Genomic DNA, 72089 nt, shown 5'->3' with positions numbered 1-72089 from the left:
CACCAGGCCCCAGAGAAACCGCTGTGTGGACAGAGCCACACCTACAAAATTGGGGTTAGTGCTCTGTGGCACACAGGCACTAATCTGACAGGGCAACTGCCCAGCACCATTGAGTGCGGCAGGGATGAGATTGCGGCGGACTGCCACTACCCGCTGAGGCCCGCCCGGTGCTATATGGCCCTCACGGCCTCGGCGACCGTGCTGCAGCACTGGCTGAAAGTGAACTTTCTGCTGCCCCCTGCTGTCTCAACCATACGACCAAGTGCAATACACGCTGCATCAACCTACTGCCCACTCTCCAATAACCCCCCCCCACAACTGGGGGTACAAGACAGTTGAACCGCCAGGCAGGATAACTGCTCATCAGAGGTGCACTCCATGAATGTCAGGGGCTAAGCTCGCAGCTTGGTCCCCCATTCCTTTTCTTTGTGCAGGTGGGGCAGGAGAGGAGAGTAAAAACCTGGCACTACACATGGGCCATTGCCTGTACTGTGAGGGCGTTGCTTTGTTGGTACCCCAGAATTGGCTGCTCAGACCCTAAACAGAGAAGGCTCACTTTTGACCACGCGGGCACTGCCGGAACCCGGTTTTGCCAGTCTGATTCTGAAGAGGCTCAGAGCCGTGACACTGCAGAGGCCTCCGTGTGACATATCCGCAGTAATGACTGAACTAAGGGCTAGCTTTGGTGCCATGGAAGCATGGTTTGACACACTGGCGGGCCGCAAGGACAAGATGGGTGAGCGGAGGGACACATAGGGGGCCTGTATCGATGGGGCAGAGGAAAGAATCTCCAGCCTGGAAAATAACACCACAACGCTACAAAACCGCCTAGATAAAATGGAGCGGATAATGAAACAGGTAGCGATCAAAAATAAAGATTTGGAGGCCCGCTCCAGACGGAACAATATCCACATCTCTGGTATAGCAGAAACTACCAACATGGGACGACTAGAGGACTTTATGGAGCGACTCCTAACTACTCTCTTCAAGCGCCCTAGCTTCTCAGCGACCTTTGATGTATAGCGGACGCATCGCTCCTTGGGGCAGTGTCCCCTGAAGAAGCACCTCCTAGATATCTTATAGCCCACCTCCTCAATTATAGACACAGAGATATTGCGCTCCAGACGGTCCGGGAAAGGGGCCCTTGCAGTAGCAGGGCTCAAACATCTCTATGTTCCCAGATTTCACCCCAACTATCTAAAAATCTAGGAGGAAATACAACAACGTTTAAAATGCACTTGGCAAGCAAGGGGTTCGTTTTTCCATGCTCTAGCCGGCTCGCTTAAGGGTGGGACACGAGGGGAGTGTTAAGATCCTTGAAACCCCAGCTGTAGTTGAGTTTAGGAATTACATTGGACGATGAACTCGGATATACATGATTATTGGAGGGGGAGTAGCAGTCCTGTTTGGTCTTTGGGTAAGGTCCCTCTAATCGTGGTATGGCATTGGTTACTTCCCAACCAGGGTAAGTCCCACCTTGGTCGTAGATACAAAAGGTCAGCACTGCACGGGCAGTAGTCACCTGATTCAGACCTATGTGAAAGGCGATATAGGGAGTGACCATCTCTACCACAATTGGGGTTGATAAGCTGTGTGATGGAGGTGAGCAGAAACAACCACAACCATCTCTCATGGGTAGGGGGGTCGTTAGCAGCTTAATAACAAACACAAACACCATCGCTGCAAGAAGTCATACTATTGATGTATAGAGGTATACGGTGAAAAGGGCTCTAAAAGTGTACAGTATCCATGAGCAGCGCAGGCGTTGAAGAGTACAGATCAAGGGATCCATATAGGCCCATTAATTGTATTTATTATGATTAGCCTGCCTGTTGTCCACTTGTGGGCGCTATGTGGCTGGTAAAACCATCGGGGTGAAGTAATTATTCAAAGGGGGAATGGAGGCCCGAGATCGCAAACCTCTATGCGTGCCTTTAAGCTAAAAAACAATCACACCCCAGGGCTTTTTTCCCAACCCGTGGTTACATCCATGCTAAAAATACTCTCTCCATGTAACCAGGCGACTGCCTTGTAGATGTCGGCCTCGCTGTATGCCTGAGTGCTGAATCCCTGTGATATACAAGATACTCCCCACATCGTGCAGGAATGAGAGGCGTGTAGATGCCATTTGGAAATCTGAACTAAAGACTCTTACCTGATTAAGCAGATATGCCATGTCAGTGGCGGCCGCAGATGTCAGCCGGTTGTGAGAGAGGAGGGCGCAATGCGTCTTTCTCCCCCGCAAAAGATTCTGCAATGAGTCAATTGCCGGAGCGCGCGTGCTTTTCACTAATTAGGAAGCCGAGCCAAAACGCCCCTGTGGAGTGAAGTGTCACCGGCTGTTGCGGTGTGGAGATGGGATAAATTCTATATGGAACCCAGAAAGAAGGAAGCTTAGAAAAATGAGTAGAGTTTATAGTAAAAAGTCTTGAGCCATAAGACAATATTTGTATAAGAGAGAGATTCGTTTGGATAGACAGAGATATGGTAGAATAGTATGGCTGAGGCGAGGGGGCATTATGTAAAATAAAAACAGAAACACTATGTTTTGTTGTAGATTACAAAACATACACATTTAAAACATCATCATATAGTTTTCATATGATGATGACAGCCAGTGTGTTTGCATATGTCACATACCTGGGTACGTTTGTTTATAAGCAGGTTGTATACAGTTAGTATTTGCTATGCTTCTCAGACGGTGAATCTTCCGCTACAATATTGTGTTCACAGCCTGTGACCAGAGAAGGCTTATGTTGCTGTTGTCATAATTTACATATTGCACATATCAGAGTACAGCTATTTTTTTGGCAGGTTGTGCACACTAAGTATGAGCCATACTTATCAGATCGTAAATCTTCTGCCACATTGTTGGATCCATATCAGGGAAGAGGTGAAGAAAAAGAGCAAAAAAGGGAGAGAGAGAGAGGGGGAGGTACATGAGGATTTGGAATTGTCCACCTGGTACGTGTATCTAATTGCTCAGAGTGGTCACAAAACCACACAATTCTTCAACGGTATTGAGTAAATGGGTAACAGAATCCACCCGTCTATCCTGCGGCATTCTAGTCTTCGGAGAATCTCTGTAATATTCCAACCTTGTTCCGGTATGGTGGCCACGTCGATCACTTGCCATTTGATCTCATCAGCAGTGTGGCCCATTGTCTGAAAGTGTGTGACCAAGGGTGCATTCCGTACTCCGCATTGTTAGAAATGGGATTTCTGGTTGGCTAAGGCTTGCGCCAAAGTCAGAAACCACCACCCTAGTCAGGGCATGGGAGTTACACGCCAAAGATAACCCCTGCTCACCCCCTTGGTAACTTGGCACGAGCAGTCAGGCTTATCCCAGAGGCAATGCGTAAAGCGTTTGCGCAACACACACACACACACACAGAGAAGCAACACCCTAGGCACACCACAAAAGGAACTCCACACAAGGTTATATAAAAAATAGCCTTTGTATTGTCATAAATACATTAGAAACATAATCGCATAATATACACTGTGCCAACTGGCACTGGGCAATATTTACAAGGGATCATTTACAACTGGCCGGGCCAATCGGGCCACAGTCAGAACCTTCAGAAATGCACAAGTAGTAATCAGAAATAGCACACAACCAGTTACTACTGGTAAAGACCTGACCTCAGAATTATCCTCACATTAGGCCTAGAACATATTATGCAATCATCTCATAAGCATAAACCACAGTAGGCATCAAAACACAAGATGCACTGGGCATCGCAAGCCTTACCACCTTAGGCAATAATTAGCATGAACACAGTGTGCCCCAATCGGGGGCACAACACATGGAAACTGGCCCCAGGCCAACTGGCCTCTCTCAGGGGCTCATAGGCCCTATGTCCTGCAAAGTCAGGGCGTAGGCAGGGCTACTCAATTAGCCCTAGGGCTGCAAAAAGCAGCAAAGCCAAGGTGCGCAATGGTGCTGGGCAAGGGGTGCTTCTCACCCCCTCATCATTCAAAGAAAGTGCCCCTGTGATGCAGCTGCCCGCTCTCTCTCACGGTGCAGCTGGAGTTGGGCCTGGCACCACTGTGCCTCATGAAGGAATTCCCCAAAATCCCCCTCCGGGACCTCTAAAAGGAAATGCGCTGCCCAAGATTTTGCAGCTGCCTGCGTTCTCGCAGGGCAGCTGTGGAAGGTAATGCAGGCACTGGCACTACACGTGGCGTGGGGGCACTATAGCTGCCCACTCTCAGGCGGGGCAGCTATAAAACTCGGTATCAACAATGCGCACGTTGGAGTTCCCCTCTGGGACTCTGAAATTAAACCATGGCCACCTGTGCAGCTGCCCACTACGGCGGTGCAGCTGTGAACCAGTGAAGGAAATGCGGGCACGTTGGAGGCCCCTCCAGGACTCAGAAAGAAAACAGAACTGCCCAAGACATTGCAGCTGCCCGCTACGGCGGTGCAGCTGTGAACATGCAGCCCAGCACTGGCACGACAGTACCTCGGGAGAGGCCTCACTCACCGGCTCCTTCGACGGGGCTCCAATGCGGTGGGGGCTGGAACCGGCAATGTGCCTCGGGCCCCCTCCGCCTCAACCTTCAACCACTGCTGCCAACGCGGGGCTCTCCTCCACGCTGGAGAGCTCCACTTCTTTACTGGCTGCAGCTTCCGGATCCGGGACGGTTGCCCGGTTTCTGGATTCAGGATGGCCTTCTCCTGGCAGATGCGGGAGGCGGAAATTGCGTCCACGAGGCCCCGCCCATAGACAGGCACGGGCGCCTGGCTTCCTGATCATTCAGGCCACAGCGGTGATTCCTTTTCTCTTGTCGGCGATGCGGGGTGGGCACCCGCTTAATTTCAAGCATAAAGAGGGGTGGGCACCTGCCACAAAAATAAAGACAATCGCGGGGTGGGCTCCCTCCAACGAGCACCGCAATGCGGGGTGGGCACCCGCTTTTAAAGTATGCACGGGGAAATCCCTCAAAGTCGATCGCAGCTCAGCGCTGCAGGTCCAAAAACAGAGGCGCTCCTCCCAGCAATAAAGAGCAAAGCGTTCTTCCCAAATAAAGGAAAAGCGCTACTAAGGCGCTAGAAAGTTTAAATTCTAGGGGGGGGCAAACGGCTGGGCCCAGGCAGGCCAGCACACAGGGCCCTCCAGCAGGGAGGCAGTCCCTCATGGCGGTTCGTCCTGGAGCCCAGTAGCAGGCCCCCCCAAGTCAGGAACAGCACAACACTTTCATGGGATCACAGCCCCTACATCACAGCACAGGGCTTGGGAAACCAGATGCAACTGGTTTTGGAGCACTCTGTTTACCAGGCTCCTCTTCCCTATTGTTAGGTGGGGGCTCGTCATCAGACACACCACAGGGGGGCGGAGCCAGCATTCACTAGGGCAGGCACACTCCTATTCAGGGGCCAGGGACTTCTCCTCCCACTACTCAAAAATGTAGATGTCCTATTCAGCCTAGCGCTGACTCATCCTGCCCCTTCTGGAGCCACCCACACCTCACCATCCCCTGTCACTCAAAAGCCAGACATGCAATTCACATCAGGCAGGCAGACCCATAGCACACAGAAATGTCATTTTCTAAAACCGCGCATTTCTAACATAACCACAATACATCTGCACACACCATTGTGGCATCGAAGTGCCAGAACATGGTTGATAAAACTGGCCTTCAGAAAGGAAATAGTTGTGTTGAAGTGCTATCCTTAATAATGATATCATAAAGTTTGTTGGCACTTGTGTGGGTTGTGTGCACGTGTCTAGTAAAATTCTTTATTAACATGATGCTCTCCTCCTGTGGGATATTTGTGAACAATAAAGTGATATCCAATGTAGAAAGCCCATCCGTGTCGATGCTGAAGGTTTCTCATAAACGTGCTGTCTCTCACATAGGTTTCTCGCTCATCCATGTCCTTGTATGTATGGATGGCTAATGAACTGTGATTGGGTTAGAGGCAGACCACTCTCCCTTCCCCAACCAGATCTGGTGATAGTGACAGATGCGTCACTTCTGGGATGGCGAAGCCATCTCAGAGAGGTGGAGATCAGAAGACTCTGGTCTCCGTCGGCATCCAGACTCCACATCAATATACCAGAGCTCCGTGCAATCCGACTGGCACTGAAATACCTCCATCTATCCTCCATCAAGGGCCTACTAGTGTAGATGTTCACGGACAACACCACCACCATGTGGAACTACAACAAACAGGGTGGTGTAGGGTTGTCGATCCTGGACATGGCTGGAACAGCAGGACATTACCCTGGTGGTTCAACACCTGGTAGGCTATCGGAACGCCAGGGCAGACAAACTCAGCCGCTTATGCCTAGCGGATCGTGAATGGCATCTCCACCCGTAGGTGGAACAAGATCTCTTTTAGCAATGAGGAAAGCCTTGGTTAGATCTGTTTGCATCCACGGAGAATATGCAATGTCAGCAGTTTTGCACACTAGAGTTTGCAAGGTGGTCTCCTGTGCACCTTTCCGCCCATACCACTTCTGCCCAGAGTTCTCAAGAAGTTCAGTTACGACCGAGCCCAAGTCGTCCTCATACCTCCAAACTGAGCACAGAGAGTTTGATATCCTGACCTACTGAGTATGGCCATTAATCCTCCGATCAGGCTGCCCCTTCGGGAAGGATCTTCTGTTGCTGCAGCAGGGGACGGTTCTTCACCCGAACCTTTCCACTCTCCACCTTCTTGCATGTAGATTGAGCGACGACAGTTGACAGCTTTTGACCTTCATTTCGAAGTCTGTAATGTCATCTTGGCAGCTAGGTGTCCCTCCATCATACGCCTGCCTCTGGAGAAAAATTGTGGAATGGCGTACAGAAAAACACATTGACCCCCCCCACCCCATCTGAAGTCTTACACTTCATTGTTTTCCTTGTCCTGTCTGCTCTTTCCGCGACTGCCTGACCAACCCTAATTGTTTAAGAGTCCTAATGTACACTGGTTTCTAAAGGGTCTTGTCCATCTCTTCACTTCTTCACCCTTTATTATCCCTTAGTGAGACCATACCCTGGTCTTAACTTTTTTATTGTGTGCTCTTACATCCACATAAGACAAAACTGCTACAGGTGCTGTCCATTGTGAAGTAGGTCACGAGTCAACAGTGTTAAACCACCCATCTACTTCCGAACAGGCATGGAATAACTGATTCAGATCTGTCACCTGTCGCAGGCCAAGGGAGGACTTTAATGTCGTTCAACTCTGCAGGTCCTGACCAGCTACATAATGTGACCACTTCACGACATCTCACAATGACAATTAGATATGGGATGATATTAACAAAGATTATTCCAGCAGATCTCTCCATTTCTCCCTCCCACTTAAGCTGCTCAGGACCATAACATTTAAAGACAATAGTTCACAATGTACAACCCAGAAGTAACAATCTAAGTAAACAACGATCAGAAGAAACACTATAAAGAGACTTGCAGAGCTGCTCAACGCTTCCAGCTTAATGAAAACCATAAACTGTGTGCCTTTCTCTCACACTTCTTCATCCATCACACTGCTAAGTGCTGCGTCCTATTGTTAGACCTGGCACCCTGGGCGTGAGTTTCCCTTCCACTTTTTTGATGGTGTGCCTCGATTGTTTCGCTGGTGTTGTCCGCTCAGGGCACTGCGCCACGGCTAATCCGTGCCGCAGTGCAAGTGCTCCCTAGGTAAAGTGTACCTGTAATTGATGTCCATGATTGGTTTATTGGATTCACTGTCAGTCCCCAGTAAAGTGCACCAGGGGTGCCAGGGCTTGTGAATGCCAATGCTGCTGGTGGGCTTGCAGCGCTGGTTGCGCCACCCACGGAAGCGGCTTTGTAAAATGTGTCTAGGGTCTGCCACCGCAGACCCTGTGCGCGGTCCGGGACCGTCGCGCTGACTGCGCAAGTGCCCCCACTTGCCAGTCCCTAAACCTTCCCTTACCTACATATTAGCCACCCCTCTGGTAGGCCCACGGGCAGGGTGCATTGTAGGCATAAGGTAGGACATGCCCTGATGTGTGTGGCATGTCTTAGCAGTGAATTACAGCCCTTTTCGTTTTTCACTATTGAAGGCTACCTGCTCTCCATAGGCCAGAATGGGCTGCTGGAGTCACTACACGCTGTGACCCCAGTGGACTCAGAGAGCATGGTAGAATGTCAAGTTTAGTATGCCTGAACTCAGAATAATAAAATACTTCTTGTAGTCAAGTTTATTTTAATATCCTGGGTTTGTAAATACTACTTTTAGAAAGTTAGTATTTACTGACCTGACCATTTCAGTCCGCCTCTGCTGTGTGTGTGTGTTCTGCCTAGCAACAGTAAGGAGCAGGGTGGGGGGATCCCCAGAGACAGGTTGGCTGCCAGGTGGTGGGCCGGGAGATGACACCAGGATGGGTGGGAGGAGTACACCTTGACTCTTGAATAGACCTGTACTCTGCCACCACAAAGCCGGCGCCACCCCCTGTGGGGCGGCTGATGTCTCTGCCCTGCTGCTGAAAGGAAAGAGCAGAGTCACCATAACAAAGTGCTCCAGAACTGGACTGAGCCAGGCCCAGGCCCCCTGGCGCTAAAGAACAAAAGAATCATGGTATAAAAGTAGGAGCCTGGCTCCTAAGAAATCAGAATCCTGTTTACCACAAAGAACCTCTGCCCGACTAGAAGGAGAAGAAGACGCTGGAGGAGCTGGCCTGCTGCTTGCCTTGCTGAGAAAGGAGAGGAAGAGACTACTGAAAAGACTTTGCTACTTTGTGCTTGAACATTCTCCAAGGGCTTGATCTGAGCTTGCCCCCTGAACTGAACCCCAGGACCAGTGGGTTCTCTGTGCTTCTTGCTCGTCCTCCAATTCGAGCCATGTGTGCATCCCGCTGGAAAGAGACTGCGCCCTTCATCGCCCCTCCTAGGGCCGTGACACTCAGAAGCTTGCCTGCCTCAAACCCGTGAGAGCCCCGCTCCATCCAGAGCCGCTCTCTGTCCCCGGGCCAGGTTGCCTGCATCCCTGTCACCGCCTGCCACTGGAGCACGCTGACCGCGCTATCACCCCTCCCGCCGGAAACCGTCCGACGACTGTGATCTACGCCGGGTCATCCAGCTGCACTGACTGTGCCCTGCGACCCCGCTTCGCTATCCCCGGACACCTCAGGCCGCGCCGCCCCCACTGTGGAGACCCCCCTGCACCGCCGTGCTAAAGGGTCGCTGGCCGCGCCTGCCTACTGGCCCACACCTGCTGATCGAGGACCCAAGAACACTTCCCAAGCTGAGAGTCGCACCGACCTGTGCCGACTCTCCACATCACGAAAGAAGTTCCAGTATCGGGCTCGGGGCCCGCAACGCCTTATTTCCCCGTTCGCAGGAGCCGATCTCTGTGAGTACTGGAACCACAAGTAACATTTGCAAGAGACTACGAAGTATCCATTTGAAACTACGAACAAAGAACATTTGCCTGCTTTATAACCTGGTGGCATAGCGAAAACGTTATTGGTCTTGTGATAAGTCTGCTGAGATATATATACCTATTTTTACATAAAGAAGCTTATTTTTATATATCCAAGTCTGGTGTCCGTTTCTGGGGGGATTAATGTATTTGCTGTATGTGTGATTGTAAGTGCTTAACCAACAACGCCTGAGGAATCGCCTTGGCTGCTCACGCCACGCACCTAGAGGGTGAGCAAGGGTCATTCGCAAGGGGTTATCCTGCGCCCTGACGTGGAGGAGAGGGTTCCTGCTTGACACAAGGGCAACCTTGCGCCAACCAGAGATCCCCGACTCTAACACCTATAAAACGATAACCACACCTCAGTGGTCATCATGCAGGACATGGAAACTCTTCCCACACAGATCAAAACAAGCACAAAACACTTGAGAGAACACACCCTACCTGGTGTAGTGTGGTACCCAGTTAGGAAAGCGCTTCAGCACCCCTCATCTGTATAATGACCACAATATAAATGTTGCAATGCAATACAATAGAAGATTCAACTCACAAAGTGTAAAACAACTGCAGACTGCATTAACAGGCACAACACTTCACTTATGTTAATGGTCACAAGTGCCCCAGCTCATGTGTGCCGCAGCTCACAAGTACAATAATAACCGTACTGCAGCTCTTACATCTGATAAAAAAATGTGGGCCAATCCCGAAAAATGTTTGCTAATTGGGCATGGATTTCAAGGGACTTAATTTCCCAATTACATGGTGCTGTATTCTGGGGTTTATTTTAACAACGGGATGCATTCTGCGAGTTCTAGTCCTGTTTATTTTAAACACACTCCTAAATAAAATGATTTGTAAATGAAAAGCCAAGAACTGAAGGATTGTATACTTGGTGACGGTGCCACCTGGTAACTTATCCTGTTATGTTATGCAGAATTGTGGAGCACACTATCACCCGGGAGGATATCCTGGTGCTGAGCAGGTGTGAGTGTAGCTTAATCTAAGGCTGGTGGGACTACTCAAAAGGCAGAGTCCTCAGCTTCTTGCAGAATACAAGAAGTGAGGAGGCTCTTATGTGCAGTGGCAGGTCATTCCACTCTTCAGGAGGGATGTAGGAGAATGCTCTACCACCGGATCTGGTTTGCCGTGTTTAGGGGATGTGGATGAGTAGGAGTCCATACGAGGTGTCTGGAAAGTCTGTGAGGTATGCTGGACCAGTGTTATGCCGTGCCTAGAAAGTGTGGATGAGGAGGTTAAATTGTGATTTTTTGTGTATGGAGACCCAGTAAATCTCCTTCAGGTGCTGGGAGATGCGAGTTCAACGTAGGAGGTTGAGAATGATTTTGTATGTCAGAGCCTCCCAGAAAAAGTATATATCCCCACAATGGTGGAAAATACACATTAGATGTTAAAATACTCCTCACACACCAAAAGGGCCCTTGGTGTCATGCTTCATCATAGGGGTCTTCCCGCCCCTCTACGGGACGGGGCGTGCTACGACCTACGTTTGCGTGGGAGCACTGTTGTTGTGAGACAACTATGTGTTGTGTAGGGGTGTGAGAGGAAGGGTCAGGGGTGAATGGGAAAGTGAGATAAAAAATACCTAGCTCGTTGGTCTAGAAAATTTTAATATGGTTGGAGTGCCTGATAGGCTATGACTCCCGGGTGCACTGCCCCGCTAAGTATAACCTCCCCGATCGGCTTCGTCGGGGAGGTTATACTTAGCGGGGCAGTGCACCCGGGAGTCATAGCCTATCAGGCACTCCAACCACCCGTTCAAAAGGCTCATGACGCTTTTTACTTTGCAAACTTCTAGTATATTGACTATAAAGACCTATTGAGGCATCATATATTTTCAGGAAGGCCTTTTTCCTGCAAAACAACATTTTTTTTTTCAAGTCTATCACGATACAACACGCCATTGTGAGTGTAGGAAGGGATCCTTAAGGTCCTGAAGAAGAAGCCTGGGGAGCTTCGAAACATGTCGGCAGACATAGGAGGCACAGTTCATTGAGGCATTCACACCTCCTCCCCCCACCTTTTACTAATACCAGCTCAAAGGTATATTAACATTTTCAAGACCAACGAGCTAGGTATTTTTTATCTCACTTTCCCATTCACCCCTGACCCTCCCTCTCACACCCCTACACAACACATAGTTGTCTCACAACAACAGTGCTCCCACGCAAACGTAGGTCGTAGCACGCCCCGTCCCTTAGAGGGGCGGGAAGACCCCTATGATGAAGCATGACACCAAGGGCCCTTTTGGTGTGTGAGGGGTATTTTAACAACTAATGTGTATTTTCCACCATTGTGGGGATATATACTTTTTCTGGGAGGCTCTGACATACATATACACTTGTGGGTGGATCACTATGTTTATTGATTAAAGCTCGGGAGGGTGTATCCACCTCCACTACTCATGTTGAGTGGTACCTCTCTACTCCCCATTTTCTTCCTTTTTGAGAATGATTTTGGCCACTAAGTTTAGTGAGGTTTTGGTTGACTCCGGCATATAGGGTATTTCCGTAGTCCAGCTTGCTTGTGACGAGGGCGTGCATGATAGTTTTCCAGGTGCTGATTGGGAGCCATTTGAAAATCTTCCCCAGCATCTTCGGTGTACGGAAGCATGAGGCGTTGACGGCATAGACTTGGTCAGTCATGTCGAGTCTGGTGTCGATGATGATCCGGAGGAGATTGCCGTTGTCGGTCCTAGCTCTGTTGGCTACTGTGTAGAATCCCCTCAGTGAAGTGCTCTCCCTGAAGATCACAATTTCGGTCTGGTCAGTTTTCGGCTTTAGAAAGATGGTCTCCATCCAGTGGACAATTTCAATCAGGCGGGCATTGAACTTGATCGGGGGACTGGGCATCTTGTCCATAAGGGAGAGAATGAGTTGGAACTAGGAGAGGATGTTGATGTTGTGAGATGATGCTGGCTAGAGCGATCATGTATGCGTTGAAGAGTAGTCTGGCTCATGGAGGATCCGTGCGGAACCCTGCAGATGAGGTCGCGGGCGTCCAAGATGTATAGTGCCAGGCTGACACTCTGGCTCATTCCAGTCAGGAGAACATCCATCGGAGTGTGTGTCTTTGGATTCCAAAGTTGTGTAGACTTTGAAACCAGACTGAATGGTGTTGAGGAGCAGGTCTAATGATCACATCTACCTCCTTTTAATTTGATCTACCACACAGAAACTGGAGTAAATGCATGAAATGGTTTACTGGGAGCATTGGAACCAGACCGAGTGGTGTCAAGGAGTTGCTGGTCTTTGAGGTATTTGCTGAGACTTCTGTTGATGATTTTCTCTAGACCTTGACCGGGAATGGTAGTAGGTAGATCGGTCTGTAGAAGGGGAGAGTTCAAGGCTCTGCAGAGGGTTTCTTGTGCAATGGAAGGACAGTTACATGTTTCCAACTGTCCGGGAAGGTCACGGAAGAGAAGGAGGCATACAGAATGGGTGTGAGCATGGTGCTGATGGGTTGCAGTCCTATAGAGGAGGAGTTGTGGGACAGGGGGCCTATGGGATCCCTGAGTTGAATGAATTCATAGTAGCAGCGGTTTCTTCTTGGGTGATAATGGGAAATGTGATTAGCATTGGTTCTTTGATTAAGCTCAGGCAGTCTCTAGGGAGTTCTTTTGGGTCTAGTTGTGTGTTGAAGTTGCTTTAAATGGCAGTAATTTTGTACTTGTAGAAATGAGAGGGATAGTTGCAGAGGTCTTGCAAGAGAGTGATCGAGTTGGAGGCGACTGTCAGTGAGGTGAAATACTTCATAATGGCGACGAGAGGGGGCCAGGAAGTCAGTCAATCAATACATCTGGGGGTTTTGAAGTGCACTAATCACCCATGAGGGTCTCAAGGTGCTGGGCGTGGGGGGAGGGGGTGGGGTCGAGCAGTTTCATCTAATCCAAAGAGCCAGGTCTTGAGGTATTTTCTGAAGGCTTGCAGTGTGGGGGTTCATCTGATGCGGAGTGGGAGTTCGTTCCAGGTCTTGGCTGCGATATAGGAGAAGGATCGCCCCCTCCGCTCTGGCTCTGTGGATGCACAGGATTTCAGCCAGGGCAAGCTCGGCGGAGCAGAGGTTCCTCTTGGGTGCATAGAAGGAGATACTTTTGTTGAGGTATGGGGTCTGATGTTGTGGGGGGGATCTGTAGGCATGAGTGTGGAGCTTGAAGGTTACTCTTTTTGGCAGGAACCCAGTGGAGTGCTCGTAGGTGCTGGTTGATGTGGTGTTGTCGTGGGAGGCAGAGGACCAGGCTAGCTGTGATGTTCTTGATTGTCTGGAGTTTGAGGAGTAAGATTTGTTTATTCTGGTGTAGAGGGTGTTCCCATAGTCCGGTCTGCTGGTTATGAGTGCGTGGGTGACGATCTTTCTGGATTCGGGGGGGTCCATTTAAAGGTCTTGTGGAGGGTGTTGAAGCATGCGGTAGATATGGTGTTGATCTGTCGGTTCATGGGGACAGTGGAGTTGAGTATAATGCCAAGGTTGCAAGCGTGGGCTGTGGGTGTGGGAGGGTTGCCAAGGGTAGTGGGCCAGCAGGTGTTGTCCCATGCAGAGGGGGTGGATCTGAGGACGAGGACTTCAGTTTTCTCTGAGTTGAGCTTTAGGCAGCTGTTGCTCATCCAGGAGGCGATGTTTTTCATACCTTCCTGGAAGCTGTGTCTGGTGCTTTCGTGTTTGTTAGTGAGGGAGAAGGTAAGCTGGGTGTTGTCGGCGTAAGATACTATGCGGAGTCTGTGTTTTCTGACAATGGTGGCGAGAAGGGCCATGTAGATGTTGAAGAGGGAGGGGCTGAGTGAGGATCCTTGGGGTACTCTGCTGCGGATCCCTGTGGGTTTGGAGAGGAAGGGCGGGAGTCTGATTCTTTGGGTTCGGCCGGTGAGGAAGGAGCAGTTCCAGTCTAGGGCAGTTCCACGGATGCCAACGTCGTGGAGTCTGGTGATTAGTGTGCGGTGGGAGATGGTGTCGGAGACTGCTGAGAGGTTTAGTAGGATGAAGGCAGCTGTGTGGGCCTGGTCGAAGAGGGTGCGGATGTCGTCCGTGGCAGCTAGGAGGGCGGTCTCGGTGCTGTTGTTGCTGCGGAATCCGGATTTTGCTGTGTTGTAGGAAAACAATAGTCCACTTTCCACAGAGGGCACAACCTTAAAGATAATTGCAGTGTCCACAATCTGTTGGGGTGTAATTGAGATTCATAACAAACGAAGAACAAGAAAACAAAAATCTGTTATTTTTATTTCCTTTGAATCATTCCGGGCCAACCCTGCCCACTTTTTCAGGTTTTCATGTTTGCGCACTGAAGACTGGCCCAAAATGCCATGTGTCAAAGTATTTTCAAGATGCCAAAGGGTTTCAGCCAAACCAGGGTCGTGAGGCTGGGGTGCGACTGGGGAATTCACTGTGGTAATTCTAGTGTCTTCCCACATTTAAAACACTAAAATCCAGTTTAAAGCAGGCACTGTACCCACAACAAACCTAAAGTCAGAAGTCTGGTAATATAAAAATCAGGGGTCTTAAGCAACCAAGCATGGGCTCCATAAAAATTGTCTTGGCATTCACTTCTCTCACTTTGAAGTGCACTCTGAGTGTTACACATAGTACAACAGACCTGCCAAGCAGGATTTGATACTGAGCTGTCAAATCAATAGGTCCAGGTGGCACTGCAGGTTTACACTGCAGCAGTCAGGTTATATGACGTAGGCCTGTAGCGATGTTTACTGCCATGTTAGTAGATGGCACAATGGGTGCTCCAATCCACATATGCCACTTACCTTCCAGGCCCCATATGCAATTTTCTACATCACACACTAGTGACCTACAGGCAAGTTAAATGTGCCAATTGGCAATAAGCCAATTTAACCAGGGTTAAAGGGGGAGCATACTGGTTACGAGGGTATTGTGCACAGAGTTCTAAATCCAACAAAGATCTTGAGTCCAGCAAAAAGTTAAATAAATCCGTGGTGATCATGCAGAAAAGGCAGATTGCCTTCCAAGGCCTATTAGCTCACCCATGTAAAGTTCCTCTTCTTTGTGGTTACCTAGTCCTTCATGCTATCATTGTGAGTGTATTAAAAGTGCTGTTTGTGTGCCAGTGTAGCACATGAATGATGTGCGTGAGTGAGCCAGAGAAATGGAGCGAAGTGGTATCCGTCTTGAATGCTCCTGGTCTTGCACAAGATGGAATTGTGAGGTCTCTGTTCCCAGCAGTAGAAGTGTATTGCTCACACCCCTGTATCTTGGTTGAGGAGACTGTAGTATCCTGTGTGCTGCCTTTCCCTGTGTGTCTGAAGTGTTGTCTGGAAAGCTAACAGTGGAATACTGAGACTGACGTAGTGGAATGTTGGTGTGTGGTCTGCAGTGGCAGCTGGGGGGATAGGCACAGTTGGTGAGGGATGGAGCCCTAACTGGACCTGCCAGGTAGTCACAACCTAGTTGTCTTGTTTCTTTGTTTGGTATGAGGTGTGTTGAGCCTTATGTCTTAGTCTGTCACACATTTTATCCAAATGCCATTTGTTGCTGCGGAATCCATTTTGCTCTGTAATACTCAAATCAAATCAAATCAAAATTTTCTTTATTCGGCCTTCCAGAGAAAGGTCATAAAAGATACAGATAAAATACATAATATAATATCACATAAAATTAGGCCTGGGCGTAGTTCGCGAAGTAGCACTTCGCGAAGCTACGCAAAGTGAAGTTCGCACTACGCGAGCTACGCGTAGCACTTCGCGAACTGCGTAGTACCTTGTTCGCACTGTGCCAGATGTCGTTTTCAATGATTGCACAGTGCGGACAAGCAACCGGCACTGTGCAATCATTGAAAACGGCATCTTGCACAGTGCGAGCTGTAGTTTTCTGCTGCTCGAGAAGATTTTTACTCGAGCTTCAGCTTTCTCAACGCGAACTGGTAGTTTCTCATCGCGAGCGGTCGCGAGCATACGCGACCACTCGCAATGAGAAACCTGACCTCCTCGCGTTGGGAATCTCGCCGGGAGGTTTATTTTCCATGCTCGCGATTGCCAACTTGAAGTTGCTGATCGTGAACAAGGAAAAAGTCTCGCCGGGATGTCATTTTGCTTGCTCGCGGTCGCCAACTTGACGTTGAGGACCGCGAGCAAGCAAAAAATGACCGCAACACTACGCTACGCGTGTTCGCACTGTGCTACGTGCAGTTCGCGTAGTGCGAAGTAGCGCGAACTTCGCAAACTACGCGAGCGTAGCGTAGTGCTTTGCCCAGGCATACATAAAATCTCAACAGTTTAAAATTCATCACAGACAAGAATGATCACAGTGATTACATTCACAAATTTAAAGTGGCAAATGCATACAAAGTGTCTAAGTAAGGGGCATCGATTTAGTTTTTAGTAGTCAATTTGACAGTAAAGTTCAGAAAGATAAAATCAGCCTAGGTTCGGTCTATGTCGGATAATATTCTGTAAGAAGTTAGAGACAATGTAAACCAGCCCTTCCCCCTCCAGTGACTGTAAAAAGAGTAGAGCTGGACGACACGTACGGAAGCCCAAACGTTTTAATAGGGGGATTAATGATTTTCTCCGTTGATCCATATAGTATTTACAGAAAAGAATAGTATGGATTGTGGACTGGGAAGAACTCCCGTCACAGGGGCAAGGTGGTAATGTTTTAGCCCAGTTGTTTTTCAACGGAAAAACCACCAATCGATGGAAAAGGTTCAGCCTAAACCTAACCAAAAGAAACAATTCATAAGAAGTAATATTATAAGTTAGGTAAGGCTGAATCCCAAATACCGTCTGGACTGTTAGACTATGCCTAACTGTTTGCTTCATAACCTCTGAGTTAAGTCGTAGGTCCTCAAGATGGTTTAGACAAAGTTTGTGGAAAACCTTCCTTGTTAACTCCTGAATCAAAGTGGGGTCATGATAGTATTTTGCTAACCCTAAGTCAGTCAGAACTTTTTTGACATAGATTAACCACTTAGATCTATGTGCATTGTCAAGGGCCTTACAGCCTAGGATAATTTTTTGAGTGAGAACTGTTCTTTCTGATGTCCAGATTCGATGCCACAATAACAAAGGCTGGGTTCTCGCGAGGTCTGTCACGTACGGGAGACCCAGTTCCAAATGGCAGGAAAAGTTTGCGGCTGTAGTTGGTAATGCAAGAAGGTATCTCAAGAAACCATTCTCTACTGCCTGGATGGGGCCCACAGCTGTATGGCCCCATACACCTGCTCCATATAAGGCCACTGAGATACATTTGGCGTTTATAAATTTTAACCATCTCCACAGGTGTTTTTCTCCGGAGTCTCCTAGAGAAATTTGCAAGTGCGGAAGTGGTTCTTACAAATTGAAGTTTTCTCACTTCAACTGCCGGTTTCCAGCTTAATTTTTCGTCAATCATGATGCCTAAATATGGATATTTATCAGTAGTCGATAATCTTTCCTTATTCAGGTAAATGGACCTGGTTTTGTTTTTCTTGCCAACACCCGCCTTCGTAACGAATGTTTTCCCAAAATTGACTTTAAGGTCCAAGCTGGCCATGAAAGATGCATAGCTACTTAGGGCCCTCTGAAGTTCGTTTGGGGTACGGGCCAATATCACCGCATCGTCTGCATACTAAAGAGCCGGAATGCGGCGATTGGCGACCATAGGAAGGTCCTGAGCTCCTCTCAGCATCGCCCTCTCTAAACCATTAGTATAAAGGGTAAACAGAAATGGGGCCAGAACACAGCCTTGTCTGACGCCTTTCTCCACCCCGAACGGCGCAGTGAGTTCTCCACTGGTCCCGTATCTTACCCTGGCAGTCGCGTCGGCATAGAGTTCCCTCATAAAGGTGACTGCGGTCCGATCCATCCCTAGATCTAATAAGATGGACCAGAGTTTAGAATGACTGACGCAGTCAAACGCGGCTGACAGGTCTAGGTAGACCATGTAGAGTGCTCCAGCCTTGATGTTTACATATTTGTCGATCAGAAGCGATAAATTCAAGGCTTGATCTATGGTCCCCAGACCTTCACGAAACCCATATTGTATGTCGGATAAGATATTATTTTCCTCTGCCCACTCCTGCAGACGGTCTAATATTATCCGCCCCATCATTTTACCCGTAGAATCCAATAGGGAGAAGGGGCGGTAGCAGGAGACTGAGCTCCTGTCCCCTTTCTTAAAGATTGGAACCAATATAGATTTTTTCCAGGATTCCGGAATGCCGATGGTACAAATTGCATTGAGGACCCTGGTCAGGAGAGGGATCCAAAGCTCAGTATGGGTTTTAAAGAAGTCTATTGGGACCCCGTCGGGCCCGGGGCCTTCCCTTTTTTGCTTGCATTTAGGGCTCGGTTGACCTGGTCATGTGAAATGGACAACTCGATGGGAAAAGGCGAGAGCTGTTGGCAATGAAAATCATTATCCCTAACATTGTTTGATAATGGATTGATCATAAAAATTTTAGAGAAATGTTCCACCCAGTCCCTTTCATCTATGGCGACCGCTACTTTGGGAAAGCCACCCTCATCAATCAGAAAAGGTGATTTTACCACTTTCCAGAAGGCGGTACTATTGGTACTAAAACAACTCTCATGAAGTTGGTCCCAAAGTTGTTTTTTCAACTCCAATTTTCTTTCCTTTATCGCAGAGTTATAAGCCTTTCTTAATTCGGATATTTCTGCGGGGACCCTGACTGTTTTGCGTAGAGCAGATTTTAATTTGGAATACGCTGCTGTGCATGTGTGATTAAACCAGCCTTGTCTATTCCTTGCGGAATGATTTTTTTTTGCCGTTAAAGCTTTTTTGACGGCCTGAATCACAATGTCAAAATTAATCATAACGTCAGCGTCTGAAGTAGTCAAATCCAGACATTTCATAATGGATAAGTATACGTCAGTGACCACAGCATTAACAGTTTCAATGGGATCGACTAGGGACCAATTAAGAGAATAGCCATTAAGTCTGGTTAGTTCTAGGTTGTTTTGGTCCAAGAGGCTGAACGTTTTTAAATTAGGTCTGTCGAGAAGATAAAAAGTAAAACGAAGAGGATAATGGTCACTCAATACAATTTGATGGGTATGGAAGATGGTGTCCCTTTTTATGGCTCCATTTGAGATCAGAATGAAGTCAATAGTGGAGTTACATCCCCTCCCATGGTAGGTTGGGGCCAACATTGTTTTCCGATTGGCCAATTTATTGGCAATTCCCAGGTCTAACTTAAACAGAATTTCGTTTAGGGAACTGCCTAGAATTGAGTGAGTGAAATGGGGAATAGGGTTCTCATCCTCGTCGTTCAAACCGCATACAAATTGATTTACAACACGACAGGAAGTCTGATTAAAATCGCCACCCCATATAATAGTCACCTCTCTGACTGATTTCTTGATAGTAGACAATATTAAAGAGGAAATGGAATTAACTATTTCCACTGCTTCTAGGTCAGAAAGATTATTATAATAGTTGACCGAGAGGAAAGAGTTCTTAGCATTTAAGCTAAAGAAAAGAAGTTGAAAACTGGGGTCAAGTTTTATGACCCTTATCTCGTCTACATTGATCAAATTTGTGATGTAGGTGGTTAGTCCACCCTTGGCCCTACCAGATTTGGAGGGTTGGGCAGGCGAAAAATACGTTCTATAACCGTCCAAATGAATCACTGTTGTCAGCCATGTCTCTTGTAAGCATAAAATGTTAAAATTTGAAATAAAATTAATCCAAACGTCGTTCCCTAATTTGGAGCGTAGACTGGCTATGTTCCAAAATGCAACCGCTATTTTACATTTGTTGGTCTCTTGATCGTAAATAGTCGTTGGATTTAATGGAGGTATCAAAGATGTCAGCGATTTTTCTGTCGGCTGAAAATCAGTACTTAATGCCAAAGATAGTGACTTCTTATTAACAGGTGCAATATAATTAAGGGTGGGCGTAGTTCGCGAAGTAGCACTTCGCGAAGCTACGCAAAGTGAAGTTCGCACTACGCGAGCTACGCGTAGCACTTCGCGAACTGCGTAGTAACATGTTCGCACTGTGCAAGATGTTGTTTTCAATAATTGCACAGTGCGGACAAGCAACCGGCACTGGGCAATCATTGAAAATGGCATCTTGCACAGTACGAACTGTAGTTTTCTGCTGCTCGAGTAGATTTTTACTCGAGCGGCAGCTTTCTCAACGCGAACTGGTTGTTTCTCATCGCGAGCGGTCGCGAGCATACGCGACCCCTCGCAATGAGAAACCTGACCTCCTCGCGTTGGGAATCTCGCCGGGAGGTTTATTTTCCATGCTCGCAATCGCGAACAAGGAAAAAGTCTCGCCGGGATGTCATTTTGCTTGCTCGCGGTCGCCAACTTGACGTTGAGGACCGCGAGCAAGCAAAAAATGACCGTAGCACTACGCAACACTATGCTACACGTGTTCGCACTGTGCTACGTGCAGTTCGCGTAGTGCGAAGTTGCGCGAACTTCGCAAACTACGCGAGCGTAGCGTAGTGCTTCGCCCAGGCCTAAATATAATACAAGGGCGCACAAGAATCACTGTTTGTTTGTGCCTTCATTGCACCATCAGAAGGGGCCCGAGTACAATCTCCAACGGAGAGTCAATCGACGTCCTCTAACCCTCTAAGAGAAGAAAAACGATTGGAAGTAGGTATATTAAAATTAGGACACCCTAATTGGGGCCATAAATAGGTACTGGGCTGTGTTGAGTTCCTAAGTAATACCTGTGGATAAAAATAGGTCAAGTCATACGTTTTAATAGCACTCTGGCCTTGACTTTGAAACCAATTGGTTATGTGCCTAGTTGCCCTGCAATCTCTGAAATTGACAATAATCACATCGCCTTGAATTTCCTTTGGCCGTGAGCCAACCCAACCAAGTCTGTGGACATTCAGGATTTCTCTGTTAATATTAGGGGGTAAGGGTCTATTCTGCCCCAACCAGTGAATGACCTTATTTTTTAGGTCGTAATAGCCCTCTTTTTTCCCTGTTTCTAGTTTTGGAACACCTGTCAGGACTACAACATAGGGAGCCGCCTCCGGGGGCAGATCTATGTGGTGCCAATTTGCGCCATCGTTTTTTCCCGGAGCAATGGCAGCAGATAAATTACGTGTATTACGTGTATTGGGTTCGGGACCATTATGTTGGGAGCTGGCAATTGTCTGGCCACAATCTAACTCGATGTTTGTTCGATTAGGTGGCAAGTTTTTTAGGGTTAATAAAGATGGTAAACTTCTATTTGCCTCTATATTAGATTGTCTATCATCTGTCATTAGGGGTGATTTGGGGTGAGTGGAACTGTTTGAAGGTACCAGACTATTGGATGATAGCTTTTTCAGTTGGTCAGTATTATTTAAAATCAACTTCTCCATTGACCCAAGTTGTTTGGACATTCCCTTCATTCTTTCGACAAGTGGGAGAAGGAGTGATTTAACAAGTAGTTCCAATCGACCTGTAAGTTCATTCATTAAAGAATCGTAATTGTGAGAGTCCGAGTGGGTTACAGAGCCATGTGTCTGTTTAACAGTTGGGGAAACATGAATTGTGGTAGTTTCTGCTTGATTACACTTATTATTACCCATTTGCGTAGTTTTATTGTATTTCTTCCCACCCCTCTTTCTTTTTTTCGGAGGAGAGCCTATGTTAATAGTTCCCCTGCCCTTCTTCTGCTGAGGGCTGGGAGCGACAGCCCTGGGGGACATTAGGTCCAATGTAATACAATCAGAGGGAGGATCAGAAGGGGACTTGGGGGCAAGTGATGTTAAATGGGTATGAGGTTTTAACGGAAGATTAGAGTTTCGAATGGGCAAGGAAAGTCTGGTGAAATTCTGAGAATCGTTTCTTAAACAAGGAACAGGTGGTACAGGCACCGGTGAAATGGCCATCTGGATGGATCCAAGCGAAGAACGTTTGCTGTGTAAATGTTCGGCCGATAGGCGCCGCTCTACCAGAGCAATCTCCTTCTCAAGGACTGAAGCAGCCCTTGTAATGAAATTGTCCAGTGTGCCTCGGACTGAGCCCCCCAGCACAGAAGGTCTAATTTTGGGGGTAGGTGTTGACATGATAGCAAATGGGTCAAGTAGCTCTCACAACAGGCCTAGAACGTGTGATAATCGATATCCAAATCACATAGTAAGTGTGATCATGGATATGAATGGACCACAGGGAATATCTATCACGGAGATGTATATACAAACAGTACCTTTCCGTAGCAGTGTGCAGATGTCAGAGAGTAGGCCCAGCCCTGCCTCCTCCTGCCCCGGACGGCCACAGACGGCCCGCCCTTTGCCCGGGCTTAGCCCGCGCGCGGTCCCGCGACGCGGGGGTTGGTGCAGGCCTTTATGCGCCTCCTGGCGCGGAAACAGCGTCGGCAGTTCCCCTGCCGCTGGGGCAGCTGGGGATTGTGGTCCCCGTCTCCACTCCGCGACCGCAATAGGTGGTAGAGCGGCAGCGGGAGACGGGAACGAAAGCGAGGTGGAAGGAACTGCACTGCGGGGTCCGTGGGACGGAAGAACTGGCAAGGTCCGGTAAGTAGCAACAGGATACTCAATGATGGCAGGGCATGCAGAACGTGTGCAAAAGGCAAGTGACCCTCAGTGAACCCATGTACCCTTTCGTTACAAACAGCTTTTGTTCAAGGCTAGTTCAGAAAATTAAACTTATGACACAGCATTTTGACAGCCTAGCAACAGCTATCAGTGTCGCAGCATATATAGACAGTGTTTAACATTCCTCCCAGATTGGATAAACGAATATGGCACAATATGCTATTTTTAAAATACTTTGGAAAGTACAGGTCTGAATCATTGGGTATGTGGAAATCCCGAAGGCCACCATCTTGTAGCATGCTGGTGGCTAAAGCCATTGCCTTTCTCTGATTGGTTATGTTCTTGATAATCATGCTGAACTATTCTCCTGATCAACAGCATACGATGCAATTGTACATGATAAGTCAACATTTTCCTTGTGACTCTATGTTCATTGGATGTATATTAAATTGCCATTTGTGGTTTACAACAATAACAGACAGCACTGGACTTCTGCAAACTGGGTTGCTTAGCCTATGGTCCCCGTGTACACGTATATAACATTTCTTGATAAAGTCTTGGTCTATTTTTATTCCAGCTTCTACATTGTCATTGAGTGTCTTCATGGGTACTGCAGAGTTTTAGAGATTGGTGTTGGGTGAATGTGTAAATGAGACATGTTGGAGATGGAGTGGTTGCAAATGTTCATTCCAGTTGCTTTTATGCAATGGATTAGCAGTTTTTTAGGTCTCTCCTGACCCAGCGCATGCGCTGGTCTGGCGAGACATTTTGTGAGGGCTCCAAAAAGTGCTACCAGGCCAGCCTAGAGCTACAGTGCATGTGCGCGGGCGCGCGCTTCGCGCTTTACCGCGATTACTTTCGCTTTGATGTTTGATCGCGATCACTTTCGCGGCCGCTTAGATGTGCTCCGTGAGGCTTCAATAGATTGCAGCAGTTACAACAAGCATTGGCATAGCCAATAGGTCTCGCTTTTGGGACCTTATAAGTGTTTAGTTATGCAACTGTTGCATGGCTAAACACTTATAAGGTCCCAAAGGCGAGACCTATTGGCTATGCCAATGCTTGTTTGTTTTGTTAGTAATGAAGAGAGGTCTGTTGTATCCTGTGCTCCCTTTCCCTGTATGGCTGAGCTGGTGTCTGGAATATGTGTTGTATCCTGTATGCTCCCATTCTCTGTATGTCTTATCTTGGGTCATGAATGTGTGTTGTATCCTGTGCTAACATTCCCTGTACGTCTCAGCTGGTATATAGAAATTGTGAGGTATCGTGTGCTCGCATTCACTGTATGTCTGAGCCAGTGTTTGGAATGCATGCCGCATCCTATGTGCCCATACTATGTATGTGTGAACCAGAGTGTGAAATGTCTTGTATCCTGTGCTCCCTTTCCCTGTATGTCTGAGCAAGTGCCTGGAATGCTGTGAGTGAAGGTTGTAAAAGAATATTGGTGTGTGGTTGTGAGGAAATGGGGTATGTTCTATGGTATGGTTGTGTGTCTGTGACCTCACCATGTAATACACCTACCAACCCTTTTAGGACCAGTAGGTTTAGTTTGTTAAACGTTAGCTCAGCCCTGGGTGGCTCTGGCTCTTAACAGCAAGACTTAAACAAAGGTACAAGTGTGAAGCATTTTAGAAACCACCAAAAAAATTGATGAAGAAATAACTTTTTTTATATTTTATTATATATTTCTAGAAACCACAATGAAAATGATCCACTGGAGGGATCTGGAATTTACAAGGTATAGTAAATCAGAAAATGTCACTTAACCGCAAATAAGCAATGGCAAATTTAACAAAGTTGGCACTTAGAATTATTTTCACCAAATAGTTGAACTAGTTGTAATGCGGTCAGTTAGAGTTACTTTGGGCAACCAACTTCAGCAGGGAGCCAGTAGGGGGACCCGCAAGGCCCTCAGAAACAGTTCCCTCCACAGGAGAAACAGTCTTCCGACAGTCCCAGGCACTTCATCCTCGTTGCAACGAATTCCTATGGCGGTGGTTCTGATGCGAAGGATACAGCATGCTAAAAATGCTCAAGGGTGGTGTGGATACGATGTGGTCGAAGGAGGTCTTCTTGCAGTTGCTCCCTGGTCTGCAGGTTTGGTGAGGTGATCCTAGCTACACAAGTCAATGTCCCTTGAGGTCTTCTCGGGCCTGGCAGAAGTCCAGTGCCATGAACTGCCAGCTGTCCTGTGTCACTGTCACAGCCAAATCCTTCCCTGGGTTGTAGCTTCTCCGGCAACCTTCCCAGGTCCAGCAGACCCAGATGCAACTTCTGACACTAGGTCCTGGTCCTTGGTCCTGCACAGCGATGAGGAGCTGCGATCAGGGCGATCACTCGCCCTTAGCAGACTTCTTTTACTGTTGTGTCACTACGCTGCGAACAGGAGGTATGCCAGCTGCTCCTTTGCGTCTCCTGCCTCGGCTGGGCCCAGTAAACAACTTTTCCACTAGCAGGACACAGCAGGCTGCCTTAGGGTGCACCATTCTATCCACTCCCAATAAGGTAGAACCCTTTTCTTGGTGTCCAGAACTCCTTAGCCCAACTCAGAGGTGTGGCTACCATGGGAGCTACATTCCCCTGAAAAACTGGTTTGGCAACTGGTTCTGCCATTCCTGTCCCTGGTGCAAGCCTGTCTATCCAGACAATACAGCAGCCCCTCTCCCAAGTGGTTTCCATTTGCCCATCCAAGGTGGTTTCAATTTTAAGTTCACCTTTTGGGCCAACATCCATGCGACTTCCTACAGGGGGGAGAACACCTCCTTCCAGTGAAGGCCTCTTTTGTATGCTTTCCTGGGAGTTGTTAACACGTCTCCCCAGGAAAGTGGAAAGCTGACTCAATGACCAGACTTCATTTGCAACTGTTAATGCCACAGGGGATTAAAGGCAACACAGTGGGTTCACGAGCTGCCATATTCTCACTCTAGCAATGATATATTTTGCTCTGGGTGTGACATTGTATCTCTCAGCAATTTTAATATCCAGTGACTTTTAGATATGTATTCACCCCTAATCATTCTTTAAACGCTTCCCACAACGTAGCCAGAGGTAACAGAGCCCGGGTTCAACATGTAGTAGGATAAAATCACTTTGTGGGCTTCTGTTTAAAGACTGGGTCTGACAGCTCATATGGTCACAGCTGCTACTTTCTATGTCTCCCCAGATAACTGGTGATGGTCAAAGCCATCAGAACCGGAGAATGATCGGACAGAGTCCTAGGTAAACGTGTTATAATTTCAACCCAGCCCATCTCATATCTAGATCCTAACCAGTAATCGATTCAGGAAGATATTGCATCCTCTATGGAATGGAATGTACACACTCTGGAATAAGGGCATTCAACACGGTACAAGTCTAGCAGTTTGCACTGGTGCATAATATCCCATAGATCTTCCTGCGCTTGGGTGTGTCAGCTGCACCTGTTGCCGGTGGTAGCCAAATCAGCTTGCAGCTTTGAAGTATTTTCCATATATTACAAAGCGAGGGGGTGAAGCGTCCACAAGCCCATTGCGAACTTTAGTGAAAAAAAACGAAAACAACAAAAAAAAGCAGGGTAGTAGAAGTTCAGCCCATATGTAGTGATCAATGTAATGTGTACCAAACCCAACAACCCCTGTACAACCACACACCGGTCCTCTTCATCACTGAAGATGTCCACAGGCCTGAACCATAAGCCTTGGTTAACCAATATACCCACTTCCGTAGCGACTGAGGAAAAGAAATGGAGGAATGAGCTCCAGATTTTGGAGAAATAATTAACTCCCACATAACCGGCATGCATCTCCGGAACTAATGAAAAACACACACCTTAGGCCTAATGAGGTATGCAGTCACCAGTCGGACCTTGTGATGGTTATTCACCCCTCTGACATTACAGGCGAGCAGCCTAGCCTAACATCCAGAGCTTGCCTGAGTCATGTGTGTTGTGTCTGCAATTTCGACCCCCCTCTTCTAAGCTTTTCTGTCAAATCAGAACTATTTGATCATAAGTATTTCTACCATCAAAACCCTGTGTCTCCTGTGTTCTAGTAATAGTAGCCCAAACGGCCTTCCCAACTAACCCCTACCCACATTGTAGGAGTAACCTTAGCAGAGCTTTACAGTCTAGCCTCAGGGTGGTTAAACTGGCATCAATCACATTGATGCCCAGACTCAAGTGATGCTCTGTAGTGTTCGATATAACAGTAGTGTTAGAATACTGTCCTTCTTGCATACCGGTGAGATATATAACATGTCTTGACACTGTGGGTGGTTATTCAAGGATTAGTAGCTGGTGAATTGTGGGCGGGGGGACCTTTTCTAACTCTCACACTGGTTGAGTGCCTCCCTCTTTTACAATTTTTAAAGCACAAGAACAAGCCTCAGAAAACTCTCCACATACCCCAGCAAACTCAAAAACATCTGGCCAGTCTCCCTGCTCCTATCCCCAGAGAAGGTACAGGAAAAGCTCATCAACAATCAACTCATGACTCACCCGGAGCAGAACCAGCTACTCGACGCCTCCCAATCCGGCTTCCACAGCTACGAAACCTTGCGGATCACAGCCTCAGACGACATCCAAACCCTCCTCAACCAAGGGGAAACAGCAGCTTTTATCCTTCTTGACTGCTCATCAGCCCTTGACATTATATCCCACCACAAACACTGATCGAAAGATTCCACCACATCGGCATCCAAGGAGACGCGCTCAGATGGATCACCTCCTTCCTCACCGGAAAAATCCAGAAGATGCACCTTTCGCCTTTCACCTCTGGACCCGAGGAGGTCACCTGCGGTGTCCCCTAGGGCTCATCCTTGAGCCCAACACTCTGCAACGCATATATGACCCCGGTGGCCAACATAGTCAGATCCCATAGTCTCAACATAATTTCCTACGCACTGATGTCCCTACCACCACCAGAACCAACTTCCACAGATGTATCGCAAAAATCGCCTACTGGATGAAGAAAAATTGCCTGCAGTTGAACACAGACAAGACAGAAGTACTGATCTTTGGCAACAGCAGCAACACATGAAATGACTCCTGGTGGCCATCAGACCTAGGACCCACACCCACTCCTTCCGACCACGGCAGAAACCTTGGAATCATCACTAATAACAAGCTCACCATGAAATCAAAGATCAATGCCGTCTCCTCTGCCTGCTTCCACACCCTGCACATGTACAGAAAATGTTAAAGTGGCTACCTCTCCACATGAGACGCACCGTGACACAGGCCCTCATCACCAGCTACCTGGACTATGGCAACACCCGCTACGTAGGAATTGCCGCACACCTCCAACAGAAACTTCAAACCATACCGAATGCCACAGCCAGTCTCATCCTCTGCCTTCCCCAACAAACCCACATCCCATCCCACCCCCTCCTCAGGCATCTCGACTGGCTCCCTGTACAGAAGAGATAACAATTCAAGCTGCTGACCCTCGTACAAAAGGCTCTACACAACCAAAGACCCATATACATTAATCACTATTAACCAACCGCCGAGAAAACTACGCTCTGCCTCCCTTTCACTTACCCAAACACCCCGCATCTACCCAAGCAGAAACGGAGCACCCTCCTCCCACATTGCAGCACAGACCTGGAACATCCTTCCCACACTCCTTCGGACCATCACCTCACTTCCGGAATTCCGAATGGCCCACAAGACCAGAAGATTTATTTTTGTATACTTCCCAATGTGGCTCTTCAGTCACTTTCTGTACATTCATACAGTTACTTCTTTAAGAACACTGTCACATTTTCCAGGAACTCGCCACGACAGAGATCAGCATAAACCACAGCAATGAGCTCTTCGCCATCGTAAGGGAATTTAGCAACCCTGCGTCCACGAGAAGATCATAACTCCCTTCTGGGATCTGTGCGACATACTTGCTGACTGCTTCCATTAGAAGATTGCCGTCATCTACAGGGACTTTGAATCTCAGCTCTTCACCAGTGACAGCCTCGACCTCCTCACACCCACTGACACCAACTCCAACCTCCGGCCACTTCCTGGGACCTACTCATCGCACAAGACACCACCCCTATAATGAAGTCGATGCACTCTGGGGTACACACTGATCCATGCCCCCACCTTATCTTTAACCTCAGGAGCAAGGCGATCAGCTAAGAGCTCACAAAACCACTGAACAGATGCATCGCTATGGCCTCCTTCCTGGAAGAGTGGTAACACGCAGAAGTGAAACCCTCCTGAAAAAACCTTCAGCAGACCTAGAGCAGCTGAAGAGCTCGCGACAGATACCCCTGCTCTCGTTCCCGGCCAAAGTCTTCGAGAGGTCAATCAAGAGGCAACTGACACCTGGAGCACAATAACCTCCTGAACTCCTCCCAGTTCGGCTTCTGAGTCAATCAAAGCACAGAGACCGCCCAGATAACAGACATGGGTGACATCGGATCCCTCCTGGACCTCAGTGAGATTTCAGTCCTCATCTTCCTTGACCTCTCAGCTGCCTTCAACATGGTCTCCCACCCGATCCTGATCAACAAGCTCCACCACATCAGAATCCAAGGAAATGCCCTTAAATGGATCGCCTCTTACCTCACCAGATAAACTCAGACAATCAGACTCCCGCCCTACTCCTGAACCCAAGGACAACATCTGTTGCACCCCACAAGGATCCTCCATTAGCTCTCCCTTCTTCTACAATTACATGACACCCCTAGCCAACATGGTCAGATCGCACGGGCTGAAGGTAATCTTCTACCCAACTCACTAATCTAGACCCACCTCACTACCTCCAGAGACAACTTACATAGGTACATGGCCAACAACACCGACTGGATGAAGCACAACTGCCCAAAACTGAACACGGAAAAGACAAAAGACAGAAGTCCTCATCTTCAGTAACCACGCATCTCTTGATGCAACGCATGGTGGTCAACAGAACCTGGCTCCTTCCCCTCCCCTACCGACCATGCCCGTGACTCCAGCATTGTCCTGGACAACAAGCTCTCTATGAAGAAGCAAATCAACATGATCTCCGCCATCTGCTTCCTCACAATGCACACGCGCCACAAGGTCTTTAGATGTCTCCCCACCAGACACCTGCATTCCGCCTCCCTCTTCCTTGCTTACACTCCTAGAGTCTAAAGCACCAGGCGCGGAGGTCGCTCTTACTCTCACCTGGCTGCAAAGACCTGGAATGAACTCCCCCTGCACCTGAGATCTGCCTCATCACTGAATCTGGAAAGGGCTCAAGACCTGGCTGTCCAACTGATCGGCCCCTCTGGACAACAACTCCTCACTCAACACCTTGAGAACCTCACTGATAATTTGCCGCGCTCAATACCCATTGATTGATTCTGTAGATTCATATAGATTTTTCTCAGTGGGGACTTTGATGCAGTTTTAACTCTCCCTTGCCAATAAAAGCCTTGCTAAATTTAGTGTGTTCTTCATGGTTGACTTTTGATGCCGAGTTAGCTCTCCATTTATGAATGCATGGTCACATTCAATACATTTATTGAGTTTCTCTCCTGTGTGAACATTCTGATATTTACATTGTGTTTAGTAATCGATCCCTTGTCACATTCTATTCATTAATAGGGTTTCTCCCTAGTGTGGAATTATTTATGCAGCATTATCTTATTCTTCCTGTGGAAGACTTTATTAAACTCTGTACATACATTGGATTTCTTGCCATGTAGATTTTCGGATGTCACTTCAGTTTTCCATTTATTATGAATGTTTTGTGGTATTCAGTGCATACATATATTTTCTCCCCTGTGTTAACTTCCTCAACTTGTATTACATTTTGCTTTGTAATAAATCCCTTGTCACATTCATGTGGTTTCTCTCCAGTGTGGACGCTGATATTGCTTTAACTCTCCCTTTATAATAAATATCTTGTCACATGTGGTGCAGTTGAATGGTCACCCTCCATTTGGAATAAATGCTATGTCACATTTTGTACAATTATATGGTTTCTTTCATGTGTGAACATTCTGATGTATTTTTAAACTTTGCTTTGTAATAACTGCTAAGTCACATTCAGTACAGCCATATCGTTTCCCACAAGTGTGGAATTTCTGATGTAGTATTTATCTTCGCCTAGTGATACATGTCTTGTTGCATTATGTACATTCATAGGGTTTCGCTCCTACGTGGACTATCTGGTGTTGCATAAGATGCGACTTTCTGATAAATGCCTTCTCACATTCAGTGCAGTTGAATGGTCTCTCTCCGGTGGGGATTTTCTAATGTTGCTTCAGTTCTCCATTGTTTATAAATGCTTTGTCACATTCAGTGCATTCATATGGCTTCTCCCCAGTGTGAACTCTCTGATGTTGCTTTAGCGGTCTATATTTTATAAACGTTTTGCCACATTCTGCACATTGATAAGATTTCTCCCTAGTGTAGGTTTTCTGGTGTTGCTTTACCTCTCCAAATGTTATAAATGCCTTATCACATTCGGTACATTTATATGGTTTCTCCCCAGTGTGGATTTTCTGATGTCGCTGTAGCTCTCCCTTTGTTATAAATGCTTTGTCACATTCTGTACATTGATATGATTTCTCCCCAGTGTGGATTTACTGATGTCGCTTTAGCTCTGCATTGGTTATAAATGCTTTGTCACAATCTGTACATTGATACGGTTTCTCCCCAGTGTGGATTTTCTGATGTCGCGTTAGCTTTCCCTTTGTTATAAATGATTTGCCACATTCTATACATTGATAGGATTTCACCCCAGTGTGGATTCTCTGATGTTGCTTTAGCTCTGTATTTGTTATAAATGCTTTGTCACAATCTGTACATTGATATGATTTCACCCCAGTGTGGATTCTCTGATGTTGCTTTAGCTCTGTATTTGTTATAAATGCTCTGTCACAATCTGTACATTGATACGGTTTCTCCCCTGTGTGGATTCTCTGATGTCGCATTAGCTCTCCTTTTGTTATAAATGCTTTGCAACACTCTGTACATGGATACGATTTCTCCCCAGTGTGGATTTTCTGATGTCGCATTAGGTCTCCATTTGTTATAAAGGCTTTGCCACATTCTGTACATGGATACGATTTCTCTCCAGTGTGGATTTTCTGATGTTGCTTTAGCTCTCCATTTGTTATAAATGCTTTGTCACAATCTGTACATTGATATGGTCTCTCCCCAGTGTGGATTTTCTGATGTCGCTTTAGTGCTTCATTTGTTATAAGTGCTTTTTCACATTCTGTACATTGATATGGTTTCTCCCCAGTGTGGATTTTCTGATGTCGCTTTAGCTCTGTATTTGTTATAAATGCTTTGTCACAATCTGTACATTGATACGGTTTCTCCCCTGTGTGGATTTTCTGATGTCGCTTTAGCTCTGTATTTGTTATAAATGCTTTGTCACAATCTGTGCATTGATACGGTTTCTCCCCTGTGTGGATTTTCTGATGTCGCATTAGGTCTCTCTTTGTTATAAATGCTTTGCCACATTCTGTACATGGATACGATTTCTCCCCGGTGTGGATTTTCTGATGTCGCATTAGCTCTCCATTTGTTATAAATGCTTTGTCACAATATGTACATTGATACGGTTTCTCCCCTGTGTGGATTGTCTGATGTCGCATTAGGTCTCTCTTTGTTATAAATGCTTTGCCACATTCTGTACATGGATACGATTTCTCCCCGGTGTGGATTTTCTGATGTCGCATTAGCTCTCCATTTGTTATAAATGCTTTGCCACATTCTGTACATTCATACGGTTTCTCCCCAGTGTGGATCCTTTGATGGTGCTTTAGGTTCATCTTCCATCTGAACACTTTATTACATTCTGTACATTCATACGGTTTCTCCCCGGTATGGATTAGCTGATGCTGCTTTAGGTTCATCTTCCTTGTGAACGCTTTATTACATTCTGTACATTTATATGGTTTCTCCCCAGGGTGGGTATTCTGGTGTTGCTTTAGCTCTCCAAGTGTTATAAATGCTTTGTCACATTCTGTACATTCATCCGGTTTCTCCCCAGTGTGGATTTGTTGATGCTGCCTTAGATTCTGCTTCCTATGGAACACTTTATTACATTCTGTGCATTTATATGGTTTTTCCCCAGTGTGGATTTTCTGACGAAGCTTTAGCTTTCTATTTATTATAAATGCTTTGTCACACTCTGTACATTTATATGGTTTTTCCTCTACGTGGACACTCTGATCCTGCATTAGGTCTTTCATTGCAAAGAAAACTTTTCCACAGTCAGTCCATCAATATGGTTCTTCTCCAGTATGATTTTCTGATGTCGCACTTGCTCTTTCTCTCCCTAATAAATGTGTTGTCACTTTCTAGATATTCATACGGTTTCTCTTCTGTTTGTTCTTTCTGATCCAGGTTAGCTCTTCTTTCGTAGTGAGAACCTTATCAGACTTGCTTCAGTATGTCAGTGTGTTATTTCGTCAATGTAGATCAGGTGATCCCTAAGAGCCAAGTACAGACCACATTGGGCAGTTTGGGTTTTCTGCTGTAGAAACAGACTTTGGCGAGGCATTAGCCTTCAAGGGAAGAAATTTCGAGGTGTACTGTTTTACATCACTTCCTACACAAGTGATGTTTAATGCCTTCACCTTTTTTGTTCATTACTGCATTTATTTCACCTGTTGGAAAAAAAACAGAAAAAAAACACTGGATAAGCTTAAACTGAGGGTCCATCACGAAAGTCTATTGGCATTTAATTGACCACATAGACAAGTGCAATGAAGAAATTCCAGATTACACTTTCAATGTAAAGATACAATTGGCAGAGCAAGGGCATACGATCCTTCCTTGATGCCCTCCTATCGCAGAGTGTGGACTCAAGGAGTAACCAAGACTCCAGTTGACTCTTTTATGCAGCACCACAGTTCTTCTGACAGCGGTTCTGTGTAGATCCATAATTGTCGGGTTTGATGGGGCCAGAGACTCAGCATTTTCGTCCAAATGTGCCTTTGATGTGAGGAAAACTTCAAAGAGTGGTTTTGAAGTGCACAAGTATCTCTCTCAATCCCAGCACTCACTCCAGACTACCAAAGGGAATTATCATTCCTTTGTATGGGGTCAGTCTACTACCCTGTGAAGGGTAAGAGTGGGCCCCTTCCTCCCATCTGCCCAGAAAGACCCATCGGGATGCATTTAAGTTCTAAATCACACCCAACACCCTGCAGTGTCTGTGGCTCTCTAGAAGGGATGCACACATGGGTCAGTCACGTAGCCCAGACGTGTACTAGAGACAGGCTGTAAGGCACAAAGAGTAGTACAAGCAGAGAAAAGTCCACTTTCTAAAAATAGTTTTACTAAAATAGTAATGTTAAATCCAACTTTATCAGTAAAGAGGATTTATCATTACCATTGCAGAGATATGAAACATGAAAAGGCTACCCCTTTCCAATCAGGAATTACAGTTTCTGAGGGGAGGCAAAGGCAAGGCAAGCAGAGTGCTTTAGGTGAAGGAGACAAAGAAAGTGCTCTGGGGAAAGGGGGCAGTGGGGATTGCTTCAAAGGAAGGACACTGTAAAAGAAATACCCAGCGCTGGTGAATCGCATTCTCAATGACATGAGTCATCATGTAAACCTACCTGGTCAGTAAAGATTTTGAGGGTGGAGCCATGTCAGGTTTTCACAATATCCACCTGAATCTTATTTAAATGCGATAATGAAAATGGGAATCAGAATGGGTGTGTAGTCTGGCCCTTATCAACCTGCATTGGGTGACCCTAATTTATAAACCATTAGAAAGCATTATCACGATGCTTCCACAAGAAGAGCAGGTATCGTTTTGATAATATTCATATCCAAAATGAAATTCACTAATGTAAAAAATATAATAATGCTCTAGCTAGGAGGGCATGTGTTATTGATATGGATTGAATGACTAGATTATTGTCCTATTAAAAATACAAGCATTTTGAGAAGACAAGCTGCCTGCCAAGAGTGCTGGTTATTCCTTCCTCCTCAAGTGTCACACACGGCTCGCCACTAATAGAAAAGTACCCGACTCCTGGAACTGGAAGGGATTTAGTATATGTAAATATCAATGGGGAGGGAATGAGAAGCAGTGATCCATCCGGCTTCCAATGGTAATACAAAAAATCAAGTTTGGGAGAATGGATCACTTGTCCTGTGCTATCAGGGTCTAAGATCTTTGGAGTCTGTGTAAGAAAACCCTCATATGAGTACACAGGTCGGTGGCGGTGTATCTTGATTCTCCGCCTTCGTGTAGTGTCACAGCATCATTCATTGGGTTTCTTTTGTTAGGGTGCTGTCCTCCACCTGGAGGTAGACCAACTGATATTACAGTAGCGTCCAGATATCAAAATGGAGAGGGATGTGCAAAGTGCTCATGAGTGGTGAGTTTAAAATTCACTACTTCACTCCAAAGAATGCAGAAAAATTTTTATGAAAATACGAGTGAAGTGAGAAATTAAAATAAGAGTGATGTTATGATAGACAGAGTTAATAGTCTATTACATCAGTGAATAAGAACTGTGAATGAGGTCAACATGTTTCAGCCTTCTCGTGTATTCTTGAGGCTTTCGTCAGGACCAGAAAGTGAAAAGGGGGCCGTTGCGCCGCCTTTTTTTTGTGATTAGGTGATCACAATTATATTAATTCCTTTAATGAGTTATTGACTCTGTAATAGAAACAAGATTTCATTGTAATTATACCCTCTTTACAGCATCAATGATACCGTGACCATTTGTCTTATATAATTGATGGGGCTGTAACAGTAATTGTCTTCCAATCATTGTGCTTCCAATTGAGCACTACAACTAGGAAAATTACGCGCTAAAAACAACTGAGCAGTCAAGGAGAGATTGGCTTGTGGGCTACAAGAAGAGAATAGTCATGAAAGTAGTCGGAGATTCTAGCTATGATAGTTCTGATGTGATCACATAGAATATTTGACTATTAAAATTAACCAACAATTAGACAGTCCGTAAGCGTCTAAATTTTAAAGACGGTAGTGTATGTTTTCCGTAAGTAAAGGAGAGCGTACAATTAACCTTTGGACATAACTAACTACCAATTGAAATGTTCGCCGATTCTTAAGGGTCAATCTTCCCATATTCGTATAAGTATAATAATTATCTTTTTTACCTTGCCCAATGTCTTGTATGAGCTTCCTCGGGACCTCAGAGATCAAGAAACCTGTTCCTGTAAGGTTAAATGTTATTTAGTTAGATGCTCTTACCGCGTTAGTCTTCTGCCTCGTGGTAGTGAGTAACAAGGGCTTACCGGTTCTTCATCACGCACTGCTTGTGCTGACTCTGATCGCCGTGTCCCGGTTAACGCGGGGCCGCGTATCTGTGGTTTTTACCTGTTTGGGTTTAGAAACTGAGGAGAGACTCTTATTCCTGCATCTGGTTGGCAGAGCGGTTGGCAAAGGTCTTCGATGTTTAGGAAAGAAGACTCAGGTGCACGATATAAGTTGGCAAAGGTCATGTTAAAGAGAATTAATTAAATGATTCAAGAATTAGCGTTCAAAGGAGTTATGTTAATGTGATCGCTATTATTGAGTTTTCCATACTTATTCTTTTGGGGAAACTATTCTTTCTAGGTGATAACGTGAATGGTTTCTTTCAGATTGGCATCTGATTATATCTTCTCATCCAAATTATCACGCCAGTGTATGCCATGGGATAAAATCATTTAACCCTTCAATGTCTGTTTTGAGGCGATGTACCCAGCGCTGTTCTTTTTCGAAAAGGATGCGTTCAGCATTGTTTGTTGTTGCTGTCAGGGTTTCTAGTACTACCCACTTGAGATCTTCTGAATTGTGGTCATGCTCTATGTAGTGTTTACTCATTTTCGTCGTTGCTCTCTTGCAGTTCACATTGCTCTTATGTTCTCCTATGCGGAGTTTAACTTTACGGCATGTCATGCCGATGTACCTCTTTTGGCATGGGCAGGTGATCATGTATATCACGTGACTAGTATTGCAGTTCGTATGATGTCTCAGGGTCCATGTGAGGTTAGGTAGCAAGTCAAGTTTTTTTGTAGCTGTGGTGAGCTTGCATACAACACATGACCCACATGGGTAATGGCCTGTAATGGGACTCATGTTCCAGAGTGATGTTATGTTCTCTTTTTTCTTGACTGTGGCTGGTCTGGTATGTACCAACTGATCTTTCAAGTTACGTGTTCTTTTGTTGGCAAACCTTGGTTTGGGCCACTGGAGGGTATTTGAGGTTAGAATCCTCCAGTTGCGATTTATTATTTTCTTTACAGTGTTACTCACTACCACGAGGCAGAAGACTAACGCGGTAAGAGCATCTAACTAAATAACATTTAACCTTACAGGAACAGGTTTCTTGATCTCTGAGGTCCCGAGGAAGCTCATACAAGACATTGGGCAAGGTAAAAAAGATAATTATTATACTTATACGAATATGGGAAGATTGACCCTTAAGAATCGGCGAACATTTCAATTGGTAGTTAGTTATGTCCAAAGGTTAATTGTACGCTCTCCTTTACTTACGGAAAACATACACTACCGTCTTTAAAATTTAGACGCTTACGGACTGTCTAATTGTTGGTTAATTTTAATAGTCAAATATTCTATGTGATCACATCAGAACTATCATAGCTAGAATCTCCGACTACTTTCATGACTATTCTCTTCTTGTAGCCCACAAGCCAATCTCTCCTTGACTGCTCAGTTGTTTTTACCGCGTAATTTTCCTAGTTGTAGTGCTCAATTGGAAGCACAATGATTGGAAGACAATTACTGTTACAGCCCCATCAATTATATAAGACAAATGGTCACGGTATCATTGATGCTGTAAAGAGGGTATAATTACAATGAAATCTTGTTTCTATTACAGAGTCAATAACTCATTAAAGGAATTAATATAATTGTGATCACCTAATCACAAAAAAAAGGCGGCGCAACGGCCCCCTTTTCACTTTCTGGTCCTGACGAAAGCCTCAAGAATACACGAGAAGGCTGAAACATGTTGACCTCATTCACAGTTCTTATTCACTGATGTAATAGACTATTAACTCTGTCTATCATAACATCACTCTTATTTTAATTTCTCACTTCACTCGTATTTTCATTAAAATTTTTCTGCATTCTTTGGAGTGAAGTAGTGAATTTTAAACTCACCACTCATGAGCACTTTGCACATCCCTCTCCATTTTGATATCTGGACGCTACTGTAATATCAGTTGGTCTACCTCCAGGTGGAGGACAGCACCCTAACAAAAGAAACCCAATGAATGATGCTGTGACAGTACACGAAGGCGGAGAATCAAGATACACCGCCACCGACCTGTGTACTCATATGAGGGTTTTCTTACACAGACTCCAAAGATCTTAGACCCTGATAGCACAGGACAAGTGATCCATTCTCCCAAACTTGATTTTTTGTATTACCATTGGAAGCCGGATGGATCACTGCTTCTCATTCCCTCCCCATTGATATTTACATATTAAGCAGCGCACAGCTGTGGGAATTTATTTTTATTTTTCCTCTTGCCTTACCTATCAGTGATAACTGGTAAAATCAGTCCACTCTCTGAGGTAAGGCAAACCACAAACAGTGGACAATACAGATTCACACAGGAACAAGACCACTTCTGACAATCTGAGCAACAATGGCAGAGAACCCTGGATTGAGCTACACTGAGGAGGAAGTAAACGCTATACTTGCAGAATCATCATTGCTACAAGATAAAGATTTGGCACAAACTTTGACCCAAACTAATGAATGGGATGAACTTACTGAACTAAAGAAAGACCAAGTCAGAACAGCTATTCATGGCATCATCATGAAAGAATATCTAAGGGGCAATGCAGCCCCAAAAGGACTTTGGGTACAGAACGCCCCTCGCATTTTTCTCACTGACATTGCTTTCCGGAAAGATTGGTCACTAATCTCCTGGAAATGTACCAGAGATTACCTAGTATTGATTATCAAGACCGCGACAAGATTAGTGGAGGCTCTGACTATCAAAATACAAGTAATTGAAGCAAAACTGAAAACAACAGTTCAGATCTCGGTCTACAAAAAGAGGCTAGAAGAAATAAACAGAGAAATGAACGAGACAAAGGATTACATAACACAAAATAAGATCCAGAAATTGGGTAAAGACCTTAAACGCTTCTCGACAGAAAGAATGCACCCGTACACGAAGGAAGACTACATTGCTCCAGAACAAAATGAAGATGACTTCATGGGGGATTCTTCAAGCAACAATTCAGATTGGAGTAGCGATGATGGTAATTACCAAAGACGAGGCAGATCCAATTACAAACGGAACCAACGTCAACGAGGAAATAGATGGCAGACCCCTAGATACTTTGAACCGCCACAACCGAACTTCCAACCCTACATGTCAAATTTCAATGGCTGGATGAATCCATTCTATGCAGGCCCCCCAACAATGGGCCCCATGATGAATATACCAACTACCCCCCTCCTTTTTTAGGGAGGCGCCCGAATTCAAGAAGAGGACGAAGAAGGGGAGTCACATGGGACGACCAAGAAAGACAGATGCACACCCGCAGCATGTCGAAGGAACAACCGGGACCGAGCTCAGCGACTCGTTGGTAATAAACCTAACGGACGTAATTCTGACGACCGAAGAACTAAAAGTTCTCAATAAAGGTTTAGGTTTTGTCCCTACACCACCTTTGGACATTTTCAAGACACGCTGCGAAATTGCAGAATTCTGCAGAAAAATCAAGCTGAAAGCATTCTTTATGGATAAGGAAGAACAAACTTCCGAGTATGATACCAACTTGAGACCCAAGTCCACGTTTTGTCCACCAACACATACTGTTCCAGTGGAAATACAAGCCTTCGAACAGGCTGTAATGAAGGAAGTAGAGAACCTTAAAATCAAAGACAATAAACCCTATGTAAACATGAGCAAGAAAGAACAAAAAGCTCTTGAAGACCTACGTAACAACAGTGACTTGGTAATAAAACCAGCCGATAAAGGAGGAGCAATAGTGCTATTAAGTAAAGAAGGATACAACAAACAATGCTTAGAACTCCTCGCAGATCAGAGATTCTATAAAAAACTCACAACTGATCCAACCACGAGACTGAAGAGAACTATAGATCTAATGGTTGAAGAGGCAGAAGTGAACAACTGGATCTCAAAAAACGAGGCTGATTTTCTAAGAACAGACAACCCAATAGTACCATACTTCTACTCTTTACCAAAAACGCACAAAGAGAGAGTACCCCCACCGGGACGTCCCATTGTTTCCGGTATTGGATCTGTATTGGAACCATTATCACAATTCGCCGACTATTTCCTCAAACCCCTGGTACAAAGCACTGAAACATACCTCAAGGACACACGAGATCTCCTCAACCAACTTGAGGGCTTGATTTACGATGAAACAACCATGTACCTAGTAGGACTTGACGTAGAGAGTCTTTACACTAGTCTACCACAAAAGAAGACATTGGAGACTCTAGAAAACATACTGTTCTCAAATACATGGGACTACCACACTGCCAGACATTTTGTATTAGAATGCTGCCGGATGGCACTTACGGAGAACTACTTTGCATATGAAGGGATGTTGTTTGGTCAAATCCACGGTACTTCGATGGGTAGTACCTTTGCCCCTAGTGTGGCCGGGCTGTACGTAAGCACCTTTGAGCAACAGTTCATTCAGACTGAGAGCAACCCCTATCAACCACACATACGGTTCTGGCGTCGTTATATCGATGACATAATCATGATATGGGAAGACTCACAAGAGACTCTGAACTCCTTTCTAACATGGATGAATAGCAGGGATGATTGCTTGAAATTCACCTGTACGTCAAACCGGAGAGAACTGGATTTCCTTGACATAACCATCTACACGGTGAACAACACTTTGCAGACTAAAACCTATTACAAACCCACCACACGGAACAGTATACTCTCCTACAACAGCTTCCATCCCCGGCCCTTGAGGGAGAACTTACCTTACAGTCAATTTTTACGCCTTAGACGTAATTGCAGTACCATTGGAGACTACAAAGACCAAGCTAAAGCTCTGGAAATAAAACTACACCAACGTGATTACCCCGACAGAATTATTAAAAAATGCCAAAAGAGAGCACGCAATCAAGCGAGGGAGAGTCTTCTTGAAGTAACACCTAAAACACCATCTGCAGACCTTCTAACATGTGTCACGACTTACAACACGTCAAGCAACACTGTAAAGAAAATAATAAATCGCAACTGGAGGATTCTAACCTCAAATACCCTCCAGTGGCCCAAACCAAGGTTTGCCAACAAAAGAACACGTAACTTGAAAGATCAGTTGGTACATACCAGACCAGCCACAGTCAAGAAAAAAGAGAACATAACATCACTCTGGAACATGAGTCCCATTACAGGCCATTACCCATGTGGGTCATGTGTTGTATGCAAGCTCACCACAGCTACAAAAAAACTTGACTTGCTACCTAACCTCACATGGACCCTGAGACATCATACGAACTGCAATACTAGTCACGTGATATACATGATCACCTGCCCATGCCAAAAGAGGTACATCGGCATGACGTGCCGTAAAGTTAAACTCCGCATAGGAGAACATAAGAGCAATGTGAACTGCAAGAGAGCAACGACGAAAATGAGTAAACACTACATAGAGCATGACCACAATTCAGAAGATCTCAAGTGGGTAGTACTAGAAACCCTGACAGCAACAACAAACAATGCTGAACGCATCCTTTTCGAAAAAGAACAGCGCTGGGTACATCGCCTCAAAACAGACATTGAAGGGTTAAATGATTTTATCCCATGGCATACACTGGCGTGATAATTTGGATGAGAAGATATAATCAGATGCCAATCTGAAAGAAACCATTCACGTTATCACCTAGAAAGAATAGTTTCCCCAAAAGAATAAGTATGGAAAACTCAATAATAGCGATCACATTAACATAACTCCTTTGAACGCTAATTCTTGAATCATTTAATTAATTCTCTTTAACATGACCTTTGCCAACTTATATCGTGCACCTGAGTCTTCTTTCCTAAACATCGAAGACCTTTGCCAACCGCTCTGCCAACCAGATGCAGGAATAAGAGTCTCTCCTCAGTTTCTAAACCCAAACAGGTAAAAACCACAGATACGCGGCCCCGCATTAACCGGGACACGGCGATCAGAGTCAGCACAAGCAGTGCGTGATGAAGAACCGGTAAGCCCTTGTTACTCACTACCACGAGGCAGAAGACTAACGCGGTAAGAGCATCTAACTAAATAACATTTAACCTTACAGGAACAGGTTTCTTGATCTCTGAGGTCCCGAGGAAGCTCATACAAGACATTGGGCAAGGTAAAAAAGATAATTATTATACTTATACGAATATGGGAAGATTGACCCTTAAGAATCGGCGAACATTTCAATTGGTAGTTAGTTATGTCCAAAGGTTAATTGTACGCTCTCCTTTACTTACGGAAAACATACACTACCGTCTTTAAAATTTAGACGCTTACGGACTGTCTAATTGTTGGTTAATTTTAATAGTCAAATATTCTATGTGATCACATCAGAACTATCATAGCTAGAATCTCCGACTACTTTCATGACTATTCTCTTCTTGTAGCCCACAAGCCAATCTCTCCTTGACTGCTCAGTTGTTTTTACCGCGTAATTTTCCTAGTTGTAGTGCTCAATTGGAAGCACAATGATTGGAAGACAATTACTGTTACAGCCCCATCAATTATATAAGACAAATGGTCACGGTATCATTGATGCTGTAAAGAGGGTATAATTACAATGAAATCTTGTTTCTATTACAGAGTCAATAACTCATTAAAGGAATTAATATAATTGTGATCACCTAATCACAAAAAAAAGGCGGCGCAACGGCCCCCTTTTCACTTTCTGGTCCTGACGAAAGCCTCAAGAATACACGAGAAGGCTGAAACATGTTGACCTCATTCACAGTTCTTATTCACTGATGTAATAGACTATTAACTCTGTCTATCATAACATCACTCTTATTTTAATTTCTCACTTCACTCGTATTTTCATTAAAATTTTTCTGCATTCTTTGGAGTGAAGTAGTGAATTTTAAACTCACCACTCATGAGCACTTTGCACATCCCTCTCCATTTTGATATCTGGACGCTACTGTAATATCAGTTGGTCTACCTCCAGGTGGAGGACAGCACCCTAACAAAAGAAACCCAATGAATGATGCTGTGACAGTACACGAAGGCGGAGAATCAAGATACACCGCCACCGACCTGTGTACTCATATGAGGGTTTTCTTACACAGACTCCAAAGATCTTAGACCCTGATAGCACAGGACAAGTGATCCATTCTCCCAAACTTGATTTTGGGATTTAGTATATGACAACTCAACAGAGGTTTCATTTCACAAAGTTGAGTTTTTAACAAACCAGCGAGGTATAAGCGCCCACTTCAGAAAACGGAGTATACTTCAGAGGTCAAAAGATTCAAACGCCAGTGGGTCTGACTGTTAGACCTGGCACCTTGGCGTGAGTCTCCCTTCCACTTTTTATTGCTGTGCCTCATGTGTTTTTATGGTGTTGGTCGCTCAGCGCACTGTGCCACTGCCAACCAGTGCCACAGTGCAAGTGCTCCCTATGTAAAATGTATATGTTGGTTGGATTCCAAGATTGGCTTATTTGGTTTACTGTCGGACCCCAGTAAAGTGCACCAGGAGTGCCCGGGCGTGTAAATAGGAATGCCGCTGGTGGGCTTGCAGCACTGGTTGTGCCACCCACAGAAGCGGCCTAGTAAAATATGTCTAGGGTCTGCCATTGCAGAACCCGCGTGCAGTCTGGTACTGACATGCTGACTGGCAAGTGCCCACACTTGCCAGTCCCTGAACCTTCCCTTAACTTCATGTTAGTCACCCCTCTGGTAGGCCCAAGGGCAGGGTGCGTTGTAAGCCTAAGGTAGGACAAGCCCTGACGTGCGTGGCATGTCCTAATAGTGAATGACCGCCATTTTCGTTGTTCACTATTGTAAGGCCAACCTGTTCTCATAGGCCAGAATGGGCGGTTAAGATTGTTCCATCCTATGATCCTAACCGACCCTGGGAACATGGTAGAAGATCGAGTTTAGTATGCCTGAACTCGGAATAATAAGGTACATCTTTTCGTAAGGTTTATTTTAATATTCTGCGTTTGCAAATGCCACTTTTAGAAAGTTGGCCTTTGCTTGCCTATTCATTTCAGCCCGCCTCTGCGTGATGTGTATCTGATGTCTGGCTTGCGTGAGTGACAGGGCTGGGGGAACCCAGATGGGCAGGGCAAGGTAGCCTGGTGGTGAATAGGAAGATTGACAGGTAGATGGGTGGGAGGAGTACACCTGGACTCTGAAAAGGACTGTGGTCTGCCACCACAATGCCGGCTCCGCCCCCTGTGGAGCATCTGATCACTCTGCCCTGCACTCTGAAAGAAGAAGCCTGCATCGCGTCAACAAAGTGCTCCAGAACCGCACTGAACTAGGCAAGGGCCCCCTGGCCTGGCAGAACAAAAGAATTGCTGTATAAATGTAGGAGCCCTGCTCCCAAGAAATTAGATCCTGTCCTGCCAAGAAGAAACCTCTGTCCGATGAGAAGGAATTGGAAAAGCTGCATGGAGGAGTACTGTACCTGACCTGGGGGATTGGCCTGCAGTGGTTGCCTGGCTGCTGAAGAAGAGGAACAAAGACTAAAGAGACTTTTATCTGACTTGTGCTGAAGATCTACAAGAGCTTGTGAGTGAGCTTGCCCCCTGAACGAAGTCCCAGGAACAGTGGACTTCACCGCCGTGGAAAACGGACCGTTTTCCTCACATCTTCACGTCGAACTGCTGTGTACGCCTCGCTGATCGCGGCGTACTCCTGTGAGCCGATATCCCGCTGTCCGGCACGAACAACGCGTCTTTGGCGCCTCTACGAGCCGTAGCTCGCACCGCGAAGGAAGGTACTACCAGCCTAAGCAACGCGAGTTATTGCCCCTACGAGCCGTAGCTCGCACCGTAATTGAAGGACATCACCGTACCAGCTCGCACCCCCCACGGACCATACTATCACTGTACGTGCCTCTCCCCTGCTTTGGGAAAGGCCGTAGTACGTGTGGTGGTCGCTTACGTCTCCCGTCCGGAGCGTACTGTTCGTCTGTCTCAGCAGTCCAAGTGAAGATCAGCGATCCCGGTACGTCACGTACGGACCGTACTTTCGCCCCGTCCCCTGAGCCGCGCACGGCCAAGGTTTCCCGTACCAAGGTACTGTGCCCGTTCGCGCCGTAGGGTGTACGCTTAACCTGAAGCGCCTGCAGCGTGTGTACGACCCGTCCCAAAGCCTGTGTCTACCACGTACGACGCGTACGAAAAGGGACGACGCGCACAGAACTGTAAAAGTACGCTAGAACCAAGAACTCTTTGAAAATAAGTATTGTGGACTGTGTCCCTCACATCACTTTGTCAACATGTTTCTGCCTGCATGCACCCTTGCCGGTTCGTCGGGACCTTATTGGGGAGAAAAACGAATCCCCCTTTAAATGTCTTACTCACGTCAGGTGGAGTGCTATCCCCTGGGCTTGGTGATACCACCGGTTATATTCATTACGGTATCAACATTCAGTAATGGGAAGACCGCACAGGAAGCTAGCGTCTGCATCAAAAGAGTGCAGCCAACGCCTCTCTCCAACAACCCTATAGGGAACTCCTAAAAATCTTAAAAGCAGAGGAGAAATGCTTCCTTCGTACCAAACAAAATGTGATACCGCAGGGTGCAGTATTTATTGGATGCAATATTACAACACTAGAGTGATATTTGGATGTATAAACGGGATAACTTATAAATAGCACACGTTTACCACTAATTCGAATTCCTCAGTCTCGGAGCGTGGGCAACGTGTCAATTCAAAGTCTAAAATAGGAATTCAACTGTTTGAGAATAACACTTATTTTACAAAAGATAATTACATTCTATCCACATTATACAATATAGCTATGTGAGTAAACTCAGCATCTGTTTTCTTTTAGCTAACCATAATTCACATTAGCCAAATCCACAGAAGTCCTTGCCGTAAAATAAAGATTTCATGAGAATTGTTATGCTTGTGGGAGAATGCACGTTCATCATATGACTGAGATTTAAAGACGTCATGTTTGTTTTTTATTCTCGGAGGGACAGATTAAGGAATGAGTAAGGGCGGAATCACACAACGCGAGGTAATGGAACATTTTTAAAAGAGTAAGAACATGCGGAAAACGGTCTGTAAATTCAAACACAGATGTTGTGCTGAGGTTTTTTTTCTGCAATAGAAAAAGCCACAACTGCGCGCGCATCCAAAAGGGGACCATTTTTAGAAAGTCTGCAAGGTTTTTCAAATGAAGCACAAAAAACACACGGATTGTGTTTCGATGCCACCCTGCATTTATTTGCGGTTCAATCTCGCCATTTCTCCTGTGCATTTTATGCCAAGGGAAAATGAATTTTTTTAGGAACAGCACTTGGTATTTTCACACTTGACTGCCCCAGTCAGGCTTTTAACAGCCGTTCATGGCCTCCAGATAACTGCGCGGTTCAGGGGAGGGGTATGTGAGCACATCCCTGTCTTTGGTGGGCTGGGAATGGAGAGAGGACCATGTGCCTAGAGCCCTGGCCCCCAAACTGCAGCCAGACGAGCCCAGTGGTAAGTCAGTGCAGGCAGACAGAGCGCACACAGTATACTCATCTGCTGTCCATCGGTCCTGCAGAAGCAGCTGATGTCTAGACGTCTCTCCGACACGTTTACTTACTGCACTGCTTGAATTGCTATACGACAACATGAATATATCTAGGTGTTACCGGACATCATATACACAGTATTGATACTTAAGCTACATAACATTTTTGCTACAAGTGAAAAACAACTGATTGTTAATACTAAAGATCTCACATTTTTCATTAAAAAGGTGCCACAAAAATTTAGAAGAGCACTGAGGGAAAGAAGATGGAGTGCATGACCAAGAACTGTAACATAAATAAAATATCCCTACCATATGTAAACAGTATATTGCCACTGGGAGGTCCTTGACTTTATCTTGCAATATCCTTATAACGTAAATGTTAGATTTGGGGGTCTCTAGTTGGCACAGGTAGGTACTTGTGTCAAATAGGGACCCTTGCCTCTAGTCAGGGTAAGGGGGTACACTCCTAAAATAACCCCTACTCACCCCCTGGGTAGCTTGGCACGAGCAGACAGGCTTATCTCAGAGGCAGTGTGTAAAGCATTTGTGACCACTTTCAGTAACCCAGTGACAACACTACAGATGGACACCATACAGTTGTATATTAAAAATAAGTATTCTTGATGGGGGCGTGGCTTGGACGGCAGTCGGGATGGCCGCCTGATTCCGACGCTCCGTTGGTCCGGGGGAAGATGCTGCCCTTCCCGTATCCTGTGGAGACTGTTTGTGGCTCAGGTTGAGCTTATCCCGCCGCGCTTGATGCCGGGCACAAGAGGAGCCCTTTGACGACACCCGCGGTCCCTGCATTAGCGAGTTGTGGATCATCCTGCCTCGCGGGGAGATCCGAGAGGAAGCAGTCAAGATGGCGCCTCCCCGATGAACCGAGTGAAATCTCCTCGATCATAGTCTCGGAGCCTGCCGCAAGTACCCTGCTTGTATATTTGACTGTTTGGCTGTGTGCTCTCAATGCTGGTGCCTTGTTGGCACGATTTTATAGACGCCTTTGTCTCTACGGCGGATCGTCTCTAGTCGACATGCCTGACCTTAAAATGGCGGCGGATGTGACGACGAAACGGTGCGAGCCTAATAATCACAGGCAGTCCTAGCATGGGTTTTACCACCTACTGACAAAACCTGCCATAGAGTGGGTTGCTCACAGAATAGCCAGTGTTACCCCGGTGCCATTCTACCCCAGACCACGATCGATGTCTGCCTGTCCAGTTTTGCTTTCAGACAGCAGTGCACAACAATGGAAGTAGACTCCATCTGCTCCCACTCCTGGATTCATGAGCTGAGAAACGCTCTTGGGTTGGAGACTGGGGGAATGTAAGATCTGTGAGTCAGCCTTTGCAGCGCTGGGTACCGTGTCCATTGCGCGCAGGGGGAGACTCAATCACACTGCTTCGGAGGATAGGATTGGGTCACCGGTCTGGGTGCGACTTTGTCCTTGTTGCTAAGGGTAGTTGGCTACTTCATTCAGGCTCCTGCTGCCTCAGAGGCTTCGTCATACGGCCTTCTGGTAGCTTACCCTCCAACACTCCTGTCTCTGGATGATCGTCTGCAGGGTGGTGGTCATTTGGTCTGCAGGTTTCACGGATTACAGGCGTCTTCCTCAAAATCAGACTTTCTATTCTTCAGTACTCGACACTGTCGGAAGTCGACAGTCACCCTTGTCAAAATAGCCAACACTGTCAATATTGTTATAGTGCAGACCGGGTTCACAAGCCAGCTATACAGTTTCTCCTCCACTTGTTGCCACGGCATCCAGAATGGCTGATCGCGAATCTAAACTGATGCATAAAAGAAACAAAGGTGAACCCTCTCAGTCAGACTCTCCTGTCAAAATGAAACCAGATATTAATAGCACCTTGGAATTAATTCTGAAAAAGCTGGCCGACGTCCATGATTTAGCCAAGTCGACCAAACAAACTACTGACACTATACAACTGGAGATAACAGCCATCAGAGCAGACATGAACGCAGTAAATAATAGACTTTCCGCTGCTGAACAGAGAATTAGTGATGTCGAGGACATTGTTTCCAAATCAAGCAAAGAGATGAAAGCCTTATCGAACACATCTTCCATGCTCCTGAGACAGACGGCTGAGTTGGAGGATCGCAATCGTAGGGGCAATATTCGAATTCTTGGAATTCCGGAGGGTTCAGAGGATCCTCTGGGCTCCTGTTTAGCCTTTCTGGAAGACTGGATCCCTCAGTTCACAGGCATATCGTTCGACCAGCCCTTTGAATTGGACAGAGCACACAGAATCCCTGCATTCAAGTTGTCCTCTAGGCAGGGTGTCCGTCCAATCATATGTAAGCCTCTCCGTTTTCGCCACGTAGAAGCTTTGCTTGCCCATGCCAGGAAAAATCACAACCTAAGCTGGAAGGGTAACAAAATCATCTTCACCCAGGACTTCTCGAAACCTACTGTAGACACTCGTAGGGGTTTCCTAAGCTTGAGAGACAAACTAAAATCCAGAGGCATTCTGTTCTCCTTTGTAGGCCCAGCTAGGTTCAAGATCACCGAGGGGGGGAGACACCTCTTTTTCACTGACCCTGGTGCTCTGGCCTCCTATTTGGAAGGCCCTCCTACTCAGGACATGGACTCGTCGCAACTTATGGCCAGCAAGAGGAAATCCTCACCGGGCCCGGCGTGACGCATGTACTGTCTCCTCTGTTCCTATTGCTTGATCTAGACGGTCCGAAGGGATATATTGGCTCTTTTGGTATTTGTGTCCTATGGGTGGTATGGTTCTTTCTTTGCGGGATTTGCCATGCTGATATGTCAATAGTTGTTTGTTCTTGAGCTGCATTCTTACCAACGACTCATTGAAGTGGGATACTGGGAAGGTATGTTTATGTTTTGTATATATTTTGACATGTTGTTTCCCCTGGGGGGCGGGTGGACGTTTCTGTCGTCGCACCTCTCACATGCTAGGTTTTGAGGGTGGGGTGGGGTGGGTGGGTGTGGGGGGGAACGGGGTTGAGAGCGCCCATGTTTATACGACCATTTTGTTGGTCTCCGCAGTTGCTTCCTCAATTGCTCTCCTTCTGCTTTTCTGTTGTTTTCTTCTCTCTTCCCTTTTCTCCTTCCGTCTGTCTCCTCTTTCTGCCTGGCGCCTCCTACTCTATAATTATGACAAGTGGCCTTTGTACCGTGTGCTTTGCTCGGGTTGGGGATGTCCGTTCTCCAGATGTGGAATACAGTCATGGTTGTATGTTTATATTGGCGTCTACATTGGGCCGGCGCCGGTGTCATTAGTACTTTCACATTTGTTCTTATGTTACGATCCATACTTGTTGAATTCACCATGTAGACACATTACTCATGACCAATAACAGGCAGGGGATCCTTCTGAATGACTTGAAGATAGCTTCCCTGAATGTCAAGGGCCTTAACCACCCAGTGAAGAGACGTAAGGTTTTGGAGTACTTAGCCAAAACCAAAAGTGATATAGTTCTCCTACAGGAGACTAAGCTCTCCGAGGTAGACAATAATCTGGTAAAGGGCAGCTGGATTTCGCAAATGGCATGCTCATCGGCAATTAAGAAAAAGCGAGGGGTTTTAACCTTAATCTCGAGATCTGCTAACATCACGCTAGAATCCTCCCAACACGATGATGAGGGCCGTTTCCTGCTTACTCACTTGAGAAGGGGCGAAGACGTATTCCACGTGATCAATATTTACGGGCCCAACACAGATGATCCCACCTTTTGGTCAGGTGTCTCCAACAAGCTAGATGGTCTCCCTCGAGAAGATCTGATAATAATGGCAGGCGATTTCAATCTTCCCCTGGACCCGATAATTGACAGACGGTCCACTTGCCAATATCACCCCACAAGCGCGCATGCTGAGCTCACCTCTATTTGTTCAAAATTTAACCTTAAAGATCCCTGGAGACTCCAACACCCAGATTCAAGGGATTATACTTTCTATTCGCCCCCCCACAACTCTTATTCTAGGATCGACTATATCCTTATCTCCGGGGCATACACCAGCCTTATTGAGTCCTCTAATATTGCCCCACGACTGATTTCCGACCACTCATGCATCTCTCTGACCCTGACAGGTAGCCACAGAGAACAATCCCCCAAACGGTGGCGGTTTAATAATGATGTCCTATCGGACCCTGAAGATAAAAAAAGGATTACGGAGGCCATCTCAGAATATCTGGAACACAATAAGGTATCTGACACTAATATAAACACACACTGGGATGCTCTTAAGGCAACTATACGGGGTACAATCATAGCGATAAAAACTAAAATAAATAAACGATTGAACCAGGGACTCCTTCAATTGGAAAGGGAAATTAGAGACTTGGAGTCCGCACATATTGCCTCCTTGAATGACTCCAATCTACTCTTGACTTTGACACAGAAGAAGTATGAGTACAATAAGATACTGAGTGAACGGGCGGGGGTGTGGATTAATAAATTTAAAGCACTGAATCTCTGCGAGGCCAACAGGGCGGGGAAACTCTTGGCTTCATACCTCAAGCATAGACAAAATCAACACGTAATCTCTTCCATCAAGGACGCTAATAACCGGACCCACACATCTCACAAGGCCATTCTTGACACTTTCAAACAATTTTATCAGGACCTATACTCAAATAACCAGATTTTCGACATTGAAAAGTGCTCTGCCTTTCTCCATGATCTTAATCTCCCATGCCTTTCAGACGATGACTCTGCCATGTTAGCAATGAAAATCAGTAGTGCGGAATTGGAAAAGACGGTCAGGTCTTTGAAAGAAAATAAAGCCCCAGGGCCGGATGGCTTCACGGCATCCTTTTATAAGTCTTTCTTAACCCAACTAGGTCCTGTGATGTTGCAGGTTTTTAATCATATGGCCGACTCTGGACATACACCCGATTCCATGACTGAAGCAAACATTGTAGTTATCCCCAAGGAGGGGAAGGACCCGGTTCTTCCAAAAAACTATAGGCCAATATCGCTTATAAATGCTGACTGCAAAATCTATGCCAAAATTCTCGCCGTCAGACTCAATTCGGTCCTCCACAAATTGATAAGTAACTCCCAGGTGGGGTTCCTCCGTAACCGTTTATCTAATGACAACACACGACTGTTGTGCCACGTACTGGAAAACGCTGCAACCAAAACTGAGCCCTCGATTGCTATCACATTAGATGCCGAGAAGGCCTTCGATAGAGTTTCCTGGCCATTCTTGGAGCGCTGTTTGCACTCTTTTAAGCTGGGTAACGACTTTATCAAAATGATTATGTCACTCTACCTAAGGCCGACTGGGCGTATAGCTGTTAATGGGGCTCTCTCGGAACCCTTTCCCCTATATCAGGGTACCAGACAGGGTTGTCCTCTGTCCCCATCACTTTTCCTCCTAGCGTTAGAACCCCTCCTTCAGGCTATCAAACTAAACAGGGATATTGCGGGTGTGGATATCAATGGCATTCGGGTTAAACTGGCTGCGTACGCGGACGACATCTTGATTGTTACAGAGCGTCCGGACTCCTCCATTACTGCTCTAATGGAGACGATTGCAGAATATTCTCTGCACTCTGGTTACAAACTTAACAGAGATAAATCGGAGGTTAAACCACTGAACATTTTTTGTACTAGCAACGTACTGGGGGACTCTGGGTTAGCTTGGCAACCGAGTTTCATCAAATACCTGGGGATTGAATTTGGTAATAACGTTTTGGAAACCCTGCATCAGAATGAGAAGATACTCTTGCAGAAAATAAAAACACTCCTGGAAACCTGGTCCCCTAAATTCATCACATGGTGGGGAAGAATTGAGACTATTAAGATGATGGTTACACCTTTAGTCAATTATCTCATTAGTATGTTACCACTGTTACTTACCGACTCCTTTCACCATAAACTAGATGCTCTCCTGACGTCCTTTTTATGGCGTGGTAAAAAAGCCAGGATCGGCATCCGTAAACTGAGGCTTGACAAGTCTATGGGCGGTGTGAATCTTGCAGACTTTCGTTTATACCAATATGCTTTCCTGGCGAGACAGGGTTTGCTCTGGGTCTCTCCTCCTGCTCACTATACGCCGGTGTGGCTGGAGGTAGAAAGGGCTCTCTTACAGAACATACGTCCTCTGTCGGTTCTCACAGCCAACCGCCTCACTGCCACCCACTCCAGATCCATCTTTAGGAACACTAAACTGGCTCTCTTAAAAGTAGACAGGTTCTTGGAGGTTGGTATGAGGGGATCCGATATGGAGTCACTCTGGCTTAACTCCAAGTTCCTCTATAATGGCGAACCTTTACTCCTTGATTCCTGGTGCAGAGGAGGTATCTTTTTTCCAAACCAATTGATGGGGGACACATATCCTCTAACGTTCAGGGAGCTCCAAACCCGCTTCCACTTGGCTGATATCGAATTTTATAATTTCCTGAAAGTAAGGGCTGCCATTGCGAAATCCAGAGTGTCTCCCAGATCCCCTTCGCTTCCCAACTTTGCAGCAAAAATTAATAGGCTTGGTCACCATGTCTCCCAAATCTACCGACTCCTGCGTCCCAAATCATCCAATATCAATTCTAAGGTGGTAAGCTACTGGAACGATCTGTCCAATACTCAGTTATCTGACGCTGCCTGGCCCCAGATATGGAGATCGGTCACACGTAATAAGATTTCCCCGGTCCTCTCCCAAACGAAATTTTGGTTATTACACAAGGCTTTTTGGACACCAGCCAGGCTATTTTCCGTGGGGATCCGGGACGATGATATATGTTGGAACTGTAAGCAAGACAAAGGGGATTTGGCCCACCTTATTCTACTCTGTCCTATTGTGAAACCCTTCTGGGATAAAGTTTATCTGTTTCTGTATGCATTATTTAACTGTCCTCTCCCTAGGTCCTTGTCATCCGTAGTAACTGCTTTTTTACAGGAGGACTTGCGCTCGGAGGGGGATCGTGACCTCCTTGATCTACTATTGATTTCTGCAGTTAAAATGATACTCACCAACTGGAAGGACACTAGCAAGGTCTCGTATAAGTGCTGGATGAACTGGGTCATTCATCTCAGGGGAGCAGATAATATTGTCCTACAACAGTCACCCTGGAAATCACCCACGAGGAACATTTGGTCTACCCTGGATAACTACTTTGCTTCCCATAAGCCGCCATGACTTTATTTCTAACAGAAAAGTCGCAGATTGTCACCATACCAAGGTCACTATTAAGATGGTTACTTGTTGTTGTATCACGGTATTTTGTTGTGTAGCTAGAGGCGCCGGACATCTCTTCTGTTCTTCTCTTCTCTCCTCTCTCTCTCCTTCTTTTCCTTTCCTCCCCCTCTCCGGGAGTTGGTGCCTCGGTAGGGCATCTTTGTTATGATGATCGTCTAATTGGATAAACATTTGTTGCTCCGGTGAAACACAGTCATGGGTATTGGGGGCCCGCGATCTGAGCCCAACTCCTGTACTGCTTTTATGTTCTTGTTTCATAAAACTTTTCAATAAAGATATTTTGAAATTAAAAAAAAAAATAAGTATTCTTTATATAGACCACAAACGACAAAAATCCACAATACTATACTTAAAATGGTAGTTTTAGCTTAGTTAAGTTCAGTTCTTAAGATGCAACACTTTGCGTTAATGTACCTTACGATGCGTTGCGCTTCCATAGCAAGCAATGTTGCAGCGATGGAAATGCGGCAAAGTTTTGGTGCAAAGAAATAAAGACGTGAAGATCTTCCAGATGTGGCACGCTTCTGCGAGGAATCTTTGTTCGATGCGTCAGCTACAGCGGGGACACCCTTGTTCAGCGATGCGAAGGCAACAGCCTCGGCTGCGGCACTCTTCTCCAATGTTACGAGAGGCTTCCGCACAATGCGACAACTATAGCGGCGACATCCAAGATGCGACGGCAGCAGCTCCGACAGCGGCGCGCTTTCCGTGGATGTGAGTCGCTTTTCTTGATGCGGTGCAATACGACAGCTACAGAGGCGACATCCAAGACACGACGGCAGCAACAGCGACACGTTTCTCCTTCGTTGCGAGACCCTTCTCCTGATGTGGTGTAATAAGACAGCGACAGCACTGACATTCACAATGCGACGGCAGCAGCAACGACGGCGACAAGCGTCCTCTTCGTCGCGAGATGCTTCTCTCGATGCGGTGCAATAAGACAGCTACAGCGCCGGCATTCATGATGCGACGGCAGCAGCAGCAGCGATTGTGACACGCTTCTTTCTCGTTGAGTTGCGCTTCCAGCTCCTTGAGACACGCAGTCCCTCAGAAGGCCCCAAAACAGCAGCAGGCACTTCCAAATAAATTTGGGGAGCTGGGGTTTGAAGTCTGTTGTCCCTGAGACTTCGGCAGGAAGCATGCTCTTGTTCCAAGCCCTTGGAGATCCTTCACAAGTTGAAAATAAAGCACACAAAGTTCTTTCTCCTTTCTTTGGCAGTCAGGCAACCACTGCAGGCCAATCCCCCAAGCAGCACTTCAGCTTAGGGATAGTCTCCCCTCAGTTTCTTCTGGTTCCGCTCCTCAGCAAAGGTTTCTTCTTGTAGTCCAAAAGTGATCTAATTTCTTGAGCTCAGGGTCCCAATATTTATACCCCAAAATCCTTTGTCCTCTGAGGGCAGAGGGGCCTTTGCCCAGTCCAAACCAGTTCTGGAGCACTCTGTTTACAAGACTCCTTCTTTCCTTTCACAGTGCAGGGCAGAAACATCAGACGCCCCACAGGAGGTGGAGCCAGCATTGTGGAAGGGAGGCACAGCCCTATTCAGGTCCCAGGTGCAACTCCTCAAGCCCATCTCAATGCAGATCTCTCTATTCACCACTGGGCTGACTCATTCGGTCACCTGGAATCCCCCAGCCCTGTCACTCAAAAACACCAGACAAGGAATACACAACCTAGCAGAGGCAGGCTTGGATAATTAGACAAGAAAATACCTACTTTCTAAAAGTGGTATTTTCAAACACAGAATGTTAAAACCAACTTCTCTAAAAGATGCCTTTTATCATTCTGAGTCCAGGCATACTAAACTCGAATTTCTACCATGTTCTCTGAGTCAGTTAGGATTATAAGCTAACTGCACCTTCTGGCCTATGAAGAACAGGTAGCCTTGCAATAGTGAAAAACGAAAATGGATGTAATTCACTATTAGGACATGCCACACATTCCATGGCATGTCCTACCTTATACTTACAATGCACCCTGCCCTTGGGCCTACTGTAGGGGTGTCTGATATGAAGAAAAGGGAAGGTTTAGGGACTGGCAAGTGGGGACACTTGCCCAGTCAGCATGACAGTACCAGACTGCACACAGGCTCTGCAACGGCAGACCTTAGACACATTTTACAAGACTGCTTCTGTGGGTGGCGCAACCAGTGCTGCAAGCCCACCAGCAGCATTTGGTTTACAAGCCCTGGGCACTCCTGGTGCACTGTACTAGGGTCTGACAATTAAACCAAACAAGCCAATCATGGAATCACTGATTAATACATCAATTTACAGTAGGGAGCACTTGCAATGTGGCACTGGACAGCAGTGGCACAGTGCCCAAAGCATCTAACACATGAGGCAACAGCAAAAATGGAAGAGAGACCCACGCCGATGGTGCCAGATCTAACAGTAAACTAGTTTATACCTTAAATTATTCACAAAGTATTCACACATTTCTAAATACATCAGCAAATGTGTTCTATTATATTCTGTTGCAAATTCCTTTACCACAATAAGTATTTCTGCCTTCTACATGGTACAGTTGTGTACAACACCCAAATAGATGAATGCCTCATATTAACAAAACCATACCACAGAATGCTCGAATCACGTGTAGTTTAAAAAAAAAAAAAAAAAAAACAGATCGGAATTCCTTATAACGACAGCTGATTGACTCAGAGAGGAAACTTTAGATCTTGAGGTAAAGCAAATGGACGTTAACCTTGTCAGTTATTAATGTAAGCTGGGGCAATTGCAGATGTGCCAGGTGGTCTATACACCCAAGTAAATAAAAAAATAAATCTGCAGGTCTTCAAGAATAAGGCTTGTTTTTATAGTTGTTCCTATTTAGTTGCAAGACTGTTTTCCTGCTAGTGAGAGGCTGATTGCACAAATGTGTTAAGAGGGTGCTGTAATTAGCACACGCACACATGCAAACGCTATGGGGATCGGTCCTCATAGCACGCTGGTCCTCACAGTGGTGTGTGTCTTGTTTTGTCAGGGTTTACCAACACTGGGAGGAGCTACCAGTGTGTGAAAAAATAATATACACACACACACACTAAAGATACTTAGATTTTGAAATGTACTGATTTATGCAAAGAAGAGGAATCCAAAAATGACCCGGGTACATGTTTGTGTTTCTGCGCATGTTTGGAATGCGTCATGTGGAAGGTCAGTGAAGGCCCTCGAGGGAGTTAAACGCTGGATGTCAACAAGCAGCATCTCAGTCTGGCAGAATGAGTGACGTGCCTTGGAATTCCTGCCACGGATGCCCGAGTCTCATGACAACGAACAGATACCCCTCTGACCCACATATGAATGTGAGGGGAGGCTACCAGCAGCGCAACATAAGACACACAGGGAACCCATTACTGGAAGCTCTGTGTAAACATAGATCTGAGTGACGCTGCAGGAATGCGCCACAGCAGACGCTCAATCTCCAACAAGATATCCTCACCCCAGTTCTTTTAATACTTGATTTTTAATAAAATATTGCCCAAGGCATCAGATGTGTGCCAGGCTTCCCACAATGTACACCAAGCCAAACATGACAGCATTTAGACGAGAAGCAACACAGAGAGTAGCCTGTCCATATGTTGACAGAGTGCACACTATACGTCTCCCTGCTACAATTAGGTTAATAAAAAACGGGACAATTGTCACCTCTGGCCAAGAAACAGCGCACAGAATTAAAGCAGAAAAATAACTGCAGAGATAAACCCTGGCGATTCCAGAGATACGTAGTGAATTAGACTCCATTATAGCTATAAACCAAAAAGGAAGCACCACGGAGATGAGTCCATCTTTACACGCAAGGCCGAGGCAGCAGTGACAGCATGCGGCCTCCTCTGAATTCACGCAACTGACAGGCAAGAGAAGCTACACCCACCCTCCCTTCAAGCAAGCGCACACAAGAAAAAGAAAATGAATCTACAGCAGACAACATTATGTAAAAGAGGGACAGTAAATCTTATTTTGATAAAATTTCAATAAAATGCAATCACTGTATCTGTATTCTAATTTATATAGTGCTGAGTCTTGGTGATGGGCGCTCCTTAACAGATTCGCAATAGAAAATGTAATAAAAAATAGAATACGGATATGCGCCGCCAATAACCCTGATGGGTTATTTCCAATAGTCTTCTCCACTTTCCCTTGCCCCCTCCCCCATCAAGCCCCTACATGTTGAAACAAGCACCCCTGTCCCTTTGAAGATCGTTAAACTATGGCTCCAGTTTGATCTTGAGCACATTTTAACAGCCATCTGATCTCGGTCGTTGATTGTGCTGCTGACATCACACTGATAAAAACAGAGCCTGGCAAGGAATCAGAGCCTTTCCTCTAAGCAGCGAGCACCAGTAATTACCCAATGACATATTCATATTTTTTGTAGACATGAGGAGATTAATCAGCAGCTCTGTTAAAGACAAGGAATGTCCTGAGCTGCCATGTAATCTCCCGTGTGTACCAAAAATATGAAACTGAAATGTGTAATGTAGCTGGTGCTTTTGCAAAGCACTACGGAATGAAACAAAAAGCCGGAGAGCGAGCTGCTGCTAAAGCGTGGCTTGAGACGAACAAAGAGCGACTCCAGCAGGGATCCCCCAGAGCGAGAGGACGTGGCTCAGCAGTCAGAGCTGCAGACTTCGGAGCTGGGGATTCGTGTTTGAGCCTCGGCAGTCGGTTCAGCATCCTGTAAATGATCCTGGAAATGTTCTTCGCCCTAAAGTGCACTAAAAAACAACTAAAAAGCCTTGATCGATATTGGAGGGGGTGGTGGGGGCCCACACAAGCACTATCGTGGGAGGGGTTGGGGGGTGGAGAGCACAGGAATATTAAGTGCACAGACGAATGAGAATTGAGCAGAGGCAGGCAGGAAAAATAAAAAAAACAAGCCAAATCCCACTTTAAGAAGGAAGCCCAAACCAAGCTATCCTACCAAAACAAAGCCCAACTGACGGCGAACTTCTAAAAGTGCCACAAGTTAAATAAATCTAAATAAAATTCAAGCAACAGAGCGGGAAGCACGGCAGTGGAGGCAGCAGTAATGTAACTGTGGCATTGAGAGGGGATAGGACTAACACTTATACTTAAATACAAGCCGGTAGGGAGCTGAAGTTGAACACAGACAAACAATAATAGAGCAGGAATCCAAGCTAAAAAAATAGTCCCTCGAGAACAGATAAAGAACCATAGTGGAATGAGACAGTACTATGTCCCTGCTCTGTGGGAGGAGCAGAAGAGAGAAAGGAGGTACAAAGAGGCAGGACTGACCACTAGCAAGCAGGGATTTTTGAAGGACGCGGTCATAGACAAATGAAAAGCAATGTCAAGAAAGGGGATGGACTGATTACAGCAAGTCTCGTAGAGACAGCTGCGCTTTCTAGCTCGACCTAAAAAAAGCGTGTCCTGCCTGCAACATCAGGCAGAAGAAAACCAATTAAGAAAACTGTGCTCTCAGGCTCTAATTAAAGCATACGTGTAGCAACCGAAGTTAAAGGGCCAGTAGCCATGGGAGGTTGCAAATGAAGACAAGGCCGGACAAAGGAGGGACTAACAAGCCTTTTAATCAATCAGAACTCATATTTAGGAAGGACAATGACACAAGCCAATTACAAATATACTCCAATATAGCATGCCTCGTAGAGCAGCGCATGCTCGACCTAAAAACATTAAACATTTCAATGGGACTCATGAAATATGGATTTCATCGCCATGACCATTCTTCATAATTTTGGTGAGATTTCCTGTTTAATCAACATTCTGTTAATCAAAACCTTAAAACTAGTCTCAATCAGCACAACTTGTGGGAAACAGATTGTAGAATTTCTCCCTTCTAAATAAGGGGTGGGTATTTAACAAAGAAAACTTGGTCTAAATTTTTCGTTCTAGCAATAACATTTAGTATTTATTCTTCATTATAGATAAAAAGGACAGTCTATGATTTCACTTACAATTTTCAGTAAACAAGTTTTTACTGGGGGTGGGGAGGGGGGCCTACTTAACCCCTTGGACGCGGGTTGATTTTCCGTTCTGTGCGGGAGAAATTGAAGGCAGGCGGGATTCGGGCGGCTCCCGGCCATCGTGCACACACGCCAACCGTGATGCATGACGGCCGGGAACCGTCATGAACATGCAAGGGGTTAAAGTAAAGAAACTCAAAATAAACTTGCTTAACTAAAAAGGTCACAAAGTGATGACTCCATTATTAAAACAGTGGCCTCATCACCATGCCATGGACAGTTGATAGAACATGGCAATGAGACCATCCCACCCCTAAGCATAGGGACAGGTGGTGGACAATGGAGTGTGTACACAGCCAGCCAGGTGATGGACAACCATCCAACGACACAAACAGCAGAGAATGCATGCGAGCCCCAACAAGAACACACCCCTAGTCCTCACAGCCAACCTACTGCCACGATCAATGTACACTACTTAGGCAATAAGTAGCTCGGGTGGAGGAAACTCCATTAAAAAAGGCTGACATCAAAATATGCTCCGAGTGGGAGTAGGGTACATCCAATATGTGCTCCGAGTGGGAGTAGGGTACATCCAATATGTGCTCCGAGTGGGAGTAGGGTACATCCAATATGTGCTCCGAGTGGGAGTAAGGTACTCCGAGCGGGAGTAGGGTCGCCCATCACCCTCAGGTCTCTCACAACCTACAGTGTTAAACACTCTGACAGTCACGCGAGTTGCTTGATTATCAAATGAACGCTGCTCTGATGCTTAATGACAAAACCAAACCCAACATTACAGCCATGTTGTTCAACATTTCATTTACGATTAACATCGAACAATCCAATGTACCTCGCTCTTTATTTTTACTGTACTTTCACTGCACAGTATTTCTGTAAGTGCTGTGCATTTCTAAGTTAATGTGTATGTAAACACACCAATGTGTTATAATTAGGGCTCCCGGTTTTCCGTTTAAACGGATTTTTACATATAAATACAGACGGAAAACAAGTTTTCCTTTGTCTGTATTTATATGTAAAAACGGGAAAATACTAGCACATTTTGGGGCGCTGCCCTGCTCCAGCAGAGAGTTGCAAAACAGGTATGGTGATTAAGTATCGCCTCTAGTGTTATCAGTATTTATGGGGTGAGAAAAAGCCATTGAAGAAACAACAAGGCCTCGTTAAGAAGTGAATGGTCTTTTAAAGACCGGGTGTTTTTAACAAAGAAAGTTATTAATTAGTATGTCGCATCCAGTTCCTGTGTGGGAAGAGTCAGTGTGGAGCGGAGCAGAGTCAGATCTGAGCCGCCGAAGCCCCCAAAGGAAAAAAGCCTTCGGAAAATTGCTGAGTGCATCGGGCTCGGGCTGTTTGTAAAATTATCAGCATGAACTAGGGCACATCATGTGCATGTCACCATAACAACTTTCGTGCAGTCCAAATAAATAAAGCATTAACAAACGCCCACTAACTGTATTTTTGTCAATGCCTTCAATACAATGTATATAAGGGAAGAGCAGTGAAATAATATAGATTTCAATGTTAGAAAAGGCTCAGTCCTAATCTATGATGCTCAATAGCGTGACTTATTTTGAATCACAGCAGGATTATATTTTAATGGTAACGGGCCTTTCCATTCGCTGTATATTTAAGAATGTATTAATGTGAACAATGAATTGGGGCTTGCTCCAGTCGGGCCTGGTGCTAGACTCCCCCCTCCCGTCGCCCTTCTGGTGTGATACAGCATCAATCACGCTTTTAACAATTCAACTTGACACGTCTATCTAGACTTAAATCGGGGAGACAGTAAAATCAGCCCCGTTCGCACCTCTCATTGACTGATTGCCTTTCGTGACCGGCTATCTTCCCTCTGTCCAATGGGGGAGGTTTTTTGCTTAGGTTTTCGGTGCACCCCAAACCCCCAGCTCTGGAAGGCAGTGTAGAGCCGTCACCGCGTGAACTCGGCCTGTTCCCTTCCCCTTCTGCTCCAATTTCTGCACTGTGGGCCTTGCAAGGATATTAGTTTTTCCCCAATTCAAAAATGATACCATGCAGTTTAGAAAGCAGTGCTGGGCACAGACAGACAGGCTTTTTCAGGCAACATATCACTCGTGTCCAGTGCATCAGTTGAATTGAGTTGCTTGCTGGTGTTTATAGCGGGGCACAATTGGGTTGTAGCTGAAGGCAGTGTGAGTTTCTCTCAGTGGGGCAGTATGGTGTTCAGTGTGGGAGAGGATGTGGAACTCTGTGCCGATGCAGAAACTGCAAGGCTCTGAGACAAATGGCTTTTGATAGCACTTTTATGCGTATTTGGGACATTCTGCGAATGGCAAAGTTTTCAGATGAATGTATTGTGTTGACCAATAACAAACGAGTGCATGTGTGTATTGTCAATTTACATAAATGTGGAAAAATACAAGCTGCAGCGTCGTCTTTAACTTGTAGGAAAAATAAATGTGGATAAATACAGACGGAAATGGCAAAAAAATAAATACCATAAAGCCGGGAGCCCTAGTTATAATCCAGGGGCACTGCCCCTAACTTCATCACGTGGTATACCAGGGGCCACACTCTTTGGGCCACTTTTCCATTTCAGCCCAAGTACCCAACAGGAGTGGAGTCTGAGCGGTGATATTTTTTCAATTAAATTGTTACTAGACATCCATGTAAGATTGGTAATGTTACTGTTTAATAATACCCTTGGACTGTACTCCGAGCTAGGCGCGCTACTGGCACCGGATTAGAAACAAGGTCCTGGATAGAAGGGTTAAAAACAAGCATTTGCAATGCAATCGGTCTCGCCTTTGGGACCTTATATGTATTTAACTATGCAGCACATTAGCCTGGGCACTGAAACATCTACTGTTCTTTAACATGGAGGGAAAGTAAGCACCACACTGCGTGACACAACAGGTATGAGAACACATGGAGAGAAATATCGCCATTTGACTTCTGAGCAAGAAAACAAAGTGGTATGCTAGTCCAGCATATAGCTTTGCCTTTTAGAAATAAAAAACAGATTTTGAAAAGTTCCAACCTTTCCATTAAAAATTTGATTTTTATATATTTTTGGTTGGGGCCCCCGGTTTTTAGCAGTGATTCAGTAGGGGGCCACAGAAATCAAAGGGTTAAGAATTGAGCCCTGAGAATGAGACTGAAACAAAGACAAAGTGTGTGATACTGGCAGTGCCAGGAAGGATTGCAGTGCAGGAAGGGGGCAGCCACAGATATACAGCCAAATGTTGGGGGTCACTCTAGAGACCTGTCACTAAGTGAGAGACACAAGGATTGAACTCATGCCCCACACGCAGGGACAAAGGTGATGGACAAAGTGCCAAGGAGAGCCCCAGAGGTGGAAAGAGAGTGGAGGCAAGTGAGCATGGAAATAAGACACAACATTAATAAATGGAGCACAATTGTGCCAAAGACACAAGAGCAGCAAATAATATGTGTGTGCGAGCATGCAAGACTTGGAACAAGTGCCCCTAGAGATTAACAACCAACTAAAACCGCCCCCTCCTCAGCACAGCAATCAGACTCGAAGGCCCCGAAATCTGCACAGACCCTGGCTTGTAAAGCCTGCCTGGGAGCGGGTCCCTCAAACTCCTTTTGTGTTAGTGGGAGCACTTTTTAAGTGTGAAAGAGTCCCTCATACATTGAATTGAAAGTACTGCATGATGGGGGTGGAAGAGTGATAGAAGGGGTGGCACTGCCATGCTCGCGGGCACAGCTGGTATACTTTATACACTCAGTGCCCATGGATGCATACGTCACTTGTGCCCTCATGCCAGACCAATGAAGGGGGGCGTGCTCTCATGCCAGACCAATGAAGGGGGGGGGGGGCGTGCTCTCATGCCAGACCAATGAAGGGGGGGCGTGCTCTCATGCCAGACCAATGGAGAGGGGGGCATGCTCTCATGCCAGACCAATGGAGAGGGGGGCGTGCTCTCATGCCAGACCAATGAAGGGGGGTGTGCTCTCATGCCAGACCAATGAAGAGGGGGGGGGGCGTGCTCTCATGACAGACCAATGAAGAGGGGGCGGTGCTCTCATGACAGACCAATGAAGAGGGGGGCGGTGCTCTCATGACAGACCAATGAAGAGGGGGGCGGTGCTCTCATGACAGACCAATGAAGAGGGGGCGGTGCTCTCATGCCAGACCAATGAAGGGGGGGCGTGCTCTAATGCCAGACCAATGAAGGGGGGGCGTGCTCTAATGCCAGACCAATGAAGAGGGGGGGCGTGCTCTCATGCAAGACTAATAAAGAGGGGGGGCGTGCTCTCATGCAAGACTAATAAAGAGGGGGGGGCGTGCTCTCATGCCAGACCAATGAAGAGGGGGGGGGGCGTGCTCTCATGACAGACCAATGAAGAGGGGGGGGGCGTGCTCTCATGCCAGACCAATGAAGAGGGGGGGCGTGCTCTCATGCCAGACCAATGAAGAGGGGGGGGTGTGCTCTCATGCCAGACCAATGAAGAGGGGGGCGTGAATAGGACGTGATGCCGCTCACTGGAAGGAAAGAGGACTGGCACAAGGGAAGGAGCCCTCTGACACGAGGACGTACTGTGGGCAGCCAGAATCCACACATGTGGCACGGGGGCATCAGCTGTAAGCAGAGGTCAGCAGCAGGGGTCACACGGTCAGATTGAATGCAAGAGAGTCCGAAGAATGAACTAAGACCACGACCCCTGGCGCGCCTGTGAAAGGGGGACAGTGGTAACCCAGTGCCCACATCTATAAATTAAAACATTACACTTCGGCTTGGAACACGCAGCTGAAAACTGCACGAAGTACAAGCGCAGCAACTCCGGGTGAAAGTAATGCGAGTGTCTGTGTCTGCCACCCACAACTCACCTGCAGCAGATCACACGGCGCGCTCACCTCACACAGCACCACAACTCACCTGCATCAGATCACACGGCGCACTCCCCTCACACGGCACCACAACTCACCTGCATCAGATCACACGGCGCGCTCACCTCACACAGCACCTTCGGATGAAAATAATCCGAGGGTGTGTGTCTGCCACCCCACAACTCACCTGCAGCAGATCACACGGCGCGCTCACCTCACACAGCACCACAACTCACCTGCATCCGATCACACGGCGCGCTCACCTCACACAGAAACTCCGAATGAAAATAACTCGCCGGCCGGAGTCTGGCATTCAGGACCTATGTGATCGGCCCGCCATTGCCGGTGACGTCAGAAGGGCGTCATCCAGGGGGAGTGGTCAGATGGGGGGGGGGAGCTGTCCCAAAACACCCTCTAGTCACCCCCACCCGAAGGTTAATTGATGTTGATGGCCGACTGTTATGCCCCTTGCTTCGGCGCCCCTCCCCCAAGGGAGAGGGGATATAGCTGGACCGGGGCCCTACTGCCCCCCCCCTCCCACCAGCAGAACCGGCCTGGACCGGGCGGGGGTAAGGGGAGTGAAGGCGGGGAAGGGACGGGCAGCAGGACATTGGGTTCAGCCCAGTCATAAAGTTAAGCACAGGGATGGTGGGGGGTGGGGGGTATTTAAACTCAGGCGAAGGACGAGCCCCCCTCTTCTACAGAGGGGAAGGAGGAGGGTGTTGGAGGGCTGGGGATGGAGGAGGTGCGGGAGGTTTATTTATTTAATGCGTTTTTATATAGCGCGGACTTTACCCGAAGGTGTCAGAGCGCTTCACAATAGGAGCAGTAATGATACATGAGGAGAAAAATTACAAGTGAGCATGTTACAAAATCAAACGTTACAATAGTGGCATTTGTGCAAGTATCAGGAGCAAATAAAATACAAGAGGGAGTAAACGATACGTTACAAAAGGAAAAAAGTGACGTGTGCAGGTTACAAGAGCATACAAAGTACACAGAGGTCAATAAATGGCAGACACTCAAAACACTAAAATAAAAGAGACGTTACATGAGGCAGTGGTGGCCGTTGTGCTTGTATCAAAAGCAAACAAAATACAAGAGGTGGCAAACGATACGTTACAAAGGAAAGGAGACGTCTGCATGTTACAAAGGAGTACAAAGTACAAGTAGAAGGTATAATACTGCACTAAATGGCAGACACTCAACACACAAAAACACACTGGGAAGGCACTTCTGTAGGCATGGAGAACAGAATTTCCTATAACGGCAGGACTTCCTTCAGAAAATAGAGGGCGTGAATTAAATTTGGAAGTGTCTTTGAAGGAGGAGAGCTTTGAGGTCAGTTTTGAAGGCCTGGGAAGAGGTGGTGGTCCGGAGCTGAGGCGGAAGTGAGTTCCAAATTCTCACCGCGTTGCCTGAAAAGGATTGGGCCATCGATCTTTCCTTCTTGAAAGTAGGAGGTTCAAGCAATACATTTTCCGCATTACGTGATGGTCTGGAGCCTCCGGAGAGTTTCAGTTTATTCGCCAGGTAGCGAGGGGAGGAGGAGTGCACGGCTTTGTGGGTGATACAGGCAGTCTTGTAGATCGATCTTGCCTCTATGGGAAGCCAACGGAGGGTGCTGGTGCTTAAGGTGGGTGTAGCAGTAGGCCGGTCGTGTCTTCCCTGCCGGAGGCGCCACGTCCTCCTCTGCCGCCTATGATTGCGCCCAGCGCTGATGCATTCGTATGGGCTGGAGGTGTGGGCAGTGTCTGCGAGGGGTCAATCAGTGGTCTGGCAGCATTTCCCCCTTCTTCTCTCCCAGGCCCAAACGCGAGTAGGCTGGCGGCCGTAGGGTCATGTCACAGTCATACCAGTGCAGGGAGCCTCGGGGCACCGGTCTCCTCGGGGCACAACAGAGAACCAACGGGTGCGCGCGTGGGGTCGGACCCGCTCATCGCCATTGTGATGTCGTGGGCCTAGGCCCACATCCTGCAGTAAGGACCACCCGGACACGTAGTATTGGTACTGGTAACTGGCCACGAGCACGTGCACCCGGGCCTTTTTATTAGCGGGGCCACGTCACTCGTGACACCCGTGATGGATGGGTGTGGGGTACAGTGTGTCCAGCCCTCAGGGGAGTGGCTGGAAGTACAGCTTCCTGCGGGACACTAGAACGTGTCTCGCAGGACACTACACCTGTCCAGGTGGGTGCAAGGGGCGTGAAGCCTGTCAAGGTGGGTGCAAGACCGGTGAGGCCTGTCCAAGTGGGTGCAAGGTAAGTGAGGCCTGTCCAGGGGGTGCATAGGAGGTGAGGCCTGTCCAGGGGGTGCAAGTGAGGTGAGGCTTGTCCTGTTGGGTGCAAGGGAGGTGAGGCCTGTCCAGGGGGGTGTAGAGGTGGTGAAGCCTGTCCAGGTGGGTGCAAGAGGTGTGAGGCCTGACCAGGGGGTGCAAAGGGTGATCAGGGAGCTGGGGGGTGCAGAGGTAAATCTGGGTATGGGGTCCTCAGGGGGTGGGGAGGGGCAGGGGGTGATCAGGGAGCTGGGGGGTGCAGAGGTAAATCTGGGTATGGGGTCCTCAGGGGGTGGGGAGGGGCAGGGGGTGATCAGGGAGCTGGGGGGTGCAGAGGTAAATCTGGGTATGGGGTCCTCAGGGGGTGGGGAGGGGCAGGGGTGATCAGGGAGCTGGGGGTGCAGAGGTAAATCTGGGTCTGGGGTCCTCAGGGGGTGGGGAGGGGCAGGGGGTGATCAGGATGCTTTTGGGGGGATGCAGAGGTAAATCTGGGTATGGGGTCCTCAGGGGGTGGGGAGGGGCAGGGGGTGATCAGGGAGCTGGGGGGTGCAGAGGTAAATCCGGGTATGGGGCCCTCAGGGGGTGGGGAGGGGCAGGGGGTGATCAGGGAGCTGGGGGGGTGCAGAGGTAAAGTGGAAGGGGCAGCTGTTGATCGTGGAGCAGGTTTTTTTAAATGTATTTATTTTATATAGCGCGGACTTTACCTGAAGGTGTCAGAGCGCTTCACAATAGGAACAGTAGCGTTACATGAGGAGAAAATTACAAGTGGGCATGTTACAAAAGCACACCTTACATTACATGAGGCAAAGGTGACAACTGTGCATGTATTAAAAGCAAACAAAATACTAGAAGAGGTAGCAAACGATACGTTACCAGAGGAAAAAGCAAGTAGCGGTATAAAACTGCAATAAACGGCAGACACTCAAAACACAAGAACACACTGGGAAGGCACTTCTATTGGCATGGAGAACAGAATTTCCTATAGTGGAAGAACTTCCTTCAGGGAATAGAGAGGGCGTGAATTAGATTTGGAAGTGTCTTTGGTGGAGGAGAGCTTTGAGGTCAGATTTGAAGGCCTGGGAAGAGGTGGTGGTCCGGAGATGAGGCGGAAGTGAGTTCCAGATTCTCACCGCGTTGCCTGAAAAGGATTGGGCCATCGATCTTTCCTTCTTGAAAGTGGGAGGTTCAAGCAATACATTTTCTGCATTACGTGAAGGTCTGGAGCCTCCGGAGAGTTTCAGTTTATTCGCCAGGTAGCGAGGGGAGGAGGAGTGCAAGGCTTTGTGGGTGATACAGGCAGTCTTGTAGATCGATCTTGCCTCAATGGGAAGCCAACGGAGGGTGGATAAAATGGGTGTGATGTGGTCGCTTCTTTTGGCCCCATAAATGAAACGAGCTGCTGAATGGAGAACGGACTTTAGGGGGGTCAGGTGGGTTTTGGGGAGGCCAGTAAGAAGAGAATTGCAATAGTCCAATCTGGAGAGAACCAGCGGTTGGACCAGGGTTTTAAGGTCGTGCTCCGTGAAGAAGCGACGAATCCCCCAAAGAAGTCGCAGTTGGTATCGAGCAGACTTTGCAATGGAATCGATGTGGGAGTGTAGATTGAGTTTTTTGTCGAGTATGACACCAAGGGATTTTGCGCTCTCGACAATGATGGGTTTATTTTAGATTAGTCTGATCCATCCATGATTGCACTGGGGGAGGAGAAAGTGATGAGGAGAGGAGGAGGAATTCAGTTTTGGAGGGATTCAGGATCAGTTGATGAGTTAACATCCAGTTTTGAATGGAGTCGAGAGTAGAGCTTAGGAAGGAGAGATCGTGAGTGGAGGCCACCTTAAGATAGATTTGAGTGTCGTCCGCATACAGATGATAATGGATCCCGGATTTACTCAGGAGATTTCCCAAAGGTTCTAAATAGAGATTGAATAGTGTGGGTGCAAGTATAGAGCCTTGAGGGACACCTTGGCTGACCGCTAAAGGAGATGAAAGGCTGTTCGCTATTTTGATCATTTGGGATCTATCAGAGAGGAAGGAGGCAAACCATTTGAGCACAGTGCCCTCTATGCCCATTCTCTGTTGAAGAGTGTTAAGGAGAGTGTTGTGATTGACAGTGTCAAAGGCTGCAGAAAGATCAAGAAGAATTAGAAGACAAGACTCCCCTGAATCGAGTATCCGCAGCGCGTCATCAATCACTAGCAGCAGGGTTGTTTCAGTGCTGCAGTTTTGAATGAAGCCGGACTGGAAAGTGTCAAGAAGATCATTGTCCTTGATATGGCGAGAGAGTTGTTTCGCTACACATTTTTCTGTGATTTTCGCAAGAAAGGGTAGGTTAGTGATGGGACGGTAGTTGTCGAGGTCGTTCGCATCAGCGGTGGGTTTTTTAAGCAGAGGGGTGACCTGTCCATTTTTGAAGGAAACAGGAAGGGAGCCTTGACTGAGGGAGAGGTTGACCAGAGTGGTCCAATAGGAAAGAGAATGGGTATAGAAGTCCATGGCAATGGCACTAGGGATGGGGTCAAGAGAGTGGTTAGAGGGCTTTGTATCGAGGATGCATTTAAGGAGGGCGTCATCGGAGATGGGGTCAAAGTTTTGCCAAATGGTTAAGGATTTGCGCTCCTCTGTAGGGGTAGGATGAATGACCTGATCTACAAGTGATTTCACCTTTTTGTCAAAGAATATAGCGAAATCCGCAGCTTTCTTTGTGGAGTCCTCCAATTTGGAGGTTGGGGGAGAGCTGTTAGGGTTCTTGAGGAGGTCGAATAGTTTTGTGGGTCTATTTTTGGCTGAGTCAAGGAGGGATTTGAAGTGCGACGCTTTTCCAAGGAAAATGTGCTTGTGGTACTTGGATCTTGCTGAACGCAGCGTGGCCAAGTTTTCGGTGGAGGGCGCTTGTCTCCATTGTTTCTCAAGGACTCTTAGGTACTTCCTTTCTTCATAGAGGGATTTGTTGAACCAAGGTGCTGAGGGAGTGGGTCTTTTCTTTTTGCTTTGGAGAGGAGCGACATTATTGATTTCGACTGCAAGGACTGTAAGGCATTGGGAGGTGAGTTCGTTAACATCTAGGTCCGGGTCAAGCCTTGGAAGTGATAGCAAGGCAGACTCACAGAGGGTACTGATGTCAATATTTTTAGTGTCACGGAACCAGGAAGTAGCCCTCTTAGGCTGGCCAAGAGTTATAGAGTGTGATAGGTGAAGAGAGAATGGGATGAGGAGGTGGTCAGACCAGTCTACATGAATAGGGGAAGCGATGGTCAGCAAGCCTGCTTTAGAAATAACAAGGTCCAGGGTTGAGCCCTTAGAGTGTGTTGTTTCAGTGCAGTGTTGGATAAGATCGTTTGCAGAGAGGAAGGTGGCCAGCGCATTCGCATAGGTGTCTTGAGGCGAGCCCCAGTGGACATTGAAGTCACCCACGAAGATCTGATTGTCACTTTGAGAGTATTGGTCACTGATGAAGTCCGTGAGTTCCTCCATAAACGAAGGGCTGCTACCAGGCGGGTGGTAGATAACATGGAATCTGAGAGGTGAGCGGTGGTGCAATTGAAGCTCAAGAGATAGGCATTCAAAAGTGTGGAAGGAACTGTTAGGAAGGGCCTTAAGTTGAAGGGAGTTTCTAAAGATGGCTGCAACACCTCCCCCAACTTTGTCAAGTCTGTCATTTCTAAGTATAGAATAGCCTGTTGGTACAAGGAGATCAAACATAGAATGAGAGGTATCATTGAACCAGGTCTCTGTGAGGAAGAGCATGTCAATATTGTGCAAGTTGATGGTATCGCAGATTTCAAGTTTGTGTTTTATTGCAGATCTGCAGTTGTGGAGCATACAGCGCAGCTCTGTCGAGACTGTTTTGGTGACGGGGGCACTTAAGCTATGAGGGGAGATGGGGATATTGAACTTATATGAGGGCGCTCGGGAAGGTTTAGGTGGATGAGTGTTTCTGACAGATGAGATGGTCGGAATATTGTAGATAGCAGGGTTATTGGGAAGTGAAAGTGGAGGAAGGGAGGCGTTCGAATGCTTGTGTGAATTTGCAGACGCCAGGCTATGCTTAGCTATTATGGGTTGTGGGGGCGAGGTGCATCTCGTGGGAGGGTGAGTGTTTTCCAAAGGAATTGAGGTGTATGGAAAAGTCGAGATCTTGGAGCTTAAAAGTGAAATGGTAGCTTCAAGTTGGGAGATGGAGGTGATTAGAGAGCCTAGCTTATTTTCCAGAGAGAGGAAGGCAGAGCACAGCATGTTGGGTGACTCAATGGAAACGGGAGGGGGTGCACTTGGCGGTGGCAGGCAGGGAGAGGTGGGGGAATGGGAGGGGAGTAGGGGAATAGGGTTCAGAGGTGGGGAGAGTTGTCATTGTTGGCGTTGCAAGAAGGATAGGAGTTGAGGACAAAATTAGGGGGGGATAGGAGAGGAGTGAGGCGGTGGGGCGGAAGGAGAGGGGAGGAGAGTGTGGGGTCATAGGGATGAAGGAGGTTTGGGAGGAAGAGAGGGGAGGGGGTTGGAGAGGACCTGGCAGCTAAGTGAGGTGGCTGTGAGGGAGCGGGTATCAGGCAAAGTGGGGGTGATTGGGAGATAGGGAAGTTGAAGAAAGGAAGTGGTTCTGCTAGGCCCGAGGGAGGTAAAGGGTTACCAGGGGGGGAAGAGGGTAGCACAGCAATGCTGCAGGAGTGTGGGGAAGGAGAGAGATGGAATGTATTTGTGGGGAAATCGGGGTACATGGTAAGGGGAGGATGGGGAGGAAAAGCAAAGAGGAGGAGGGAATAAGGGGAACATAAGTGTTAGAGTCGGGGATCTCTGGTTGGCGCAAGGTTGCCCTTGTGTCAAGCAGGAACCCTCTCCTCCACGTCAGGGCGCAGGATAACCCCTCGCGAATGACCCTTGCTCACCCTCTAGGTGCGTGGCGTGAGCAGCCAAGGCGATTCCTCAGGCGTTGTTGGTTAAGCACTTACAATCATACACACAGTAAATACATCAATCCCCCCAGAAACGGACACCAGACTTGGATATATATAAAAATACGATTCTTTATGTAAAAATAAGGTATATATATCTCAGCAGACTTATCACAAGACCAATAACGTTTTCGCTATGCCACCAGGTTGTAAAGCGGGCAAATGTTCGTTGTTCGTAGCTTCAAATGGATACTTTGTAGTTCTCTTGCAAATGTTACTTGTGGTTCCAGTACTCACAGAGATCGACTCCTGCGAACGGGGAAATAAGGCGTTGCGGGCCCCGAGCCCGATGCTGGAACTTCCTTAGTAATGTGGAGAGTCGGCACAGGTCGGTGCGACTCTCGGCTTCAGACGTGTTCTTGGGTCCTCAATCAGCAGGTGTGGGCA

At 46.7% G+C, this 72089-nt stretch overlaps 1 protein-coding gene across 2 annotated transcripts; it reads right to left on the bottom strand.

Moving 5' to 3' along the window:
• Window positions 1–24524: 24524 nt before the first annotated feature.
• LOC146822462 (uncharacterized) lies at window positions 24525–64859 on the bottom strand. Of its 2 annotated transcripts, none has more exons than XM_085613566.1 (2): window positions 64719–64859; window positions 24525–33449 (listed from the first exon to the last, which is right to left on the bottom strand). In XM_085613566.1, exon 2 carries the CDS (start codon window positions 33030–33032, stop codon window positions 31410–31412), a length of 1623 nt encoding a protein of 540 aa, XP_085469692.1. In that variant the 5' UTR covers window positions 33033–33449; window positions 64719–64859; the 3' UTR covers window positions 24525–31409. The 2 variants fall into 2 exon arrangements, with proteins under 2 accessions (XP_085469692.1, XP_085469693.1); XM_085613567.1 differs by having other exon boundaries at window positions 64746–64859.
• Window positions 64860–72089: the final 7230 nt, after the last annotated feature.

The sequence above is a fragment of the Triturus cristatus genome, chromosome 6 (assembly GCF_964204655.1).
Source record: "Triturus cristatus chromosome 6, aTriCri1.1, whole genome shotgun sequence".
In the NCBI taxonomy this organism is placed as follows: domain Eukaryota; kingdom Metazoa; phylum Chordata; class Amphibia; order Caudata; family Salamandridae; genus Triturus; species Triturus cristatus.
Note: the sequence above shows the minus strand (reverse complement) of the source record. Positions and strands in the feature narration are given on the sequence as shown.

Coding starts and splice junctions, on each gene's coding strand:
- LOC146822462 (XM_085613566.1), bottom strand. CDS start 33,032: ATGAAAGACCTAATGCAGGATCAGAGTGTCCACGTAGAGGAAAAACCA.